Raw genomic sequence first — 72,089 nt, 5'->3', positions numbered from 1 at the left:
TGTAAATGCTTTGTACCCTATGTTTATGAGACTTTTTTTTATTCATCATGGTATCTAGCTGACTTTATATGCAAATAAAATTGCAAACATTTTTACCTCAATTCAGCTTTACCCTCATGAACAGAAATAAGCAGTTAGTGACCAAACTGTGTCACTATGTACATCAAGTGTAATTGTTGGCCTTCACATTACACTAGCACTGCCCTGTGCTCCACACCTGATTGATCAAGTCTATTAATTATCCTGCTACTGTCAACACTCTGAGCAAGAAGACTCAGTTGACAAGCATGACTGTGGTCTTGCGTTGCCCCTGACAGCTGCTATTGATTGTGGATATTTGTCATGGCAGCCTTGGCCCAGTCCCTGATGGATGTCAGGGGCATCTTGGCGGAGGGCTCCCCTATCCCTGACCCCCTCTGTCTGGGGTGATGGCAGAGCTGTGGCTGCCGAAGCTCAATCACTGCCTCACTGCCAGGGCTGCGAACTCAGCCGCGCTGTCAGCAGAACCATTTCTTCTCGGCTGCAGCGCAGCCAAATGACCAAACATGAAGGCTGTGATGGTGTCACAAATATGTTACATTCGACCCAGCCGAGAGCCGGCAGTGTATCAGAAAGGCAGAAACCAGGACCCAATAGTCAGATGTATGAAGCTAATCAGACTGTGAAAAGTATTGCATTTTATTTGCTCTCCCTATCCCTGTCCTCTCTTTCGTTGGTTCTAGGTAATTGTGCAGCAGGGATATTACGGAAAGCTGTTTTTGCCGCCACTTTATCTTTTTATGATGTCCCCTCACAACTCTCGCTTGAAACTTTGGACTCTTCGACTCGGAAGATCTGATTCCATATCACATTGAGCCATTTCTGTACTCCTTCAGGTGGTAAAAAATGGGCAGTATTTGTGGGTGCCCGCATCAAGGGTTTGCGGTGTGTGGTTGTGGTTGTGGTTATGTTGCAGACTGGATCATAAACGGCCACAGCAAGGAATAGAAATAACTGGAGAATTTGTCTGTATTTGTTGTCAGAGAACCCATCATGAATGCGAAAGGGGGGGCTCTGGAACACTAGATGCCACTGCTGAGCCTTCTGGAGGTGTTGTGGGTCTAATTCAATGAAACACTGATGAAGGAAGGTGCTTCCTTGATAACCCCAGTGAAATGCTCTCCAAGGCTGTGCTGTTGGTGATGTGTTTTGCCCCCCAAAGATATGACTTGTTAGTGATTTTGTTTTTGACGGTAAATAGGCTTGGTTGATGATTGGTCACTGTGTGAACTACACTACCGGCAGCCTGCACTTCCCATGTTAGGCTACAACCGTTTATGAAAATATGTAATTCCATAGCATGGCTCTCATGCTTCCACACACTGCTGTTTCCTTCATAGAGTCATGCAATCCTCCGTGTGACTGTAATGGAATGATGAACAACAATGTACGTCAGCAAATATGGACATTGTTCATATGAGGTCGTTTTTCATGGTGAAACAGTTTTTAATGTTTTTCCAAGATAAGTACTGTGACATTGTACTCCCTATTCATAGCCGTAAACACTGTAGTTGTGTATCCATGTCCCTGTCTGAATAACTGCTATAGCCTTGAGTCCTCTGCCTTTATGATGTGCCACAATACAATCAGCACAGAAGACTCCAGGCTACTTATTTCCACTATAGGATCTGAGGGCACGTTTCTCTCTCTCTCTCTGTCTCTCTGTCTCAGTCTGTTTCGTATTCCCCATGTATGTTGTTTGACTGCCCCACTCATTTGTCCCTGACACTCTGTTCTCAGGGCCCCGAGCTGACGCCTGTCATCACTGAGTGTACCAGACACACACACACACACACAACACAACACATACACACAGGGGAAATCTCTATATTAGAGTGCTCTGTGTGGCAACACAAGGGCAGCTTTACTGGTGTCCTTTGTATATCTTGGCGATTCTTAGAGGGTTGTCCTCTACTGCAACGCAAATTATGAAGACATAACAATAATATTTCAGAAATCATCTTAGGTAAATCTGTTCCAATCTACTAGAAATAAGCAGCTCTGCCACTGAGGGTGTTTCTTCATTTTAGTTAGCAAGTCAAAGTAGTTTGGTGATCATGAAAAATGTCAGTCACATTACTGACCAGTGTCTGCAGACTGGATATCAGCATCATCACCTTGACCCAAACATTTAGCCCAGAGTTACGGTCCATGAAACAACTCCAATTTTTATATTTTTAAGCATGCACTCTCACATCTTCATCCAACCTCAGAATGAACCAAAAGCTGGCTAAGCCATCATCAGCAATCAGACACAACACGCTTTTTTTTTTTTGCCCGGGACAGTCTGCTTGGGTGAATAATGGCCAATCGTTTATTTACTGAGAGGAAGTGAGTCGGCAAGTGGCTGCCGGGCTGAGCAGTGAAACATGCAGACCGACTGCAGGCCTCATTTAGCTGCAGCTCTCTGAACTCATCATCATTTCACGTCTGAGACAGAGAGAGAGGGAGACAAGGAGAGAGAGAGAGAGAGAGAGAGAGAGAGAGAGGTCGTCTGGAGTCCACCATGCATCAAGGTCTCCTGGCCGCCGGCGACACGTTTTCTGCGCCGAGTCTGACAATGAGCAGACCCCCGTCCTCCCCTCATCATCTAGCTCGCAACCTGCTCTTTTCTTGCCGCGTGCAGGTCTCTTTGTCTCTGTCTCCTGCTGAATCGGTTCCAGCAACCCCCCACCCACACATACACACACACACACACACACACACACACACACACACTATGCAGAAGCAAGCATGAGGTGACTTCTGCTGAAAGTTGTCGAGAGGATTTGGGAGAGCACGCATGAGTGATGCCCTTTACATGTGATGTTTTACCCTTCCGATCAATGGCATGGACAGGATCATAAAGACAGCCTGTGAGTGTGTCTCGGACGGATGCGTCTGTGGTTTATCAACTTCCTGAACCCAGGTGCAAGGGCATGTGAGATAAGAGACCGTAAAAGCTCAGCTTTATGTATTTCCATAAACCTGACCGCACCAATCCTCTGCTCACTCACTCGTGCCGACGTCTCACAGGTAGACAAAGCCTGCCAAGGGTACAGAGAAATGAGAATGTGGAATGGGGCCGTTGCTCATCTTCACTCCTGCCATAGCAAAGCTGTTGCATTTCATTGCTTTTTCTTCAATGAAGTTGTTCAGTTGAGCACAGTCTTGAGGTTAAACTGTAGTGTAGATGCTCCTTGTGTAGTTGACCGTTTTCAGCAACAACAAAAATAAATAAATAAATAAATAAACAAGCATGCTCATGCTGGTTCCATCCATCCTACATGTCCCGAGAGGCTAGATATTTATGTTGTTAAAACAGCTGACCAGCCTGTGAACTCTTCTCCAATGAGAGGATTTGCGAGAGAGAGGGTGCGTTTCATGTAGCGTTTATACGTCCTCCCTCGCTCCTCGATGCCTCGATCCTCACTGATCTACATAAAGAATGATGGGGGGGAAACAATGGGATAGTCTATCCAGTGTTAGTTATAGATCAGTGGGAACGCCCCTCGAGGATCGAGCATCGAGGATCGAGGAGGCATAATGAGAGGCACCCGGAGACAAACAAACAGAGGCACCCCTGGTGGACCCACTCATGTCTCTGACGTGAAAGTGATTCACCAATAAGAGATCCTTGGGCGCGAGCGCGACATGTCACACGTTTTCCCTATGGTTGTGTCAAAGCCAGGTGAGCGTAAGGACGGGGTCGGGACGGGGTCAGGGCAGAGCCTGCCCTGCAGAATGCCACTGTCACTTTGCTGCATCTCCCCACCGGGTGGGAGTGGGGAAGTCTACTGGGACCATATGAATCATTTATCATTGCCGTTTTCTTAGTGGGATGAATGGAATCTTTGTGGAGGGAAACAGCGGATGCTTTCACAGGCTTATCAAGAGGGCATGGCAGAGCAGCCCGCGTGTTCCCCACACACCTCCTCACTTCGAAGAATTTCATACACGACACTCCGAAGCAGGAAAACTGGGACTTGTGTGCCCCCTTCTGGTCACATCTCAACAAAGACAGATATCAGTAATCTATGAGTTTCACATCCTTCAGTTATTTCCTGAAATGTCACAGTGATTTGCATGCCAGTTAATATATTTGTTATCTGAGTCATAATTGATCAAGGGCATTCCCATACCCCCCAGCAGTCAATCAAAGACTAGATCAGCTGTGGTGCACAGCTCCCACTCTATGAACAGGGCCCGAGAAGTAAAGACCACTGACTAATGTACAGCCGACCAGAGAGAGGAATCTAAATTATGGTCCTAACCTGGTCATGTGAGGTCATCTGGGATCACTACCTAGTTTAAAGCACAATCTGTCACTGGATTAGTTAGTGTGGTCATTACAAACAATGGCATTTCAAGAGCAGGCAACCGCGGAAATCCCAGAATGCTGTGTTTTAAATTTAAAGGATACCTTTGTATTTGGATGCTCTGGAGGCTGGTGGACCACTGTCGGTCCACTGGAAAATTTCAATTTCAAATTTGCCAAAAGTTAGTCTGAGTTCTCCCAGGCTAGCCTACTGTAGGCCTACAGTATATGCCTGGATCTCAACCTCGTACATTAAGTAACTTTGTGGTCCCAGATGACCTCACATGGTTAGGAGGACCATTATTTAGATTCCTCGCTCTGATTTGTTAGTGTGGTCATTACAAACAATGGCATGTAAACATGTGAATTTCAAGAGCAGGCAACCGTGAAATGCTGTGTTTTTAAAGGATTTGTATTTGGCTGCTCTGAAGGCTGGTGGACCACTGTTGGTCCACTGGGGGCAGATCTGGCGGTCCGCTGGCATTTTGCTCATCGGTTCTGGCGGTCGGCTGGTGGGCTGCCGACGCATGCCCCAATATTCTGCTACTATTGGTCTAAAATGTATTAAGTTGTACTTTATCCATCATGTCAATAACATGTTGTGTCTCATAATATTCGTGATAAAGTGCAATTTAAACAGATGGTGGTCCAACGGCGGACCACAAGAGGCATGCCACCGGCGGCATGCCATCAGCGGTCCGGTATCTGCCAATCTCATTTTGCTATCTGATATATGAAAGAGCCATGGAAAAATCTCAACAAAGAAGCTTTAAAAAAAACTGCTTTGATGTGCCTCAGCGGATATGATTGGCGCCGAGGTTTTAGGAACACTGGAAATAGAGTGAATGACCTCTTTGCCAGACAGACCTGTAGAGTAAATTCAAATTTGCCCAAAGTTAGTTTGAGTTCTCCCAGCCCCAGGCTGTATGTCTGGATGTCTCAACCTCGTCTATTAAGTAACTTTATTTTGATATGGCATCAAAATAAATCTGATGACAAAAAGTAGTTTGAAGATTTTTTTTTTTTTTTTTTTTTAAAAAGGTCAATTCATAAATATATATTCATAATTCATAACGAATACAGAATACGTAGGCATGCTCCACCCAAACCTTAAGTTCCCTCCCACTTCCTGATGTCCGTAAATCCATGTTCGGTGTCGCGAGGAGAGACCACAAATATTTTAAGGAGGGCGTTGATTCTTTTTTTTCTGTGCTGAAAGGTCTTGTTAAAGTAGTAAATGTTAAGGTTAATGTATCTATCTTGTTCCCCACGCTACAGTATATCAGGCAGAGAGCTTAGATCTTTCACGACATACAGTAGCGGATCGCGGAAAAGGGTGTCAACTTATCCAGAGGAAAACGCGCACGAAAGGTATAAAATAAAGCGGATGGTAGGCTATCGTATCCTCCCGATTAGTTTGAAATAATTTGTCAAGTAGCCATGCCAATCTAGCAGGCAGGCAACATAGACTGTAAAAGATAAGGTAGGCAAGAGAGGCCATGTTTTATGTCCACAATTGCGTAGCGTCTACGTAACGTAAGATTATCCACTTCATGCAGTAATCATCTTACACTGTCAGGAGGTGTCACTCTTGTGTTTACAAAGTGAAAACATGTAGTGGGAGAATGTGTGCGGGTTTAGGATACAGACTTTCTCACTTCACTTGCAATAAGGTCTAAGCAAATAAGACTAACCTCTTTGCATTTGTCTTATTTGAAGATACAGATTTCCTCATTCAAACCAATTTGACTAAAGTGGTTTTGCAGACTGAGTAGCCCCACTGGATAGTATTCTGGCGTGAGCTGGAAGCCTGGCCTCTCTGATCAGCACATGCCCCATTCAACCAAGCTATGGGTCAGAGGATCACCTCTCCGGGCAGTGCAGTCTTGGTGGATAAGTACAGCACCAACCCCACGCAAGCTTTCACCCACTACGACAATAAGCATGGCCGCTTCAAGCCACCACATGTTAAGTTGTAAGTTCTTTCACTCACAGTGTCATTGCGCTGTCTCTACCCTGAACACATTTCAAGTCAAATAAGTCATAAGTCATTGGTCTGCTGACTCTGCTCAAAATGTGTGTGTGTGTGTGAGTGTGTGTGAGTGTGTGTGAGTGTGTGTGTGTGTGTGTGTGTATTTGTACACACACACACACACACACACACACACACATATATTCAGTATATATACTGTATGTGTGTATATATATATACACTTACAGTGTCTGTCTGACATCAAATGAGTATGCGGACTTCAAAACTGAAAACTGGACCAGAGCTTAATAGTTTTAGGTACAACTCTCCTTATTGGTGTACTGATTGAGGTCAGTGATGTTGATTATTCTGTTGACAGTGTCTCTTTCACCTGTGGGGTTGGTCACACTTATCATAGATTTCAAATACACTCTGCTGCTCTTACCTAGAAATGAAAAGGTGTCCTCAGTTGGCCAGCAGGAATTGTTAGAACATTGTTAGAACATTTTATAAGGCAAGACAACTATAGCTTGAGAGGGTGAAAAATCCTCCTCACCTGAATTTGCCAGAAGTGTACCACATGGGTCTAATGCTGACGAAGATGAAAGACAGGATGAATTACTGTAGGCCTACCAGGCCAGGAGGACATTAAGTTGTTGGTCTTTTTTATTTGATTACTAGGGTGGAGCCCACCCCCTATGATGCCCCCAAGCCTGCAGGTCACACTCGTTTTGTTTGCGTCTCGGACACACACTCAAGGACAGATGGGATCCAGATGCCGTACGGTGATGTCCTGCTCCACACGGGCGACTTCACAGAGCTGGGCCTGCCATCCGAGGTGAAGAAGTTTAATGACTGGCTAGGTGAGGACTTAACTTAAGGATCTTCTCTGCCTCCTGAGTTATCATTTCACAGACAACAGCAAAGACAGTTTTTTCATGATAATGTCATCTTTAATTGTTATGAAGTAACAGTGTTGTACCGAAAAAAAATTGAATGTGTGGAACGTGGTTAAGTATTTCTTCTGTGAATGACTCAGAAGTGTGTCATAACTTTACTTTTCCATTCAGTTTTCACACGTGAGAAGTGTAGCATACTGTATTTTTTTCTGTAATTTCATATTTTGCTGTCAAGAAAGGGTGTCCAAAGTTTCTAAATACCTTCAGAAAACAGGATTTCAGTTATAGAATATAGTCAGGTTATATGACCAAGACTTTGGAATCAAGTTTGTATCTTCACCTTGAAATATACGGCTTTTCTAGGCTTTTCTTTTCTTGGCTTTTCTTGGCTTTTCAACTTCAGGTATGACCCCATGGGTCCTTTTGTCTTTAATATCCACGTCTATTCCTCTTTTCTGCCCACACAATCACCCCTCATAATACTCTGATTGTCATTGATGAGACTTATAGTTTTTCATCATTAGTTTTTCATCATAAGACAGCTACTCTGCCTTTTAAAAAAAAAAAAAAAAAAAAAACACTGGGTTATTATCTTGGCTGCCTGGCCAATTGCAGGTCCTGCACTGCAAAAAATGGCTGGTCTAATAAAATCTAACCAAAAGTTTTAATCTTATATCAAGGAAAAAAAACTCATTTGTATTGTTTTCAGTAGAAAACACTTACCTAGTGCTTTCTTTTGATATAATTTCACTTAATTTAAGAAAAATTTGTCTTATTTTAAGTAAATTCTTCCTGAAAATAAGAAAAAATTATCTGCCAGTGCAGTAAGTAAATTTGTCGTAAAACAAGCAGATTTATCTGCCAGTGCAGTAAGTCAATTTATCTTGATAAGACTCCTTAAAATAAGTCAAAGTCTCCTTAAATTAAGTGAAATTATCTTTTGAGAGAGCACTAGGTAAGTATTTTCATACTTAAAACAATACAAAATAGATTATTTACCTTAATATAAGATAATTACACTTGGTTAGATTTCATTTTTTGCAGTGTGCTACTTTAGGGTGGATTGGTCTGGTCAGTGCAGTGTTTTTGAAAGAGTGTTGCTTGATAAGGCCAGCTCAGGACAGTAAGAACAACAGCATTACTCATTAGTTTTTTTAGTCTCCATGAAGCTGATGTTTCACAAGAACTTTTAAAATGTCGAACTGTTGATTGTGAAACTTTGCAGATCATTATCTGATCTGTTTTCTGGAGATAAAAGCATTGCGCTGTGTGCAAACATACAGTATCACACTGTGCCACGTGTATCTATTAGCCTCTGTTTGGATGTGACATTTACTGTATAAACCCTTATTACACGGTTCAGTGCTGCAGAAAGTTCCATTCACATGGGCCTTCCCAAGGTTCGGAGGTCAGAAAATCTGTATAATGACCGCTGCAAACGAACAAATTCCACAAAACTTGGCGTGCTCTCACTGGATGTCATAATTATCCCACACTGCACTCCACTTTCGACATCAACTTTTCTACATCTCTGAAGATGCTTTTTCTTTTTTTACTTGGTGGTGCTATACCACAAATGAGTGGTTATGGGATGGGTTGAGACCAACATCCAAAATAATTTGGCCATCCTAGGCCCTCTCGAGATATTCACAGAAGACTGTGTCTGGCCGACCCTCCTTTTGGAGGTTCTTGGTGGTGGGTGGGCTACAGATAAAAATTAGACAGTGGTTCCGTGTCAACCTTGTGGGGCTATGCATTGCCAGCAAGTTTTGCGCAGCCCAGTCATTCAGTTTCCCAGGAATTGTAATAAAAAAAAAACACATACTATATTTTTAATTAATTATGAGCCCCGCACAGGGGTTAGTCAAAGGTGTTTTTTTTTTTTTTTTCAGATTTTCATTTAATTCTTAATTGTTTTTATTATTCTTCAGTAATTTTAACATCATTGTATAAAAAGTATTCACATTACATGTTAAACTGTGCCATGTAGGAATACTCCAGATGAGGATGACACAAGACATTTAAAATCAATTTGAAATATTCTTCCGATTTTATTCCCAATGGCCTGCAGGTAGTTTACCATATGAGACCAAGGTTGTCATCGCTGGGAACCATGAACTGACCTTCGATAAGGACTTTATGATGAAGATGGCCATGCAGAATGATGTACGCTTTACAAAGTTGAGGCTTGAGGACTGTGAAAATGTGGAGTCCCTGCTCACAAACTGTATTTACCTCCAAGACTCAGACATCACTGTCAAGGGATTCAGGATATATGGTACACCTTGGTGAGTAAAAGCAGACAAGTAATCGTATTTTAACTTTAGCTGAACCAGTTAACGTATGGCAACACATTGACTATGCTTTTTGAATAGGGTCGTTCTGCACTTGCGCAGCTGGGTCTCCATCAACTCCACTAATAACTACATGTCCTTCAGTAGTCTTGTTCACAACAGTCTGTGTAGTAGCTGTAGTAATTACACTATATAGCTAATAACTACATGTCCTTCAGTAGTCTTGTTCACACCAGTCTGTGTAGTAGCTGTAGTAATTACACTATATAGCTAATAACTACATGTCCTTCAGTAGTCTTGTTCACAACAGTCTGTGTAGTAGCTGTAGTAATTACACTATATACCATCAACTCCACTAATAACTACATGTCCTTCAGTAGTCTTGTTCACAACAGTCTGTGTAGTAGCTGTAGTAATTACACTATATACCATCAACTCCACTAATAACTACATGTGCTTCAGTAGTCTTGTTCACAACAGTCTGTGTAGTACTGTATAGAGACATGCACTGATACTCAAACATGGGGACAGTGGTTTACTAGTTCATAAATTATGGGATTCTCTGTTTGAACATATGTTACATTCCTGTCAATAATTTATTTTAAGGTGTTTGAATGAAGGGGAAAAATACTCAATGAGTGATGTTAATGTTCATTACATCATTAAAATACCAGTCAACATGGCCACAGAGTCCGTATACAGCAACCGCTGTGACTCAAACTGTAATCACTTAATCACCACAGCAACCACTGTGACTCAAACTGTAATCACTTAATCACCACAGCAACCGCTGTAACTGAAACTGTAGCTGTAGTAATTTAATTACACTATATAGCTCTAACTGTCCATTGTGATTCTTGCAGGACCCCCTGGTTTTGCAACTGGGGCTTTAACTTACCCCGCGGCAAGGCTCTGCTGGACAAGTGGAACCAGATCCCTGATGACATCGACATCCTCATGACACACGGCCCACCCCTGGGTACTTAGACATAAAGCGCCATACTGCTTAATACTACCCCTTCCTATTAGAAATCTGCCTGGATCCTTCTATTCTAGAAAACTTTCATCTTATGTCTAAATTGCCTTTTTATCTCCAAAATGTTATGCAGCCTAAATACCTACACGGCTTCAGGCGGCTTCTGTCCCTGTCTTTTCTCTCCTTTCTCTTCTGAGAAGTACACTTGTTTTTGTTTTTTTTTAACCGTGACATTACATCTACACCCAGATTAAAATATTACCGAGTCACCATAAGCATTAGCAGCAAGCAGATCGCAAACTCCGTGTCAACTGAACCATTTAGCACTTTTCTCAAGGGGTGTTTACAGAACAGTGACAGCAGTCTTTACTTTTTTTGGAATAGGCTACAATAATATACCAATTAAGCTTGCATTTAGGACGATAATTATCATGAAATTTTGTTCAACAACAACAAAAGAATATATACTGTATATATATTCTTAAACTAAAAAAATAACTAAAAAAATATATAAACTTCCAAAGGCTTCGCATAAGCTTTTGCGTAGCTACCATCGGGAACACCCACTGGCATGCTTTTTCTGGGCAACTTTGCCAGTTACACCTGTGTGTGTAAACGCAAGATTTTTCCTCTGTATCGATAAGGTGTGAAAACAGTAAGAAAAAATACACCCGGCAGTTTCATGCCAGCTGATTATATAAAAGATTTGTTAACCCCCATTGTGCACTGCTCTTTAAGCTGTCCCAGAATGTAGACTATCAACTAGAGGTGACTGATCTGTTGTAGTCAGAGCACCCAAGCTCTGGAACAGCCTCCCTTTCAAAATGAAATGTGCTCCATCAGTGGCTAAATTTAAGGCTAGATTTCTAAGTCTAGCCTTAGGATATATTTGCATAAAAATCGCCTTCTTTCTTTTATCTCTGACTGTGCTAAAGTATTTTCTATGCTTTTTATAATGTTAGTATCGTCAACCTTGGTCCAAAACGATATATATAATATGTATAATACAGTGCTTTTCTGTGACCTGCTTATGTTCTTAGGCTTTGGGGACTCTATATACAGGGCTAAGGAGAGGGTAGGCTGTGTGGACCTTCTCAACACGGTGCAGAGGAGAGTTCGTCCCAAGCTGCATGCATTCGGCCACATACATGAGGGTGAGCAGCGATAGAGTGCTGGTGCCCCTCCGCCTGAAGATACAGTAGCACTGATATGCTATCGTTAATATCCTGATTATGTGGGAGTTACTGACTGAGGGAGCAGGCCCTTCATAATCAGTTGAATTAATGAAGTTGAAGTTTTCTCTCTCCCTCCATCATTGTATCTCTATGTACTGTATGTCTTTATCTCCTCTTTTACTCTTCACCCCCAGCATATGGTGTCATGACGGATGGCAACACAACGTTTATCAACTCCTCTGCCTGCACACTCATGTATGAGCCTACCAACCCCCCTGTTGTGTTCGACCTTCCCAGTCCACAAAGCACCTGAGATGCCACCGCCCGGTCTTTGGTCTACATGATGAACACACAGAACCTTGTTCTGGCAGGTGACCAGTAAAACCCAAAATGGAAACCATCGCTAAGTTGGCTGACGATACAGTAGTCCTGGCTTGGGCCTCACCTCTACTCGAACAACGCTGAGACTGCCTTTTTTGGAGTGGGGGGAGAAGCTGACTGCCTGGTGTCGGGCAAACTGTCTCCAGCCGAAACCAAAGAGCTAATTGTAGACCTCAGAATGAGGCAACAACAGTATGTTTTGTTAGTCACCATGAAGTAAAAATTTCACAAGAACTGTTGAAATATCAATGTGTAGCTATTACCTTGTTTGCATATCACCATTAAGAATCCATAAAGATAAAAGCACCATGCTGTGTGCCACTATATCATATTAATATTAATGTAACTTCCCACCAATGTAACAAATGGCTGATTTAGTGAAATGATGACCATCTAAACCAATCTTCATCTTAAAATAATTATGTTGGATAAATGAATTGTTCATTAAATAATCATATGTTAGTTCAATTCAACAGTTCAGTTATTTGTAGGTTTCAGGAAACCTCTCAGCAAAAAGAAATGAAAGTGGTTCTTCAGAGAGAATAATGTTCTACAATCTGAGAATAATCTGTTAATTACCATGTACAATGTAAAAGAGATGTAATCTCCTACCTATTAAAATAGACCAGGGTGTGTGTGTCGGGGGTTGGGGGGGGGGGGGGGGGGTGATCACCTTTAAGTAGGCACGACGTCTTCTGTTGGCAGCAGAGTCAGAATGTAATTGTAAGCAGTCAACAGATTTATTTCTTTTTTACACATTTCAGATTACCATCTTAATTAACTACTAGAATAGTACATTTAATATGGGAACTCCAGTCATTCTCTTCATACTGGGTGAGTATAAAAAATTCTGTCAAAATAAAAAGAAGCTGTTTGCTGTAATATGGAATAGCATTTGGCAAGATGGAGATAAAGAGACAAATAGACTGATAACAGCAGATAAATGTACTTTGCTAATCTAATCAATTTATCAAATATGATGATCTGCATTCATAGGACGGATAGGGGAAAGTGGGAGTTTCGTGTTAAATGATGGGAGGAGAAGCGTAAAATATAGTACAGGACCTGAGAAAGATTTGTATGCGCTTCATTTAGCGGAGAATATCTAAATTGTTCTTAACTAATATGACCCCACTGAACAACATGGGATGTGTGCCAAAATCTCTATCCGGGACGAAAGTCCTGAAAATGACCACAATAGGTGACCCTATTATCGCACTATTATCACACTACAGGTCAATGGGACTTTTTTTCCCCTTTTTAGATATCTTCATAAACTTCTACCAGATTAATGTTCATATTAAGAGAAATACTTTTTGTATTACATTTTGTCAAAAAATATTGTTTAAATATGCAAATGAGGCAATATCTCATTAAATATGCGTACATGCACTCTTGAAGCAACAGCTTTTCTGAGGTGATCTCAATGTTTATCTGACCATGTAATGAAATAATTCTAGTTTGATATTTGGGGGTCTTGCAGCAAAGCTGCAGAGTTTCAATATGCATAAGCGTTCACTCAATACAGCCAATCAAAATTGACTGTGAAGCCGCCAAACAGGAAGTGAGCTCATATCTCACCAACGCTTTGATGTATGAAGTCCAAACATTGGTAAGGGGACTCGTTAACTGATTGTGATGATGCACTAGGAAATTGGTATCGTTTGGACTCTATAGGGGGCGCTGTGATACAGGAAGTAAGCTCGTATCTCAGTAAGGCTTTGATGTACGAAGTTCAAACTTAGTATGTGGACTTGGTACCTGATTGTGAGGACGTTCTAGGAAATTGGCATTATTTGGTGGGACTTTTTTTCCCTTCATAGATATCCTCATACATTTCTAATAATTAATTGTGCAAATGAGGCGATATCTCATTAAATATGCGCAGATACACTCTTATAGGTAGGTACTTTTATTTATATAGCGCATTTAACGTGCACTGAGTGCAACCCAAAGCGCTTTACAGAACACAGAGACACAGACAGTGCCGAAATGGAGTGGCGTAGTCGCCAGCGTACCCATGACAACACAACAAACAAATTCACAAAATAACAAGAAGACACAAGTTGCCGGACGGAGTGGCGTAATCCCCAGCGTACCCGTGACACCAAGACATACAAGAGAGACAAACAAATAAACAAATGTCAAATAAATAATAAAACAAACAAACAAAAAAAAAAACAGAAAAGTCCACGTCAACTTAGTCCAATCGACTGCACTCAAGTCAGACGGCTGAGAGAAGTCCCAGGGCAATGAAGACGCACAGCTAGCCTAGCTATCAGACCAACCGAAGACGGCGCTAGGCAGGCCGTCTGGAGAGCACCAGAAGCAGTAGCAGCAGAAGCACTGAGCAGTCTGAAGCAGTGAGCGACCCTGCAGATCAGCAATTCGGTGGACCCCCGACAGCAACAGTTTGTCTCTGGCTTCCATCGTTAGCACTGCTGCAGAGCATGGCAGCTCGCAGGCCAGCAGCAGCTCAGCAGTCGCGGCGGCAGCATCGCCCGCAGTTGGTAGCCAGGTCGCCCGCGGTTGGTAGCCAGGTCGCCCGCAGTTGGTAGCCAGGTCGCCCGCGGTTGGTAGCCAGGTCGCCCGCAGTTGGTAGCTAGGTCCTCAGCTGTCCTGACCAGACGGTGAAGTGCAGTGCTCATGGATGGAGGATGTGAAGCCCTCGCCAGCGGTCTTCAACCCAGTGGACATACTACTCGCTGTGGCATCAGCCAACTTGAAGTAGCAAAATAAAGATTGAGAAAAGCACAAGACTATCGAAAATAGCGTAAATAAAGAGTGAAAACATTAATCTAAATAAATAAATACAAAAAATGAACAGAATAAAACATAAAATTATGAAAATTACATGAAAACAAACAAAAATATGATGCCAGACGGAGCGGCATGTCTTGCCAGCGTCCCCGTAACCTAGCAACAGCTCTTGAAGCAACAGCTTTTCTGAGGTGATCACAATGTTTACAATGAACATGTAATGTAAGAATTCTGGTTTTTGATATTTTTAATTGTGTTTCTGTAAATGTTCAGTGTGGATGTATGTGTGAGGAAGATGTCCTGTGTTGTGCTGTGTGGAATTACAAATACAACACTGCAAAAAACTGCTTGTCTAATAAAATCAAACTAATCAATTCTCCCTGAAAACAAGCAAAATTATCTCCCAGTGCAATAAGTAAATTTGTCGTAAAACAAGCACAATTGTGGGGGTCTAGAAGTAAAATTCCAGAAATGGCGTTGCCATGGCATGAGCAAGTACTCACAGCAATTTTCACAGCAATTGGATAAAGAATGGTTGAAATATCGGCTTACTTCCTTTATTACAGCACCCCTAGAGGTCAAATGATGCCACAAACCTTGCATGTCCGCACAATCAGGTACCAATTCCCCGTAACAAGTTTGGCCTTCATACATCAAAGCGTTGCTGAGATATGAGCTCACTTCCTGTATCACAACGCCTCCTACGGATGCCAAATGATGCCAATTTCCTAGTGAGTCCTCTCAAACAGATACCTGAGGTGCCTCTCATGTAAAGTTTATACGTCCTCCCTCGCTCCTCGGGCCTCGATCCTCACTGATCTACATAAAGAATGATGGGGCGGCAACAACGATAGTCTATCCCTTCGTCTATCTTTCTTTATGTAGATCAGTGAGGATCGAGGCCCGAGGAGCGAGGGAGGACGTATAAACTTTACATGAGAGGCACCCCATGGGGCCCTCGAGGGGCGTTCCCACAAGTTTGGCCTTCGTACAACAAAACGTTACAGAGATACATTGTGCGTCCTCACAACCAGATACCATGTTCCTGTGCCAAGTTTGCCCGTCGTATATCAAAGTGTTGCTGAGATATGCGCTCACTTCCTGTAACGCAGCCCGCCCTATGGATGCCAAATAATTCCAATTTCCTAGCATGTCCTCACAATCAGGTACCAAGTCCACATACCAAGTTTGAACTTCGTACATCAAAGCGTTGCTGAGATACGTGCTTACTTCCTGTATCACAGCGCCCCCTATAGAGTCCAAACAATGCCAATTTCCTAGTGCGTTATCACAATCAGTTAACGAGTCCCCTTACCAATGTTTGGACTTCATATATCTAAGCGTTGGTGAGATATGAGCTCACTTCCTGTTTGCCGGCTTTGCAGTCAATTTTGATTGGCTGTATTGAGTAAACGCTTATGCGTATCGAAACTCTTCAGCTTTGCTGTTAGACCCCCAAATATCAAACCAGAATTCTTACACTACATGGTCAGATAAACACTGCGATCACCTCAGAAAAGCTGTTGCTTCAAGAGTGCACAGTATGTACGCATATTTAATGAGATATTGCCTCATTTGCATATCTAAACAAATAATTTTTGACAAAATGTAATACAACAAGTATTTCTCTTAATATGAACATTAATCTGGTAGAAGTTTATGAGGATATCTATAAAGGGAAAAAAAGTCCCATTCACCTCTAGTGTAATAATAGTGTGATCTAATAGTGTCACCTATTGTGGTCATTTTCAGGACTTTCGTCCCGGATAGAGATTTTGGCACACATCCCACGTTGTTCAATGGGGTCATATTAGTCTAGAACAGTTGAGATATTCTCCGCTAAATGAAGCGCATACAAATCTTTCTCAGGTCCTAGACTAATACGCCTAATAGGGTATTCCCCTGAACGAAAACTGCCCAAGAAAGTGCACGGCTGTTATACAGTGAATTATTCCGCCTTGTACAATCAGGGGTAATGCAAATTGCGGTTTATGAGTCAATAAGAGAAACGTTAAAAGACAACAGAATCGCTATTCAGGGCACAGTTTTCCGTCTTTGTACGACATCAATAGCAAGCTTAACTTTCGCTGGCCTTACTTTCACGCTCATGTCATCCACTTCTACTCTCCTAGGATTTGACCATCTTCCATAGCCTACGCGCACAAATAGTTTGAGTAGAACTAACTACTCACCATTATCTTCCTGCTTGTTGACATCTTATCATGTATCATTAAACGTTTGATTCATTTTAATGTTGTCCATAGGCGTAATTTGCGGGGGGGTTAGGGGGGTTATGACCCTCGCAAAAATCAGATCCAACTAATATAACCCCCCCAATATCAAATAAAAAAAATAAAAAATAAAAAATATTATCAAATTATAAAATATTCTGAATGAATAACTTTCGTTTCTTTTCTTTATTCATTTCATTTTCCAGCAAGATAGTATCATGTTTTAAATATTCTGAAATGTACCCCCCTGCCCACCGACTACTTGGTATTACCCAACCTGCGTTCTCTACCGAAAGTTTGTTTACTAGCCTATTTTGCGCAGTCGCTGGGATGAATGGTTGGAGAAAGCTCTCAACTCAGGTGGGAAGATTAAAAAGACATTGAAAGGCAGCCAGACAGCATTTTTTCATTGTTGGTTGACACCAACCAAAAATAGGAAAAATCCTGACCAAATGGAGGTATACCCCTATTGCTAAGTTAGCTGTTAAATTAGCTGATGATTTGTTGACTGGAGTTGGCTGGCTAGCCCTATGAGCCCGACGGAGGCAAAGTGCGTCAAAAACACACCCATTCTTCTCTGTTACATTGCTCCGGGATAATTAGTCACAGCGAGATGAGACCTATATTCCACAAAAGAGCAGAACCGGGGCTTTCCAACGAGACTAGACACTTGTCTGTACGATCAAGTATGAAACTAAAATAAAATCATGAAGTTAAATCAAAGTATATCATATTTAGTCTATATTGCTCTGCATTCACCCAGGCATCCAGTACTCTCGCTTGAATTACACGCGAACCCGCCATCGGAAAGATATGGCAGGCATGTCAGATGAAAGAGGAGAGCTAGAGCTATCCACAGATACCAAATACAACCTTCTAGGCCATAAAACAGACGAAGTGACAGCAAAATAATAACTTCATTTAGCTCCACTTACCCCATGTTTTTGTGTGGCATAATAGCCTATGTTCATAATCCAACGTTATCATGTGTTTCAGTTTCTCTATGGCAAGTCACGTTCATAATACGGTTTTGAGATCCTAACAAACTCCTGTATGGTATCCAATTCAAGACTCATATTGCATCCAAATTTGTTTGACAAATAAACACTTTTTTGCCTTTACTTTGTTCATTGCAATACAGTAAAAAAAAATATAGAGAATCATCATCTGTGCACATCATGTGTGCTACCACGCAAACAAGTCAGGTCAGATCAGCAAATATGGAGCACAAAAAGTGTCAAAAAGTCATTTCTCATCACTAAATAAAAATTGCCATTTATTTCTGGAAGGCACACACCATGTATTTCTGTAAATTGCTCAGCCCCAAAGTAGGCTATACCCAATATGGTTCTTATTGCAAGTCAGGCCTACACAACCATGCAAGTCATGTCGAGCTGTCAGCTTGCTGTGGTGAGATACATGTCAAAATGTAAGAATGTGTATAGTATCCTTTTTAAATTTGTATTTTTTAAAAATCTAAATCAAATCAATGCAAGAATGAATACATGTGGTAGATCTGGGTAGCCTAGACTGTGCTGAAAAAAAACAAACAATATGTAGCATGTGTGAATGGCACTTACAATGACCAGGATAGATGCTTCTAACTGAAAATGCCCTTAAAACAGCCTAGGGCTCATAGGGCTAGTGCAGGCGCGCACTTTATACACACAAGACGGTCCATGTGAGCACACTACTGTGTCATTATGGCACAAACAGTCAAGTGAACAGCTTAGCCTAGCCTAAATCATCATGATGTATTTCTAATAAAGGACCGGCAAATTAGCATGTTACCTTTTGCACAAGAAAATTATTCAATAAATAAATAAATTGATAAATATGCCGCAAGTTTAACCCCCCCAATGGTAGACCCAAAGTTACGCCCTTGATGTTGTCATCAATTACAGTAACTTCATTCAACTGCGCTCATAAAATGAAGCAGCTCAGCGTGCTTTCTGCGGGTTGCCCAGATGGCGCTGATAACGCTGCGTTAACAAATCTAGCCGACAGCCTTCAGTGTTTTAGCAATGTCACAGGCCCTTGTTAAACACAGACAGTGAATGTGTTTTGTGTTACTGTCGCAGGCTACCTTTTCACCGGAGTGCTTGGGGCCATGCCAAATTGCGACCTTATCGTCGCAGCAGAATATGTGCCCGCTTTCTGCTATAGAAGTAAGTATATTGAACACAATCACATTGAGTCATGTTCAAACAACCATATTATTATCAAACAGCTCATTTGAGACAATTAAAACTAATTAGATAAGCGGCACAGTTCCTCTCAATTAAGTTGAAATGGAACCAGCCCTTTAGTCAGGGGGCCTCCGTGGGACTGAATCACTTTCAAAATACTGTAGAGTGGTGTATCCTCTTCCCCTCCCCCTGAGTTGAAGTTGGCAACCCGGATGCCGAAACACTACTGACTTTGTGATTAGTAGATAGGTGAAGGGTGGCACATCAGGCCAAAACACACAATATGTAAACATCAACATCAGTTGAGGGCTGCAACTTCACTTTTTTAAATGACAATAGCCTGGCTGGACTACTGTTGTTAGTGATATAAGTATTTGAAATGAGCATGATTTCTTAATGTCTAGTGACATAACAGGGCCATTTTATGATTACGTAGGCCTATTGAAATACCTTTCTTACTATACGGTTCCTTTAAATATTACAGAGTTTTGAAAATGTGCAAACTATTTTAGAATTTATGACAGGGTATAGAAACTAAATTCAGCTTTCTTGTCAGCAAACATCACATGTTGGTAACTTAGGGGTTAGGAGCAAAGGTAGGCTGACAAAAGTTAATATAACCTGCAGGACTACATGCAACCTGTGGAGGGAGCTGTAAAACCACTCAAACCACCTTCAATTAAGGTGTCGGGAAAATCTTCCCATTATTGTAAGACACAAGAACCACAACACATAGTATTGTTTTTTAGCAACAGCTCTGGTCAAGAGGAGAGAGTGCCCAGAGAGGAGAATTCTCCCCTCTCCAAAACAGTCTCTGACCTCTTCAACGCAAAGAGGACGGTGCCAAATCAGGTTATTCATCTGTTTCCAAATGTGTAACTTTGTGGATGTGAGGCGCCAGTCAAATGGATGTCTATGCAATTCAGGTGGTTCTGGATGTTGGGACAACAGAAGGAATTAATGGTATGAACGGATTCCTGGATCAAGCAGTATGAGATTATGTTACAAGCAAGGTACCCTTTCATCTATAACTATAGACACAGACATACACACACACACGCACAGCACACACACACACACACACACACACACACACACACACACACACACACACACTCAAATATGAATGTTAAACCCACATGTTTCACCATACATGTTTAAAAACCCAGAAATGTTACCATAAATTACATGCTTTATGCAACCTCAGTCAGACCTACAGTAAACAGATGAGAAGGTGGGAAAGTGACCTATCTGTGTGTGTGTGTGTGTGTGTGTGTGGCCTTGTGTAGATGAGTGCCAGGCGAAACGCCCTTATTGTGGCGTTGGCACCTGCACAAGCACAGATAACAGCTACATCTGCACCTGTTTACGAGGCTTCCAAAACCGTGGCTACTACAGAACAGCCCCGTGTGAAGGTAGGATTTTAAGACTGTGACATACATGGCACTTTAGATCCATAAACAATTGAAAGAGAACTACTGACATACCGGTACATCATTTCCTGTACTGTGTGTGTGTGTGTGTGTGTGTGTGTGTGTATTGCTCCTCTGTACGTTATATTCAAATACAACTGTCAATACACACATTTTATTTGTTCCTCTTCTCTCTTCATACATTTGCATTTACATTCAGGGCCGGTTCTAGTCTACTACATTTGGGTGGGTAACATAGCAAAGTGTTCAATTTGGCATAAATGGAAAACACAAGCACAAAAAAATCGGTACTAGCTTGAGTTACTGCACTCTAAAAAATGCTGGGTTATTTCAGCACCCAATTACTGGGTTGTGGCAGTTTTACCATTTATTGGGTTATGTCAGCCCATACTGGGTTATTTATCATAACCCAGCCACAGGGTTGGTGGTTTAGAACTCAATCTCCAACAGATGTAGGCATTCTACCCACTGTCTGGGTCACTTAACTACTGACAGCCCAAGTACTGGGTTAACTCACTGAGCAGCCCATCCCCCACCCCTGCCTGAATGTGCAACTCCAGCCAGATCTTCAACCGTCACTTTTCTATCATGAATCTGACTGCAAGTTGTGTGCTGTAGGCTACTCTGCCGTCTTCATATTCAAGGTAAGAATTGCAGTACTTTTGTATGCCAATTGAAAACGGGAATTTATTAGAAATGTACTGATTTCACAATGAAATATTTACTACAGCCATTAGCCATCATAGAAATCATAATTAGTTAGCAAATAATAGCTATCCGATAGTGCTAGCGAGCTAACTTCGCTAACGTTAGCGATGTTAGCTGTTAATGTTAACTTTTCCAGTTACTAATTTCACCTTTATGTAGAATTCTTGGAATGGTAGTAAATATCATATCTAGCAATAATTCAGTCTGAGATGTCGTTATGAATGTAGAGTGTGAGTTTTCACACATCAGGCGCAATAGAATAGCCTAGCTGCTACCTACATTACAATGCAGTGGCTGTTACAATGCAGGCTAAAGTTAGCAGCTAGCAGCTACAGGCAACGAAAGTTGTTAACGTTAACCTTGCTACCTTTCGACCTTCCATGGGGCATGGGTCGATACTTAACCATAATTCATGTATCGATAGTGTTGATGCATAATATGTAGTGTTGCTATGACTGGAAAGAGGACCAGTAAAACGAATGAAGTAGGTTAATATTAAGTTATTTCACCCCCTGATTTAGGAACATTAGATCTGTCTTACAGTGGATGTGAATGGGGGGGCATTTGGGGAATTTCAATGAGCAGAAATATCATGCCGACAAGTAAAGGGATTTTTAGTTTGTTTATGGAAGTGTTAGGCTTCATGTTCTTCATTTTATAGCCTTTATTTGTGCCATGTTTGATGACTTACACCTAGGCATATGTTTATTTAAGATGCATGTGAGTGCAGTAGTGCATTAGTGATGGTCTTTTCATGTTCTGTGAGTTTTGCAATGTATTAATGTTAGCCTTCTATTCCCTTTGTTTGCAGGTGGTGTGAGGACTGCTGCCCTGAGACCGCTGTGTTCATTTTTGGAATGTTCCAAATGTGTGTTACGTCCATACAGAAGAAATTCCAAGCCTGCAAGTGAGTTCACTCACTAGATAGACACACATACCCGCATATAACATTATAATATGTGTGCATGTATTTCTGTCTGTAACAGTTTAGTTTATCCCCTCCTTTCATGTGTCTGTTATGACTTTGTAGTAGTGGGCTCTATCAACTGTCCAGGGCAAAGTCGGTCTACCCTGATGGCACTACCTGTTACTTGATGTCTGGTAACCATGGCTGACCTCAACGTAGTGGGTGTGGACTACAGGGTATGTTATTGAGCATGCTCTTTGTTTGTCATATATGCTATGTAATGCATTAATCCAGAAAGTAATCATGATTATTGCACTTACCTAAACTAGTATTGAATTTTGCAATTTAGGCATATTTACCATTGTTTGCTACTAATTCAGTTTGTTGTACAGTACGCATCATTTTGTCTAACCTTATCTTTTATTGACAGAGCCCTGATGTCAAGAATTAATATAGACGGTGATGGTGGCAAGGGTGCCTCCATAAGGTAATTATCATTTCTACCTTATTGACTTACCTTGCTTTTTTTTTTAATTCTATGATTTTATATCTTAATCAACAATAACAAATTGTATGGCAATTGCTGTTGTTTTTTTTTTTTTTGTAGGTGCCAGAAGTCCCAGCCTGGAGCCAGAGGCTGCTATTGCAAGCCAGATGGGGGATGATCTATGTTAGGTGTCAGAAAGGTGGTGTACGCAGGAAGGCGAGGCAAAGATGTGATTAGGTATGATATCACATAGACATACAGTACTACTGTGCAGAAGTGTATGGTCACTTTGAAATGTCCTCTGTATAAAACAAATCTATAGATAAATATAGTGCACCCCCAAACTTTCTAATTGTGGTGTATATATTGTATACATCTGCATTACTTCTAACTATCGCACCTGACTTGTAGGCTGCTAGTGTGGGTTTGCTTTTATTTGTCACACAAGCTGAGAAGCTTGCATTAATTATATTCATAGAAGGGGTCAATTGTAATATATGCTTCCTTCTCTCTTACAGACTACCTTCAATAAGACATGGCAACAGACACATGACAGAAAGTGACTGGACTGGGAGAGATAGACTTTTAAAGGACTGGCCTGAAACTGAACTGGGTTTCCAAGTTTATGGTTGAGTTTAAATGTTAATGCTGTTATCAACTGTACTTTTATCAAATTGCTCATATATGATGACTGGCTTTTACTGCTTTTAACTTTCTATACATTTTAAATAAATTTAAGATTGAATATTCAAGATTGTGTTCATTCCATCTCATTATACTGTAGCAGTAAATGTGTACCACACCAGCACATAGTGATAGATGTACTATGTAAGTAATGATGAAGTGCTAAGTGAGTAATTTGTTTAAAATTGTCAGCATTATATTCTTTAAACTTGTTTGATTCTTAAAAAGGCTTTCTGCCATCTAAAAAATGAGCATAGCATAATTCAACATAATTGATGGGTCAGATAAACCCAATTAAAGAAGTTAATCTAAACCATTATTGGGTCAAAAAGACACACGAATATTCTGGGTCACTGTAACCCAACATCCTGGTCAGTATAACCCAATATATGGGTTGATTTTCTTACCCATATAATGGGTTAAATAACCAACCCAACATGCTAGGTCATTCTAACCCAAGACGTTTGCTGTCCAATAGTGACCCAGGCCCTGGGTGAGAAACAACCCAATTTGGGTCGTTTTCAACCCAGTAGTTTTTAGAGTGTGCAGCCGACAGCGAGGGATAGGCAGTATCATGCTTTTAAAATCAGTTTTTCAAAAACAAAATGGTATGTTGTGTTGTCATTTGTGTTTTATTTTGTTGAAGAACATCATTTGTATAAAAATACTTTATAGGTGTGTATTTTTGTAGTTTTGTAAAAATACTGGCAAATATTTTTGGTAAAACCAATAACCTACTTTTGGTGAAGTGATGGAATCATAAAAGTGCAAAATATTGAACACAGCCTCTGACTGGTGCTGAATTAGTATTAATTAGTATTAATCAGAATCTGAATTAATTTGCTCAGAGTTGTTCTGATAATAATATTGAGATTCAGGAAGATGATCCAGTGCAAGATGTGTAACGTGTAGGTTGCTCACACACACACACACACACACACCTCAAGTTTCTTGAGAACTTTAATAATCAGTTTCTTGAGAACTTTAATCATCCAATCAGAAGACATGTGGTTGCCGATGATGTGGTTGCCCTGCAACAAGTTGCCCCATATATCACCTAACGCAACCCGATGAAAAATAAATTCAATCAATAATTTGCCCAGACTTGTTGTGATCATAATATTGAGATTCAAGATGATCCAGTGATTAGTAAGATTAGCAACGTGTAGGTTGCTCACACACACAATACACTCCCTCATACCAACCCTTAAGTTTTTTGAGAACCAATTGGAAGACATGGAACCGGTTATATGGTTCAACACTACTTAATCTGGCATGCACTGATGATGTTAGAGACCTGTCCAATGTGCAGGCGAGATTTTTGTATTATGACACTTAAGACCCAGGCCTGAAAATAAAACTACTGCATTTCCTATAATGTGTGTGTGTGTGTGTGTGTGTGTTGGCCATGGTTGTGTGTGTGTTGGCCATCTGTGCGTGTGTTCTTATGCAGATGTGAATGAGTGTGTTGTGAGTCCTCCTGATTGTGGCCCACAAGGCACCTGCACAAACACACCTGGCAGCTAAGCCTGCACCTGTCCATCAGGGTTCAAGAACCGTGGCAACAACCAAAATGCTCCATGTGAAGGTGAGATTTTAATATTGCGACACTTCAGATCCAGACATGAAAATATAAACTACTGCAATACAAGGCATTTCCTATTGTGTGTGTTGTGTGTGTGTCTGTCTGTGTCTGCCTGTCTGTGCCCTGTGCGTGTGTGTGTGTGTGTGTGTGTGTGTGTGTGTGTGTGTTCTTATGCAGATGTGAATGAGTGTGCTGTGAGTCCTCCTGATTGTGGCCCAGACGGTTCCTGCACAAACACACCTTCACCTGTCCAGCAGGGTTCAAGAACCGTGGCAACGACACCAGAGCTCCTTGTGAAGGTAGGGGTGTGATTCAGGCCTATTAACTACTATTCTAAAAGCTACAGCTGTTCCTTGTTTCTCTTTCCTCCCAATGTACTAGAAAGAGTTATGTAAAACACACAGCTTTGGTTAAACTACTGGACTACTCTACATCGACACTGTAATACACTGTACAAACTGCTTCACTGCTTAACTGTTCCATAAGCACTTTTTTAGTTGTATGTGATATTAATCTATGGAATCAGATCAGACTCAGACAATTTGTTATGCTTTTAAACGATTTCTAACTGTAAGTAATAGTCAATATTGCAAATATGCACTATACTTACAAACCTATTATTAGATTTGTACCCATAGAAGAGATTTGTAAGACAGGACATATACTATATCTTTTTGAAAATCGTTTGAGTAAATTGTTTGTACAATCACAAATCAATTACATAGCATAGCACACACACACCATATATATATGAGACACCTTTGATCCCCCAGGGTGACACAAAGGTCTTTGTACTTACAGAAAAAAGCGCTCCTAAGAAGTTCTTAGCACTTAAGAGCTTCTTAATGAATCTGGGAAACCCGGCCAAGATTTGTAACTCTAGGACAGCTTTGTGTAGGCTATATAGAGCATTGATTTGTAACTGTAGAGTATATTTGTAATTGTAAAATATCTGTAAGATGATTTAGCTGTAAATCGTACCCATAATATAGGTGTGTAAGTGTAATACATATTTGTAATATTGTCAATTACTTGTGTAAGCACCTGTAAATTAGTCTTTTTTGTTTTACTGTACACTCGATGTACCACAATGCTTTGTGGTTTTACATGTGTATTTTTCTGATCCAATAAGATGTACTTGTTTGTTTGCTTTTATTTGAATTGTTTTATTAACCAATGGTTGGTAGTTATTGTATTGTGCCCGCGAAATCGCGGGGAATACGAACGTTCTACTTCCTCAGCGAGCGAGAGGCTCGTCAGTCCCAGGCCGGAGCTGACAGTGAGAGGTCCCGTCAATATGCTCCCCTGGTGATTAGTGGAGACTTAGGTAGGCCTGCTGCCTACCCGGCCCACGAACTGTAGCCATGAGTCATCTGTTGGAGGGAGTGAATCCATCGTCGCCTCCGGACAACTGCGTTTCCTCCGGTGCTGAGCCCACCGGCGGACTGTCCTGTGAGTGAGGGACGCTGTCACTCCTCCTTCGTTGCTGCCACCCGGCGACTGACTTCTCCTCCGGTGCTGGGCCCACCGGCGGACCGATCACCCTGCTGCCGTTGGCTAGCTGGAGCAGCTTGCCTCCCGTCTGCCCTGGACACCGGTTCGGCCGAGTGGAGTGGAAATCTCCGTCGTGAGTACATGTATACTGATACACACACACACTCGGTTGTCGCCATGAGCGACCAAGGAAAATCGGACGTTCAGCGCAGCGGTTGTCCTGCCCGCGGCTCCGAGAGCTGCCACCGTGTACGTGCACCAACGGCAAGCGCTTGGGGGTGTTTGTATATTGTGTACTTTTGCTATTTGTTAGCCCATGAATGTTTTCTCTGTATTTTCTCTGTGGGGTATAATCTGTGTCTGTCTTCCACACTGGTAACCGCATTTGTGTTTAGCTCTGTAAGCTAACTGTCTAGCGACCTGTTAACGTTCGGTACAAACGTTAACGTTCGCTTGTAGGTTTTCTCTCTCTGCTTCATTTCGAAGCTGTTGATATATTCACTTTTACTATTAGTAAATAAATACTCTATTGTTGTTTATTATACTTCTGGGTGTATTGGCAATTTATTTTATGCAACCACCACTAGTTTAATGAAAACCTGATTACTTTATATATTTAATGTCTGTAACATTACACAGTACACGAGCTTTTGAGTAAGTGTAGTACTTTACAGTGGAGGCACCGCGCTATTCATATTTAATGTATTGTTATCTTGTTTAAATGCTAGTCTACTGGTAATTCAGGGATGTTTCAGCCAGCTCACCACACAACCGCTGAGAGCTCGGGATCCTGTTTAGCGCCACTGCTTCTATAGCCTGTTTTACATTGCCTGTAACCAGTGCCTTATAACGCACACCTGTCAAGATGGGGTTACACTTGTAAAATTCATTTTCACAGTGAAAAATAATTTGTACAGTTTGAAGTAGTGATACCCAAACTTGAATCTGATTTGATTTCATATTAATCTACAGTGTGTGTGTGTGTGTGTGTGTGTGTGTGTGTGTGTGTGTGTGTGTGCGTGTGCGTGTGCGTGTACAGAGGATGAAGTTGGATTTCCATACCCACTGTGCACATCTGCAGGGACTGGAGAATTGTAGAGAAATTCCGCAGGGTTGGAGAAAAGGAATGCTTTTGATAAGTAATATGTTACTGTTACAGATTACAAGCACAGCACTTATTACTTCAGACCAATGTGCTAGAAGAGGTCATTTTGTGTTTATGCATGCTTTGTATATCTATGTATCGCTGATGCTGCCCTGGAAAGAAGTAGATGAAGTGTATCGATACTATCATGGAAACAAGACCTGAAAAACGCAATATCTTTTGAACACATTGTAGCTCAATCGCATGTTAGAGCTTATACAGTAGTCACCTGACGCTGTAATTCTTTTGAAGAATACAGTGTTTATTTGTAATAAAAATACATTCTCAGTAGCAAGCTTACACTGTTGGTATTACACTTCAATACAAAACATCTGTTGTGTCATATACAATATTTACATAGCCTGTAATGAAAAATGAATGAAAGATTCATGTTCCTTTCATTTTAATGAATAGGCACCAGTCTAGCCAGGTTATGTAACATAATAACATAAATATACATACATATGTAAACAGAATATATAAAAAGATTTAATGAAGAGTTAAATAATTCAATAATTTTGGTAAACAACAATAGTCTAATGTGCAATCATGGCTCCAATCTTTAGCATACCAAAGGCATCCAGTTGGTAGAAAATTTAACTTTATGCTGTCAGAGATTCACTTCCTTCGTCAACATTGGCAAATACATCCCTGAATGAGAATAAACCCTGAATGAGATGAGATACTGTATGATAGATGACATGAGGATTTGAACTTTTTAGCACCCTTGTCACTGTCTTCAGGATAACATAACAGACATTAGTATTGACAGTTGAAAATTATAATCGTGGTCTACTTCTTAAATTCAAACCTCCCCATCACAATTAGTTCGATTTTTAGACCACAACATCCTTTTCATGGCAGTCTATCATTATTAGATCATCAGATGTAGTCACTTACAAATTAATATCAGTATAAAAGTCTCTACAATGTATGTGCTGTATGATTACACCCAAAGTATCACAAATATGTTGTGCAATAGAAACTGATACATGTGTATATACATTTTAGGAAAGCAAGTATATACAAAGATCTGTTACACTTAAATATTTTAAAAATGCCTTCATAATTAATGCTGCTTACAACAATCATTCATATAGTATAAAAATAGAATTGCAATACAGCCTTTTAGTGCTTTCTATAAATTTGCAATGTGATTTGCCTACTCTTCATCATCCACTTCCTCTTCCTCCTTGTCAGTAGTGTATACAATCATTAGCGTCTGGCGTACACCTTATCTGTTAATAATGAAATAAAGGCAACACGGAAGAAAAATGACTGTCACAAACTGCAATTTCTAAGCATAATAGACTTGAATGGCTGTAGTTGCACGATGAAGCACACTATTGTATCTATTTATGATTCTGTTTCATCCATGTTTCAATATGAATTGGTTCAGTTAAAACTCATTCTTGTGTTCAAAGAATGTAATAGCATTAAGGACTTGGTAATGCTGCTGCCCACACAAATTAGCCTGAGTTAAAGAACATACTCACCACAATGGTAGTCTGGATTCACGTTCTCATAAATGGGGTACAAAGGGTTCTCCTGCTCGTTCCTCAGCTTACGAGCCCGAAGCACGTCCCGCAAACACTGGTGGAGGTATGCATACTGACACTAAAAGGCAGAAAACACCACATGTAAATATAAATTCACAAATTTGAAATGACAAAATACAGTTCAGCCATGTTAGTCTGCTACAGTATCCCAGATACTGCGCTGTGCTGTACTGCACTATGCTGCTTTGCGCTGTGCTGCATTGTGTTGACTTGAGCGTGAGCTGACCTCTGTCTGCACCATGTGAGAGCGGTGCACCCTCAGGTCAAACACCGCCCCGTAGAGGTCCACCGAGTCCTTGGAGTCCAGCTGCTGCAGAAGCCGGTCCAGAGCGATGAAGGTCCCAGTGCGCCCCACTCCAGCACTGCAACGAGGCAGCAACATCAAAACCAAGTCATCGCCTCAAGCAATTAGCACTCTGTGCACTACAGGGAGACGATTGTGCTCCTCAGACACGGTATGAGTGTCTCCAGTGCTCTGAACCCACCTGCAGTGGACCACTGTGGCCCCGGAGCCCGGGGTCCTGTTGATGTAATCTCGGACCGTTCTCACAAACTGAATGAGGGACTGTGTGGTTTCCGGGACGCCGTGGTCTGGCCAAACGGTGTAGTGAAACTGTCGGACCACCCTGGTGAAATTCAGCTGATCCTCCTAGTCAGACACAGTCACCATTTAGTGTTAACAGGATTAATGAAATGATGATATAGTGAATATCAATTTATGAGATTCTGAGACAGTTTCTGTCAACGTATATCAATGACCGATTATTCATTTCAGAGACACAATGCCTGAGATGATCTTGCAGGAAATAATTGTGAAGTACTTGGCATGAGGTACAGCTGTAAGTCAAGGAACATTACTTACGCTGCATATCTTAAACTCTCGGATTGTCCATTCAGGAAGTACTGATTCCGACAACATCTGAACGATAAGATCTCCATAATAGAGAGCATCCTGGTCAAAGGGCCAGTAGTGGTCACACTTTACCTGTTAAGAACGTAACATTCACGTCAGGCTGGTGCCATGAAAAACAGAATGAATAAATAAAGTGAAGATCATCTTGAAGGGAATCTCTCCTCACCCTTCCTTTCTCTACACATTGTGTCACCATGACAACATTGTGCACATTATGTTCCCACACCATCTTCCAGAAGTCATCCTTGGTGCCAGGCAGTGGTCCCTGGGTGGCGATATACTCACGTCTGAAGTTATTGCCCTAAAACAGACACGAGACGAATGAGTCCCAGCACACCTCACACATACAGTACACGCAGACAAACCCACTAAAATGTTAATGTAATCTTACAGGAATGTAGCTGGCATTGATGTAATCAGAACAGGGGTCATCATCCACATAGGAGAGCTTCACCCTTGTTGAGTCATCTGTTTCAGATAAGAGATTTAAGATAGTTAAGTTGACATGAAATGCAACCTCTGATATACCCCTAAGCGGTGGTGTAGTCTAGTTAGCTGTAGTGGGCATACTGTAATGTAGTTTAGTTAGTTGTAGAGGGTAAACTCTGATCAACCATTGTACCTACTGTATCTTTGCCTATTTTAAGTGGGTACACTGAGAAGTGAGTATACTGCATAGTCCTGCGTTCCACATAGACTACACCACTGCCCCTAAGAGTAAGTAAGTAAAACGTACAAAACCAGAATGCCCTGGTAATTCATTTCACATTTGATCTTGATTTTGATTCCATAGGGTACCAAAACATTAGCTCTCTCTTCCCCATCCCCATGTACAGTAACAGTGCAGACGGACTTACAAGGCAAAATGTTATTGTATCTGTTTTTCCCTCTGTTTTCAGGCAGTAATGCTGTGTCCATTGGCTGGTTGCGGCCAACATCTTTCAGATCCTGAATAAGAGAAAGCACGGCAGAGAGGAGTTTTCATCTGGATGTATTAAAGCGCCATGGGTTCCCAGCATCATTAATATAACGTGATGTTGAGGACATGGCTGTGTACTTTAGCAAAATGTTTGAGTTTTCAGTGGGCTCCTACCTCAAATTCTTCCGAAAGAAGGTAATTGGAGTCCGCCTGTAACTTGACAAGATGGGACTCAAAGTGCAAAATTTTGATTGGGCTGTGGAAGGGAGGAATAGTGATATCACATTATGAAGAGACAATGGTATTAATCAAATGGTAATGATCAAATGAATGATAGATCGAATAGAATCAGCAGAATTCAACAAAATGAATAAAATTAATTCTTTATTTATTTCAGACAACGTACAGGTGCATCTAAAATAAAAATAGAATATTGTGGAAAAGTCAATTGCCATGCCTAGACAGAGAGTTTAAAGGCTCAGGACACCATTGCCAGTGTTTTAAATTAATCAACTGATTAAAGCTCATCTCAGGTCGACAGGTCTGTATAATACAATTTTTATTTCATTGGACCATTTTGAGATTCTAGATATTTTTTTTATTTCCATTAGCTATAAACCATAATCATACAGTTTATAAGATTAGCATAATCAATATGAAAAGGAACTTTTCTATGATATTCAATTGTTTTAGATGCATCTACATTCATGTATAATGAATCAATTAATTACCTTGAAATGCGTCGATTCCTGAGACAGAGAAGGGAATAAATTACTAAATGCAATTACAACCACATTTCGACTGCATGCAAAAAACAGCTCTGTGCCCACACTCACTAAACCATCCAACCATTCACACTGAACACCAAATAACTTTCCATAATCTGGGACTAGACCTCTAGGGAGATTAGAGACCATGATCTAACTTACCCTCGGTTGGCTACGTGTGTTCCTGAGGCTGGCCGCTCTCTCCTCATGCTCATCCTCACCACTGGCTCCTGTACACTCCTGTCACAACAACACACACAGCCGCCATTCAGCACACGAAACAAGCACTTACGCAGAGCATTGTTAACGGTGAAAAGTTAACTTCCTACAAACCATAGTTGTTTTCGTGTCAATTTTCCCCATGTAAAGAATTTGCGCCTCGGCTGGTAGTTATTGAAATGCGTTTTGAGAGCAGCGGTGGAAGTAGGCATGAGGCTGAGCATCTAACAAAGCAAGTCCTGGTAACAGGCTAACACTCCTGCTAATATGGAGGTACTGTATGACGCAGAAAGTGAAAGGCCTTTATACAGTTCTGTTCCCACCCCTTGTAGGAGTGCCAGGAGTGCCTGCAGGGAATGTGGTTGCTCCTGTTTGCCTCCGCACATTTGGCCCGAACTTTAGATGCAACCACCCTGTGCCCTATTGTGGCTCTGTAATACGTAACAACAGCCTGTGCAGTTTTACTGTTTTACTCATGGCATGACAAGACCTTACGTCACCCACACCACCTGTTGAAGGTAACTGGGCAAACCCTCCTTCCTCAGAACAACCCTTTCACCTGCACACGATGGGCTGGGCCAATGAAAGTAATCGATGTTGCAGTGAAGAAATGTTTCCGCATACGGTATGAGTGATTTACTGACGTTTTTTGGGCTTCTAAGAAAATGACTAGCACATTTACTCAGGTCTGCACCTGTAAGTCTGAAAGAAAAGCCAGACTGTAAGAGCAGTCTGCCAGTACAGGGCACTCACACTTTGCGAGCCTTCTGCCTGCATATGAGCAGGGCTGCCACACCGATCATGGTGGCAATCAGGAACAACCCAGCGCTCACACCCTCAATGACTCCACTAAGAGGCTCTGTGGGCAGAGAGAGTCAGGAATGTTAACTATTGGACAAGTACAGAAGCATTATATCATCATATTAGATATATTAACTTACATCACTCATACCTAATGCATCATGCTCATTCAATTTGATCAAGAACGATTGAAAACAGATAGACTAGAGAGTCCTTATAGTTGGTTCACCTGCTTCTGTTACAACTGGCAGTGAGAGATAGGTGTCTGTGTAGAGTGGAGGGGAGGACTCCTCATCAAAGAGCTGAGTGAAGGCTCGTACACTGAGTCTGAGAAACAGAAATATAGTTTTTTATTAAAAAAGGGGCTCAGATAACTTCTTTCATATTTACATCTATCAATTGAGCACCTAAGCTAATTTATTCATTCACAATTTACTAAATCGTGCACACATTTTCCAAACTGTGCTCTCATTTTATTTTTTGTGAAATGAGTGCAGTGTCATAAAATGAGACCACAATTTAGTATAATGAGAGCACTATGTAGTAAAACGAACACACAATCTAGTCCACAATTTTTTTTAAATGAGACCACAGTTTTATAAAATGAGCGCACCATTTTACAGTTTACAATTTACATTCTCACGATATACAACATATCTTTCAAGGACACCTCCCGGTCTCTGTAACTGTGTTAATGTATGTACTTTCTATTTTATTGATGAGACCAAAGGCAATTTCCATGCATGACATGACAATAAAGTCTATACATTAATTTATTCACTCATTCATTCATTCATTCATTCATTCATTCACTCATTCACTCATTCATTCATTCATTCATTCATTCATTCATTCACTCATTCATTCATTCATTCATTCATTCACTAATTCATTCATTCATTCATTCATTCATTCACTCATTCACTCATTCATTCATTCATTCATTCACTAATTCATTCATTCATTCATTCACTCATTCACTCATTCATTCATTCATCAATATCTGTGCAACTAAGCCCTCTGTACAGGGTTCAGGCTCTGCGCTACCTGTATGCAGTCTTTGGCTTGAGTGGTCCGTCACAGAAGGCACTTGGATCCGGCTCAGGGGAGCAGCTTCCTCCAAGGCACTCCATCCCTGAGCCCAGGTCCATCTCAAAGTCCTGGGAGCTGTCCGGTCCCTCGGCACAGTTGCTGGTGAAGTAGCTGGTCTGGTAGGTCTTCACAGAGCTGTTGAACCTGTACTCCTTGTAAGAGGGCAGCGGGTGTTGCTGCCAAGGCTGCACAAACTCATTGTCTGAAAGGGAGATTATGCAGAGGAGATAAGGAAGCCATATTAGAATACTCACATTCTATTTGAGAGTCCTGCACTATTTGGTATTTGGTATCTAATCTAATACCTTGATGACGTATTGGTCACTTGTGCCAGCGCTTACCATCAGACTCGGTCACAACGATAGTGAAGAACTTCACAGCTCCGTTGACGTCGCTGAACCAGCTGCAGTTAAACTTGAAGGAGATGGTGGACTTGGTGATGTGGGTCGCCCTCTCACTGACGCGAGTGGTGAGTGGGGGAACAGGAGGCCCTGAGGAACATTGAGAGTGAGCTACTCACTGGACTTAAAGTCGCTCAAGTCAATCCACAGTGCCAATCCTACATCCCAGCACCATCTCATCCCACCATAAAATGCACACATTAGTGCTTTCAACAATATGCAACAGACAAATCATTGAAGCAAAATATACAATGGGGAGGATAAGTATTTGAACCCATGCTAAAGTTGACTAAAAAGAGGAATATAAAATCATCTTTTGACAACTGATCTTAATGCTTCAACTCAAAAGATGAGTAAAAAATCAAATACATTCTTCAAATATATACTGTATTACGAAGAATATATAATATATCAACAGTTATGTGCTATCAAGGGAATTCTCACGGTCAATCATGGTGATGACACTCTCCTCCGCCGCCTCGCTGGTCATGCTGTCGGAGATGGCCTTGATGGAGACGACGTAGCGCTTGTGCGGCTCCAGCTGCGTGATGTGGTAGAGGACGCTGTCGCGGCCGGTGCGGCGCGAGTAGACCAGCCGCCGAGAGTCCTGCCGCAGGCACTCGATGGTGTAGGAGTCGAAGTCGGCCTCCGGGGGGCTCCAGGAGCAGGAGATGGCCGTGGAGTTCTGGGGACGGCAGTGCAGGGTCTGGATCCGCTGGGGCTCTGGAGAGACAAGACAGGGTAGAACCAAAGATCGTATAGTTACTAAGATGAATCATAAAGGGGTTTTTCAATGGAACAAAATAGCAGCACTTCCTGCCTCCTAAAGGGGCGTGTTCAGTGACGAAATAATCGGTTTAGAAAGGTGTAAAATTATTTCTCCCATATAAATACCTCCGTTTGCCTCCTAAATGGGAGTGGCAGTTGCGTCACAATGAAACCAGAATTTACCCTCATATGAATCGTCTCGCTTTATAAACCGTCTCTGGTAGAACCTTACCTCAGGGACAGATACTTCTCAGAATCAGAATCAGAATCATCTTTATTGACCAGGTTTGTGTAAACAAACTAGGAATTTGACTCCGGTTAATCTTTGTTCTCAAGTACAACACTCAACAATAACATAAAAAAAAAAAAAAGTAAGAATAGAATAAGGGCAGTAAGGCTATGTATAAGAATAAGAATAAATACAGTATGTACATTTAAAAAATAAATAGATTCTATGGGTGGGATAGGGTAATGCAATTTTCTCCATACTCAACACCTGTGCTCTCACAGATGGTCCATGCTAACAGGTATTTTTTTGTTCTACAGAGAAGAACTGTACGTATATAAGCTTTATTTCCTTAAAATGCAACTGACACTGACGATTGGCAGCTTGAAATGTCAACGTTTCAGACTACAGTAAAGACAGTGGTAGAGTTGCTGTCTGACAATCGCCCCTGGTGACTCAATCTGAGCTTCTGTTAATTAAGTATTAGTCACCTTTACCTTTCAGTTACCCCAGATAAAAATTGGGGATTGGGAAAAATTGAGCCGAGACTGTGTGTTGTCTGTCTTAAACATTCCCTCTTTCACTGCCCCCTTCCCCACGCCAGCCACGTCATGACCACCTACTGGTTCTGATGCTCTTGTAGATGGGTGCGCTGTGTGTGGGCTGCCCCGACCCAGAGCCGCTGACCGCACGCAGGCTAAAGGTGTAGAGGCGACCGGGATACAGGCCCTTCAGGATGCGGCTGCCGGACGTGCGCGTGTGGTAGGGGTTGAACACCGACAGGTGGTCCTTGGGAGTCCACTGCAGGTCAAAGTCATCGTAGTCTGTGTTGACCGGTCCACTCCAGGTGATCTCCAGGGAGGTGTTGGTGATTCCTCCAAAGGTGAATGAGGTTGGAGACATGGGTGCTGTGGAAAGGGGAACAGGAGTAATAAATTCAAGTGGCTGTGACTTTTCCTGACCCTACACGGTATTTATCACCGTTTTATTGCGGTCGGATTCGATTTTGAAGAATTCAAAGAAAAGGAAATGACAAGATACAGTACAGTATGTACCGCATCAATGGAGTGACACGGATGACATAAGTGGTGAAATTCTGGTTTCATCAAAATCCCTTGTGTACTCACTATCACTGCCCTGTATCATTCAACATCAACATCAAGAGTTAGGCGAAGCACAACCAACCATTACTGGCTGTCAAGTTCAAGCATACTGTAGGTAGTGATCAGAAAAGCTGCACCCTGATGGCTCTCACTGGCAGACCCTGCCTCTGTCTCCTCTCACCTGTCCTGCCCTCCGTGGACGCCCGGTTGGTGAGCTCTCCACTGCGGGTGAGCATGACGACGGTGTAGAGGCGCCCGGGCACCAGCGCGGGGAAGGTGTGCTCACGGCTCTCGGGCGGAAGCTGCTGCTCGGCATGCTGGGAGCCGTCGGGGTTGTAGATGGACAGCACGTAGCCGCTGAACTCCCCGGCTGCCCGTTCCCACGCCAGCCAGAGGCTCTGCGTCTGGTTCCCGGTGCCCGCCTGCAGAGACGTCACGGCAGCAGGGACTGAACACACACAAACAACACACACACGCACACACACACACACACACACACACACACACACACACACACACACACACACACACACACAGATAAAAGGAAAGTGGTCAGACGGATTTAGAGGTTTTTGCATCTGAACTCTTCATATATGCAGTATATACACATTCACATACAAATAGAAAATGAAACACAAATAAAAACTTGTTTACAATGATTATACTGCTACTGACAAATAAGTTAGAGATCCCACCTGTCCTGGCCCAGATAGAGGAGTCATTTTTCTGGTCTCCACTCCTGGTCAGGACCACCATCTTGTACAGCGCCCCAGGCCTGAGGTTCTGGAAGGAGCACTCCAGGGTCTTGGCCTCGGCGTTCTTGCGGTCGTGCAGCACCTCGTCGCTCCTATACAGGTAGATGTCATAGCCATCAAAGTCGCCCTCTGGTGGAGACCAGTGGAAGGACAGGCTGGTGGTACTGTTGGCCTTGATGAGCAGGTCGTTGACCGCAGCAGGACCTGGAATCACACAAAGGGACACTCTGAAGCGCTCCGCCCGATCCTCTCATGTGCAGCATACAAAATGGGATCTTCAATCACACATGTTCGCTTCCATAAACATTTTTATCAAAGCAACTTGTACATTCATGATGTAAGTGAAAGTGATAAGCAAGACAGCTCCGTGCCCATCAACAAGTCTAAACTGCTTAGAGCTATATTATTTCTGAGTTTAGGCATGCTCATGAAGTCAAGTAAAGTCATGCAGAAGAAACATGTATCTGACATACAGTTGATACAATATTACTTACAGTAATCAACCTATAATATAAAATGCATACATATCTTACATCCTGTCTTCTGCTAGAGACCAGAGTAAAAATAACAGCTTGTGTAACAGAAACAGGGAACCTCTGCTTCAGCGGTTCTCAGCTGAGCTAACATAACATTTCGCTGTGGACAAAGGCGTCTGCTAAATAACCATAACCATAACCATAACCATAACCATAACCATAACCATAACCATAACATAAGGAGATATTGGGGGGTGCTGTGGCGCAGCAGGCTACAGCGCTCGTACCATATGCGGGTCCGAGTGCCCACGGGGACCCAGGTTCGAATCCGGCCTGCGGTCATGTCCCGATCCCACCCCATCTCTCTCTCCCACTTGTTTCCTGTCTACTCTTCACTTTACTATAACATTAAAGGCAAAAAGGCCAAAAAATATCCTTAAAAAAAACAAAAAACATGAGGAGATATTTATCAGGCGACCACGTACGGGTTCGTCCCTCGGCAGAGACCCCCTGGCTGGGGATGCCGCCGCTGAGCGTGTGCACCAGCACGCGGTACTTCCTCCCCGGGGTGAGGCGGCCGAAGCGGTGCTGCGTGGAGCCGGCGCCCTCCGAGCTGTTGGTGACCAGCGAGCCCCTCTCGTCCAGCAGCTGCAGGCTGTAGCCGTCAAACACGCCCCACCCGGCCTGCCACCACACCAGCAAGCTGCCCGTGGTGTGCCTGTTGTCCACTTGCAGGGCTGTAACGGAGGATGGGACTGGAGAGAGAGAGAGAGAGAGAGAGAGAGAGAGAGAGAGAGAGAGAGAGAGATTGTGTGAGAGAAAGAGATCATGTTTCTTTGCAACAATAATATTACACCTAAGAATACACTGAATCTGCACTGAATTCCATGACATGAATACAAATGCATCTAAAATACTCAAATCTCTGTATCCTGCACACAGTTGTTTGTTTAAGTTGTTCAGCACTGAACTACACAATTGTATATACAGATGTTGCATCGTATTATCTTGCCAAGCACTTGGACTACATGGAACATGAGGAACAGCAAAAGTTGACACGCCACAGACTACTAAGCACTCACTGGTCCGCCCGGTGGCCGTGCTGTTGTTGAGCAAAGAGCCGCTGATGGACTGGACGCTGATGGAGTACTTCTGGCCTGGCTGCAGGTCGTGGAAGCTGAGGTGATTGACGTGCTTGGGCAGGGCCCTGGTGTCCGGCTGCCGGCCAGGGCCCCACAGAGACACGTTATAGCTGTCCACGTCACCCTGCCCTGGCGTCCAGTTGATCTTCAGGCTCGTGCCTTGGCCCTCGTTACTGATGTGGATGCTCTTCACTTTACTGGGCACTGATGATGAAGATAGTCACAGTCAGGGCTCAAACTAGCCAGGAAGGAGCTAAAGAAGCTCTTTTAATATTTATTATATTTGCAAAAAAACAAATACTTAAACGGATGCACTTATATCCATTTACCTGATGATTTAAGAGAAAATAAGTTTTATCGTTTAGCATCTCCGTGCTCAGTGTCAGTTCTCTAACTACAGTAGCTGCCATATAACACAGGCACTCACAATGATGTTTCTTAACAAGTCTGTGTCAAAATAGTCAAAAAGTCCAGCACTGAGTCATACATTCACTTGTTTAGCATTTAGCGCTTCAGTGCACAGGTTCTGACTGCCTCACCTGTCCTGCCTTCGATGAACTTGGCTTTCTGGTTGGGGCCACTGAAGGTGGACACCACGATCTTGTAGAGGCGACCGGGCGTGAGGGAGGAGAGGAGACACTCGGCTGTGGTGCTGCTGAGCGTGGTGGGGGGGAACACCCGGATGTCGTTGAAGAGCAGCTGCACCTCGTAGTGGTCCACGTCTCCGGGCGCCGGGGCCCAGGTCACACGCAGCTCCTCGGTGCCCTGGCCGGCCAGCGCCAGAGACCGCACCACCGCAGGGACTGAAGGAGGAGAGGGGGAGAGAGAGAGGGAGAGAGAGAGAGAGAGAGAGAGAGAGAGATAGAGAAAGACGAGGTCAGTAGAGTGAGTGCTAGAAAACAGATATCAACGTCATCAATGCATCCGTGCGTGCTTGCGTGCGTGCGTGCGTGCGTGCGTGCGTGCGTGCCTACTACAAAACATATAGAACACTCACATGTTCTCCCATCCGTGGCCGCACTGGACACATATTTGCCGCTCCAGGTGCTGACGATCACGGTGTAGAGGCGTCCAGGATCAAGCCCAGTGAACACGCACTCGTTCTGGCCCTTGGCCACCGTCTGGTTCTGGATGAGGTTGTTGTTGTGCTTGATGCCCACCTGGTAGAAGTCAAAGTCCCCCGCAGCGTGGCTCCAGTACACTCTCAGGTAGTCGTCACGGGCATCGTGGATGGCAGATGGCTTCTGCACCACAGAGGGCTCTGAGGTGGGCATCATGGAGGCAACAGGACAATGAGTTAGTAAAGCGGTGGCTAGTGACAGATGATTGATAACTAGTGAGAACTCCACATGACAGTGTCCGTTAAACACAAGCGAGTTGTGCTTTTTGAAAAAATAAAATGAAGTGCAAAAATGTTCACATTTAGAACTCCACATAAAAGTGTTCGTTAAACACAAGCGAGTTGTAGTTTTTGAAAAAATAAAACAAAATGCAAAAATGTTCACGTTGTATTTATTGTTAATTTATTTATTGTGGATAGAATGAGCCTACAGCCAAATAGCTATCCTAATAGTGTGACGTACGGGTGCGCTCCTGCACTACGGTGTGATTCTCGTAGTTGCCGCTGCGTGAGGTGATGGAGATGTTGTAGAGGCGCCCGGGCACCAGCGACTTGAAGACGCACTCGGGACTCGACTTGGACACCACGGCCGAGTGGATCGTCCGCTCTCGGTCCTTCAGGGTGACGAGGTAGCTGTCAACGTCCCCTTGCGACGGGGACCAGGACACGCTGAGGAAGTCGGTTCGGCCATTGTTGCTGACCGTCACCTTCTGGACGGCAGCAGGGACTGAGAAGGAGACAGAAGGTAGAGAGAAAAGGAGCAAGAGAGAGAAAGAGAAAGAGAGAGAGACATGAGAATGAGACAAATACCAAACAAAAAAATAAATACACAGACCTAAGAAAGATGAGGTCTTCTATCAAACTTTCAACAGTCTCTGGCACACAACGACTCAAAATAATATCACATCCTTCCTCAGAGAAAAAAAACAATAGACACAACAGGAAGCCTCGATAAAAAGACCTTGGCATTTTGTGCCGCATACTCTGTGCTTCCTGAAAATTCCGGCAGCATTCCAGCGACATTATCCGAACTCCTTTTAACCCCGGAGAAAACACGACCGCTGTCAACTCGACACTCTGATCGTTGTCAGCTCCAAGGCATTTAAGTTGTGAAGGCTACCCTTGTGGTACAGTATCTTCCTGTTTCTTTCACTCTACTCCAGTTCTGTTTGTCAGAAATATGCTTACATATTCCTGAACTGTTGCACCCCCCTCCCCTTTCCCAAGATTTCCAAAACACACAGCCAAGGAACCTTCATATCTCTGCATTCTTTTCTCAGGGAAGACATCAATCAAGAATTGGCCAGTTAAAGAGATCTCTCAGCCTCGGATAAAGAACATTTTCCAATCAGGTATGCATGCATCCATGCCAGATAAACAAATGACATAACATACAAAGTGCTACAAAGACCCACCAAAAGGTTTATAAATGAATAAACAAACACTCATCTGGGAATAATTCATAAATCATTGCTAAATCGTAAACAAAAACAAGGAGAAAACAAAGTAGAATTGAACGTGTGTTCAACCCACATGCAGAACAGACCCAGTATGGGTCATACCTGTGCGGCCTTCTGCAATAGTTTGTCTGGAGGACTGGCCATTCCTGACAGTGGTCACGACCACCCTGTAGAGGGCGCCCGGCTTGAGAAGCTGGAAGTGGTAGGATGAGGTGTCTGCGGGCACGCTCTCGTTCTTGATGACGATGCTGTCGTGGATGAGGAGCATGCGGTACGAGTCGATCTCTCCTGCCGCGCGCTCCCAGCTGGTCAGAAGGCTGTCAGTGCGGCCCTCGTTGTCCACCTGCAGGCTGGTGACCTCAGCAGGCACTGGACAAGTGCACACACACACACACGTGCACACACACGCACACGCACACGCACACACACACACGCACACACACAGTGAAGAAATACAATTGAATTCATTCTTTGTATGAACATTATAAAATCATCCCAGCACCTGAAAGACACAAATCCACGAGATGCCATGCCTAATGGTTTAGTAAGTAATCTGAGGTAATAGGCAGAAGTTGATATAACTGTTTTGCATCTTCATTTTTAACAAAATCTACTAACAGCATTTGAATATCTTGACTCACTTGTTTGTCCTGTCACTGATGCAGTGTTGTTAAGGTCTCCACTCCTTGTTACCACCACAATGCTGTAGCGCCGCCCGGAGGTCAAGCCACTGAAAGTGCACTCTGTCAGGGAGGCAAGGAGCATCCTCCGAGCCACCTCCGAGTCCTGGAACTTCAGCAGCACCGTGTAGTTCTGCCATTCTCCCACAGGAGGGCTCCACCGAGCCCCGAGGGACGTCTCGTCACTATGGTGGACAGTCAGCTTCTGAACAGGCCTGGGTGCTGAAATAGATTGAGGAGAGTGTAGCGAATTTTAATAAATACAAGGAAGCAGGTGATGGAAAACTACATCCATCATACATCTACAAGAAGGGACAAAAATGCAAAGATTAAGAGAAAGAACATATAAAGTATCACTCAGATGTCTAATTTGCCATGTTTACTCATTCAGTCTGATCAAATGTCTATATTGACTTAACATTAACAGTCTAGCGGTTATTGAGCTAATGCATGCTCATATTTATGTACCTAGTCTGGCTTCCGTGAACGCAGACGAGGACAACTGTCCACTCTCCACAGCGACGGCAGCTTTATAGAGCCTGCCTGGGACGAGGTTGGGGAACACACACTGTCGAGCAGGCTTCCCCTCAGTCCTGTTCACCAGCACAGATGAGCTGTTGAGCAGCAGGATACGGTAGCGCTCCCACTCGCCTTTAGGGGGAGCCCACGTGAGCCTCAGACTCCTCTGGTCATTGAGCCTCTCCATCAACAACTGAGCAGCCTTCCCTGGTACTGGTGAGGGGTAAGAATGTATTTATTTTGTTAACTTCTAAAACGGACAGTTCAAGCAAATGAATATTGAAATTAATATTAAAATGGAACCAAACCACCATGACATGTCATAAAATAGTCAACCTATCATTATCATATTTGGCTAACGCTTTTTAACCAAAGCGACTCCCAACAAGGGAAACAGCATTATCATCTGGATCATCTAGAATGTTCTGGGACTCACCAAGTGAAGACTGGACTCACCTGTTTGGCCACTGGCTTTGACCTCATTGGTCCACCTCATTCTGCCGCCCTGTGTCTGGACTGACACGTCATAGGTCTTTCCAGGGATCAATCCGGTGAACACACAATCTGTGCTGGTAAAATTGATGATGCGTCTCTGCTTTACTTGGCCACGGCTGGACAGGACGACCATGTATGACCTCCCGCTGCCCGGTGCCGACTCCCAGGTGGCTCTCAGGCTGTCCTGGCTGCCGTTGTTCAGGAGCCGCAGATTGGACACAGTGGCAGGCGCTGAGATAAGAGAAACCAGCGACAGTAAAATTCAGCATCATTCATGGGATGTTTTCATTTATTGTCTATTGTAGCTCATAGGCTTGTATAGGCCATGTTATGAATAAAGGTCTGCATACAACTTGGTCACAGTTTGAAGCGTAAACCTCATAAAGAAACCCAAACCCCAAGTCTGTTACAAATACACTGTCAATATGGCTTTTGTCAAATTGCTTCTATTACTTTACATTACATTACATTTAGCAGACACTTTTTTTCCAAAGTGGCTTACATATGTCAACTACTGTACAATACAAGGGACTACACTGTCCCTGGAGCAACTTGGGGTTAAGTGCCTTGCTCAAGGGCACAACGGTCGAAGCCGAAAATTTAACAACTTTCAGGCTAGTACACATTAACCCAGCTCCGTAACCACTATACTACCACCGCCCCATTTTATATTACTATTACCAGATTAAACCTTTCACATGCACAATACAAACATGATTGCTTATGACCTTTTTAACACTAACGCATGTGGAAGCCTCATCAAAGCAATACTGTCCTCAGCAACCGAGGAACAGTTCTCTCTCAGATGTGCGCCAGCTCACGTACACATGGAATTATTAAGAAAGAGTTCCTACAAAGAATAGACTATGGAAAAACTGGATACAGGTGGGGGGTGATGATATCAGAGACGGGGGGGTGGGGGGGGGCATGATTCCCTGGGACGCTGCTTGTTCATTGCCAGCCACTCCGGCGGGGGAAGGGAGGAGTTCTACAGCTGAATATATCCTGGAAAGAGTGATAAAAATGGCTGCGTTGGGGGGGGGGGGGGGGGGGGGGTGGGGCTGTTGCTCGATGTGGGGGTGGAGGGTGGGGTGGAAAGCCAAACAAAAGAGCAGAGTGGTTTTGGCGAGACACGCTCCTTTTGTGCCCGCCGTGGTCTGACACCTGCACTCGACCCCAGAGCGAGGCCAGGGTGGGCAAGGGTGGGCAAGGGTGGGCAAGGGTGGGCAAGGGTGGGCAAGGGCCGCCCACTTCCCCTTCGCATGTCACAACACAGGATGTCGGACATTAAAAGGGAGGCAATACAGATGACTTCTTCTCCTTTCTACACTGGCCAGTTTTGATAGAGGTCAGTGAGAACAAAGGCCCTTTTCGAGTGAGAGAACTAGTCCCTTCTAGTGTCTACAATGTGAAATGTAGCGCTGCAGTGATTTTATGCAAGCATTACACTATTCATCATTTATAGTGTTCAGTTTACCCTTAATAATTTGAAACCATCAAGCAGCCCTTTAAGTGCTGCCTTCAACTCTGATGATGTTTGTCTGTGTGCATTTGTCTTGGCTATGGTTTATTTTTTTAGTTGTGAAATCCAGTGGCATAAATATAAAGGCAAACGGTTCAAGAACAACTCTGACCCAGGTTGCTTTTGCATTTGTCTCACCTGTGTAAACATCCTTGGACACTGAGCTGCTTTGCGCCATCATCGATTCGGCCACCACGGCTACTTTGTAGAGACTTCCTGGAGTCACGCCAGTGAAGGTATGGGAGGTCACCCCACTTTCCAGGGTGACATTCTGGACCAGAGACTCCTTTTCGGTCAGCAGGACCCAGAAGTGCTCCGTTCGACCAGGACCAGGCTGCCAAGACACACTGACATTGCTGGAGGATGGTGAAAGCTTCAGGCCGGTAATGGCAGACGGAGCTGAGAAAAAGAACAGAAGTTCATAACACTGTGTGGATGGATGTCTACAGTCAGTGTTCACAAGACTGTGTGGATTGATGCATATGCATATCTACTGTATATATGACACTTTGTACAATATAATCTATTGTAATGTATGTCTGTCAGTGAGTGGTTTAGACCACAGCTGGTCAGGTCATTTAACTGACTTGAGAAAGATCTGTGATTGTACTCTTACCTGTGAGAACTTCTTTAGTGACTTGATCACTTTGTATGCCCATGGACTCGGCTATGACTGCAACTCTGAACAGAGTTCCTGGAGTCACAGCAGTGAAGGTATGGGAGGTCACCCCTCTGGCCAGAGTAACATTCTGGACCAAACTATCTTGCTCGATCAGCAGTATCCTGATATGTTCTGTCCGACCAGGACCAGGCTGCCAAGACACGCCCAAGTTTCTAGCCGACGCAGAGAGCTTCAGTGCAGTAATGGCAGATGGAGCTGGAGAAGAGAACAGTGAGATGTACTGTACATGAAGTATGATGATGTAAGAAGCCGGTCCTAATTTAACTCCCCAAACATAAAACGTGAGGTCGGGAAATTCGGTCTAGACTTGTTCCATTGAGAAGCAGCCATGCCCAAACCAGAGCAGTTTGCACCAATCATTTTGTCTAGGGGGTGGGCTTTATTCAATGATGGGCACATGAGCAACAGTGCCTAGTCGATCACGTCACCTGAGCATGCTTCGGTTGATTTTGTTAACACAAAAGGTTGTAGCTAGCCTAAGCTACTTTTAGATTTCTCTATCGTGTCTGTTGTACAACATAGCCTATTGACAGTGCAATAACTTTTAAAAAAATAATCAAAAGGGAAACTAATCTAAAACAGCAAGAAGATGGATGTTTTGGTTTTCCTTACAGGATTCATGGTAGGTTATTTCATTGCTCTGATTGGTTGGGTCTATCCAATCAAGGCATTTCCCCCCTTCTATCAGATTAAATACGCCCTATAGTCACATCTCAGTAGAGCAGTATCAGATTCAAATTCTGCCTCGAATTGAGTATGACTACGTCAGGCTATTTGAAATCAGGAGTAGGAACAAAATCAAACCAGGGCACAGGAAGTTAACATAAAAGATAAGTTCTTCCCACCATGACTATTCTTAAATAGAGAACATAATTTATTTGCACAGGATTCCCTAGCGATAAATCTAAATGAGATTTTCTACGAGACCGTGCAATGGAACAATGAAAGTGTGTTGGCTCGGAAGAGATTCTGCAGGTATAGGTTACAAAGTTCAAGCAGTGCACTGACACACCCGTCTGGCCTCTCCAGCCACTGAGTGGACAGTATGAGTGTACTGTACATGTCTGGAACAACATCCTGTTACTGACAATAAAGAGGCAAACCAGACGTGTAGGGCAGGCTTTATACTACTTATGTACAAAGATTTTTGGTCAATGAAAATGTTCCAAAATACACCGAAATGTTGTCACAAATAAATGGCACAAATAATTGAAACAGAAGTATAAAACTTCACATCCCAGTTTTTTCTTAATTACGGGCATCCACACTTTAGCTATACTACAGTATTAAGCGCACATTCACTGATTTTTTTTTAAGGTCTATTATGAAAGTACTTAAAATGATCGATTATTCATTCTGACCAATGGCAGGCTTCATTCTCTGCTTTTTGAACCTGCAGGCTAGAGTGCAAGGTTGCTGTACCTGTGGCTGCAGTGCGGAGGACCGGCTCAGACAGTCTGTCCCCAGCGAGAGCTTGCAAGCGCAGGGTGTAGAGGGTTCCGGGGGTGAGGGCAGTGAAGCCGGACTGCGGCGCCGCTGTGCCCATCACCCTGGTGGCCCGGCGGTCAGCCGAGCCCGTGCCCACCAGGCTGAGCTCGTACCAGTCCACCCTGCCGCGCGGGTGGGACCAGCGCACGCGCAGCCCAGACGTGGCATCTCCGTCAAGCTCGACCACCACGTCTGTGGGCAGACCTGGACCTGAGGGGGAACAGGGGAGAGGGACATTGTCTGAGGCGACTCTCTCTTCTCTTAGTTATTCACTTTACTCACTTCATCAGAAACTGTAGAGGTGCTAAAGGGAGAAATCTAAGCAATGAATAGATAGGAAGATATAGGTACAGTAGGCTGCACATTTCAAACAGGGCTGTGGGAAAATCCAACAAATATCCACAAAATGGAACAGAACTTGCAATTTGCAAGTTGTTATAAATGTGAAAGTCAACGTTGATGACCACCAATTGTAAGCAGCACTATGGAGTTGTGTAAATCCTTGTGAGTACACTTCATAATGTTACACAACAACTCCTATGTAAATCCTTGTGAGTACACTTCATAATGTTACACAACAACTTGAGTTTAAAAAATATCCCGGGGCGGCCTGAGCTTCCTTTCTTTGTGCTCGGCTGTGGACTGGAGCTGCACAGGCTGATTGCTCTGGCAGATAAGATTGTTTAGCCACTATAGAGAATGGACAGTGCTTCTGTGGGGAGACGTAGTGTAACGTATGTGTGTGTGTGTGAGTGTGTGTGTGTGTGTGGGGGGGGGGCATCTCTAGCCAGAGAGGGACTCTTGCAGGAAGTGGACAGCGAGCCCTGACCCTGGGGTAGAGCTTGGACGGAGGGGGGAAAGTGGAGTCTCTCGCCCCCTCGTCGACTGAACCCTACCTTTCTCTGACCGCTTCCTCTCCCGGAGGCTTGCGAGAGCAAAGCAGCCCTACCAAAATGCTATCATCAAGCAGAAAGAACGATACTGAGTAATACTGGTTCATCTTTTTTTTTTTCATGAATTGTCACAAAAGAGGCTCACCCTGCTGTTGCTGGCTAGATTAAAGGTGTGCAGAAGTGCAAAGGGAGAGCGATGTGAGTGACCTGGCTGGCAGGAGTGCACACACACTTGACGCTCGCTCCCTTTATCTAATCTATCTGCCTCACCAAACAAAACATTGCATCCGCTGGAACGAGGTAACAATGAGAGGGGGGAAATGACTGGGGAAAGGGAGATCTTTCTGGAAACAAACACTTCAGATTAGATGCCCAGTTGCTGACCTCTGCTCTACCAACTCTGAAAGCCCATCACTAGATTCCAAGGCACCTCTCTTTCCCTCTCTCTCTCTCTCTCTCTTCTTCTGCCCCTCTCTTTCTCTGCATCCTCTCTTTCTCTTTGTCTCCCCTTTCCTCTCTACAAGGACAAGAAAGGGTGTTTATCATAACAATGCTAGATACATCTCCAAATTTCCATAAAAGGTTAATTTGAAGGGAAATAACATCTCATTTTTAAATTAATGCCGTGAATAATGCATGTTGATTTAATTTAAAGATCCTGAAATCCATTTCAACATGTCCATTTTGTTGGTGCTGGCACAGGTGACATGTTACAATAATTCAACATAAATAGAACCAATGATTCACAGATGCTACATGCATACATAGAGTTTTGAGTAGCCTACCAGCAGACACTTTAATGAGCATAGTCCTACACTTACTAATCCTACTCTCAAACTCTTATCCAGATTACCTTCATTTTATATGGTTACAGTGTGCAACTTGTTTGTGGCAGGCTATACTCCAATCATAATTAGGAATGTAAATCACTCTAACAAAACAATTCAACATGTGGTCAAACATTTTCCATTCAGCTTCACTCTGACATTCCAAGTGAATGGACAAATGACAGCCATGCCATATATTAATCATAGTTACAGTATTCATCGAAATGTATGCTCATATTCAAAATGAGTATTGCTTAAGCTTATATCTGTGACCTTGCATGCCTGGTGTCTGTATATTAGTTTAAGTAATTTATCATATTTATCAACAATCATCGTATCAACTGAGATACAACAACAAAAGACAAAGGAAAACATTAGGCAATGATTTAGGCAGTGAAAGTGAAAGGCAACTAACAATCAAAGAAGGGCTAGTATTTTAACAAAATCACTTATTCCTCTTCTACCTACATCACAGCGACCATTATGTCCATTTATTGGTGACAAGTACCCTCTATAACACTAAATGCATTTTTAACATTTCGTCGCCAGTTAATGTGCTTAAAAATCTTAACTGATATTGTTATATATTATTAAGACATTGAATTAATTTGTCATTCTTACCTGTTTGCGCTGAAACATTTGTTCGCTCTCCGTCAGTCTTTGAAATTATTTCCAATTGGTAAAGGGTGCCAGGATTGAGATCATTAATTAGACACTGAAAATGTTTATTGTCATCTTCCGTCGAATGGCAGTCCGTTTCAGGAGACACGCTGCTATAAAATACGCTGAAGTTGCAGCCTTCTCTGATGGTGGTTAGTTTTAACTCAATTCCATCAGTGCTGGCACTGACTTCAGTGCCATTTATCCAACATCTGATTGCCTCCGTCGTTTCGGGCTGCAAGTAAAACACAAATAGACATTGCAATTCGCGGTGATAATGCAAACTCTAGCTCCGAGTAAAGCTTGAAACATATTCTGACTAACCTTGACTTGACTCCACACCATAAAAATCATAAAATATAATACGTTCCATGTCAACATTTCGGTGTTTTATTCGCGTTCGCAGCATAGCCTAAATGATATTCAGTATAGCTCAAAAAAAATGGTTTACATATTTGAATTTATTCCCATTCATTTTCGGTGTAAATCCAAATAAATGAGATGAGATTGCAGCCTTCCATCCCCTGACTCCCACATCGTCATTCAGCTCGTCCTCCACTTTGAACACAGCCCTTTCACACTTCCTGGACAATGACAAAGTCTTGAATAGTATCCAAATTTTCAATCTCGATATCTAAAAGGTCTTCAATTATGCTGCAATTAGAATAATTCGTGGGGGGAAAAACATCCTTCATGCGCGCAAAACATCCTTTCTCAGTGTTTGTCATGACTTCGTCACGGGTTAATTACAAAGAGATAAATCGAATGTTTTCCAAAGGTTCATGGTCTCAAACTTTCACTTGACTCTATGACACCAGCACCTTGAGCAGTCGCTCTCATTCCCGTCACCCCACCCTTCTTTCCTTCCTGATGGGGGCTTTTTCTGATACACAATGTCTTGGGCTTGGCTGCCAGCCGGACAGCAAGGTTATGTGAACTAAATTCATGTTCAAACGACGAACTTTATAAACACTGTCTACATTTTAATGTTTCCTTTCATTCTAATCAGCAGGTCTGTTGCTCTGTAGTGTAGATTATAATTGTCTTTGTCTGTAGGTCTGATGAATAAAACATTCGCATATAAAGTTCTGGTGGTGTACTGTACACTGAAGCTATTTTTGTCATGTCAACAATGAAACTGGACATTCGTAAATGGTGTATAACTTTAAGAGAGCACAATGCACTCAGTGGTAACTGATGCATTAGGCAAACTGACTGGCAAGCTCTTGACAATGTTAATTTGCAGCCTCTGAAAACTGAGATAACCTGGGATTTAAAATCAGATTCTACCTAACTGGAAGGTTCTCTATTTCAGACAAACGTACAGTATTATGATATGAATGCATATTAATGATATTAAGATTAATACTGTTATGCACTGAGATAATGTAAGCAGTCTACTTTGCAATTGAAACAAAGAATATAGAAAACATGAAAATATTAGGCCTAATATTTATATGAAGAACTGCCCGAATGTTCAAATCAACCAAAGGAAATATTAAGGATAAACTTTTAATTTACACCAACACCTGGGGCACTAATTTGAATTATGGGTAAAGTGTTAAGTCTGACTAAACTTAATGTTAAAAAACATAAGTTAAATCAATTTGCATATTATACACCATGGCTAGACCTTGACTGCTCCCACATACCATACACCATAGCTACAATTCTAGCATGAAAACTTTGGTTGTTGATAGACTTTACACTTGGGCCACCATTTTAAATTATGTATGGTATTGGTATTGGTGTAATCCTGTGTTTTAGCACGAGTGATGATAATACTGATCTCAAATGGCATAATGGTTGCTATCACTACACCACACCTTTAATAAGCCTGTCATGGTCCTATTTCATACAGTTCAGATATAGCAATTCCCTCCCAACTTTCCACCACTATCTCACAAGAACACAGTTCATGCTTACATCAACACAGCCAATTTCGGGAAGACTGTAGTTCAACATTTTCAGAGTCAATACATCCTCATGTCAATATTGAAGACACAGAATGGATGAACTGAGTATTTTACCCTGTTCGCTGAGTATAGAAGGAATGACTATTGGTCTGTCAAAAACATACTCAGATGCTGTTTGATGCTGGGGATCCAAGTGGCCCATTTCAGCAGGTATCTAGCACCCCCTCATGGTTATCTGGAGCCCACATTACATAATAATCAAGTTAGCTTCATGCTGATTGGCTGCCTTGCAGCTGAAGATTGTTCACTGAAGTTTGCCTACAAAAAAGCTACCATCTTTGCCCAAATAAGGAGATCCGGTATCTTGAGATTTTTTTTCTATGGGAAAATAACATGGGGATTTTCAATTATCGCACCTATTAAACTCTCGCGGGGATGATGACATTAAAAATGCAGATGTTTTTCGCTACATAGTTTTGTCCGCTGCCGTCTAGTGGATACTGTGATCTTCGGTAGGTGAAGACGGCACACTTTGATCTTTGCTAACCCAGAGCTAACTTACAATGCAACTTGCCATAGGCAGTTAGCTTCAATTAACTCCCGGAGCTCCTTATATGGGCAAAGCTTTGGATCCTTTTTGTAAGCAAACTTCAGAGGTCTATAGGCTCCAGCAACTTCTTCCTGAATCTCCAACAAGTATGTGGATTGGGGCAGTGTTGGTTCGCGTGTGGTTCGCTTGTGTCACAGTCTGTATTTGTTCAGAATCACCCATTTATTGGTCAATTAAGTCCAAGACTTAGGCTACTTGTGAGACAATCATGTTTACTGTTCATTGTTTGCAGCCAATGCACCGAACTCAAGTCAAGATAAAAATCTTTAACTAATATTAGTGAGCTAAGCATTTGATGTAGGCCTACTTACCGGCTGTGTTGTGGCTATGGTTGTGGTTGTGGGAAATGTTGTGGTCGTCAGAGTTGTTGAAGGAACAGTTGTAGTTGATGGTGTAGTAGTTGTGGCCTGAGTCGTAGTGGGCGTAGTTAAGTCTGGGGTGGTTTGATCCATGGTGGTGGTCATCGTTGCGGATGTGGTTATCAAAACAGTTGATGGGTTTGGCTTAACGGTGGTTGCATGTGACTCAGTAGCAGCTATAGTTGGCTGAATAGTTGTTGTGATGTGATCAGTAGTGCTTATTGGGATCTCAGTAGCTTGATTTGGGAAATGAGTAGCCCTGGATGTAGGTGGACTGCTGGTGCTGGGATATGACGCAGTAGTCGGAGTAGCTGTCCTTGTATACAGTTTCGCTGTGGCTGTAGTGCCTGGAGTTCTTAATAAAGGCACTCTTCTGGTGGTCAGAGGGGGTTTGGGTGTCATGGTTACCTCAGCTGCTGAGGTGAAGCGTCCTGTAGTAATCTCTGAAACTGTGGTAGAGGTGGTCGCTAATGACACGTCAGTTTCAGTCTGTGCTCCACCGTCAGCTGGTGGGCTGCTTTCAGGTGCCATGGTTGTCAGAGCCTTAGTGGTCACCGAGTCTGTCGCGGTAGTGGACGCTAAGCTATAACTGAAGGGAACTGGTTCAGACTTGGAGTATGAGAGGGGAGACATTTTGGTGCCATCCATGTGGGAATGTGTGGTTGGGACACCTGCGGTGAAGGTGCTGGATGCATCTGACATCTCCGGAACTCCATCAGATTCAGTCTCGGAGGCAAGGGCCTCGGATGAGGCTGTTTTATCCACCCCAAAGCTGTGGTGGAACACCGTGGAAGAGCTTGTAGATAAGTCCGTTCCTTCCCCTGTGCGTCCAGCTTCAGTAAATGAGGTGTCCGATCCCATGACGGTGCTGTCACTTCTATTTAAAGCTGCATTCGGAGTTACTGGTCCAGACTCAGGTTTGAGATCAGTGGCTAACATCCTCCTGGTTCGAGGCCTCACCGTATCACTGGAGTGCGTGACCTCTCTGGTCTGAACAGTCACAGGGGCTCTTAATGTTGTGATTTGCTGTGTGGCTGTGTGAGTTGTCTTAACATGGTTTGTATTTGTCATAAACATTGGCTTGGAGGATGTGTCGGTGCCTTCCGAAGATATGCTAGTATACGCAGTGGAATTATATGCTGTTGAGAATGTGGAAGTTGAAATTGTTGTGGGACCTATAAAGAGAAAGACGTTATGAACTACTGTAAATGTATTCATCTATCCTGACACGACTAGGTCAAGTAGACGCATCAAAAATAATGGCACTTTCTTTCACATTTCCTGTACATTTTTATGATTATTGTTGAATACTTTTTAATGAATAGGCGTCATAGTATGGATAGTAGTAGCATATCTGAGTGTCACTTCTACTTTGAATTTGAATAGAAAATACAGTATGCAATATAGAAAATACAATATGCAGTATGTATTTACAAAAATTGTAGGAAATATCCGTGTGTACTGTAGTAGTTTGTTAAATGCAACTGCTCTACTGCTTTGAACTGCTTTGTGTTGCCAGGCCCTATCATGTCTTCACCAGGTCTAAAGTGCAAAGGGAGAATTGCTATTTACAATATAGTATTAGTATAGTATTCGTGATGCCCGTCAACAACATTAAAGGCAGACATCATGGCACAAAGACAGAAATGTGCAACAACTTTCCTCCAAGATTAACTGTTTTCAATTTCTATGCGCGTCTGATGATAATGCGGCCAATCGTGTGCTAGAGAGTTTACAGGAAAGACCAGTGCTTACGATATTCCTGTGACGGCTGACCGAGGCCTTGAACACAATGTGCAAGGAAACTGACACCAGGAGTGTCATCCTCTGCTTTCCTATGCAGAGGTTTAGGACTTTTCAGTTCCCCTCGAAGTAGCCTACTCGTTTAAAAGCTTGAAACTTAACAGGCCTAGCCTGTTTAAGAAGTTTAATGTTCCCAATGTGTTAATAACCGTGTCAGTGTCTAAACAGAGGCCTACGTGTAACCGGGATGTTATGAAATTGTCTGACTGAGTAAACTTATGATTCACTCACCTTTTATTTGGCAAAGGGGTGTCGTTATACGTTCTCCCGCTTGATCGACGTCAAGTCTGGTCCATCTGGAATACTGAGGGTTCCTTTGAATAACAATTCGTATGCCTTGTTTCTTTAGATACAACGGTTTGTCCACTAACCCAAATATCCCCCATTCATCATAGCATTTCCATGCAGGTGCTCTACCACAGTCGTTGAGGCTGACCAGGCGAGCCCCAAAGGGCGACCCGCTCGGCTCTGGCCATAGACACTTGGATGATTTTATGTGGTAAAGCTTCATGTCGCCTGTCCACCTCCATTGTTGAGCGGGTCTGGTACTGTCACACGCACCGAGGTAGACAATTTCGCCTGTGTTTAGTCGGGACAGGCACAATCCTTTTGGGTCCATGAACTCAATAAGAAAACTCACTGCGTACAAAAACAAACACAAACGCTGCCGTTAAATTACCAATAAATAAGACTTTCCCAATAGCCTACTGCATCAGTGAATAACACTGCCAACAAGCTTTGGTGAATTAAGAATCTTTTTTTATTTTCAAAGTTGGCCTCTTGAAAACTACATCAGGCAAATTCCATTGGCTGGTTTGGACGGTTTCTGGTGTGGTGTGCCATGTCTAATATATTTACCAGCTCGTGTAGACTAGGCTACATGTTGACTACCCTTGCGAATAATAGTTATTTACTTGATGGACTTTGACCTAAAAATCATATAACTGACTGCTGAGCTAAGTATGAGTCGAATAATGTTACTTTTGTGATGTAACCTTATCAATAAACATTGACAACAACAACAACAAAAAACACTCGACAAACGAGAACTACATAAATATAACTCACGTGTGTCAGAAAAACGCAGTATTAGCAGTAGGACATAAAGCAGAGTATCCATTTTGAGTTGTAACTGACTCTCTGACGCTCACTGGTTCAGATGAGCAAAGTTGAGGCGACAAAAGGAAATGCGCCTTCACAGGAGGAAAAAGTCAGGGAACAGCGCTTCCTCCCATTCAGTTGTTTTGCGGCTTCATAGCGAAGCCCCCCTAAGCTGGGTGCATCTGACTGGACTCGCTCCCCACTCGGAAATTCCAAAGTCCATCGCAGATGTTCAAGTGTGCAAGTGTACAAGCAGATGCATTGTTGTATGTTGATTAGGATCAAGCCATTGTTATAACATGATTATAACCTGATGCGCCAAAACCTGGTCACGCTTGGTGTTTTTCTTTTCTCCTGTTATTGCATTTTTACTGTTGTCATCAAGTAGAAAATGGGTAATGATAACCACACACGCACACAGAGGTAATGGGGCATGATGATTTATTCAAGATTTTCACTCATGGAAACAAACAAGGAATGATGATACTTTACAGTGATGCGCAAATCAAGAGCAGTGGTACCATCATAACAAAGACAAATAAAAGGTTTCCTCACACATGTTGCAACATTGTCACAAAAAAAGACCTTTTATACCTTGAAAGCACTTTGATACCCCGATGACAGGTGGTGACTCATTCAACTAATTAATACCCATATAATTAAACAAATATAACAAAAGTGACAAGTGCAAATATGATACATGATTCCTGCTAATACAGTGTAGTACACTGATTGATACGTCATACAGGGTTGTATTGGACAATTACACCGGTCTTGACATGATATGTTGATGACAAGTGTAGGCCTATACATTAGCATACATTTTAAGAAAGTAAGGTTTGGTTTATAAGCATATTTGGTTAATAAGCATAACATAGCAAAAATATTAGCTTTCCATCCTGGTTTGTGAAGTCTTTAAGTGCAAGTACAAAATAGCTGTGAGTGGTGTCACGTACTTGCATGGGCTTCATGCCAGGGCGTTGAGGATGCACCAGAGAGCACTCAAATACTGTATTTAGGATGAAAACTATTCTTTGCTCCATCACCAATGGGTGAGCATTACTAGCATTGATTATGATACTGAAATAAAATATGGTTAGGGGAGAGGGGGCAAGACAGAGAGCATCAGAGAAAGTAAAGGAGCGGGAGAGAGAGAGCGAGAGAGAGAGAATTTGTTTGGAGAATTCTTCAAAATCTTTTTGTGTCAACAGAGTCCTCAGCTCTTTCCTGTCTTTATCTTCAGGACAGCACCCCCCTCCCACCTAACTCACTTGCTCTCTCTCTCTTTTACCCTCTGTCTCCATGACAGAAACATAGAAGCAGTAAATCTCCTCTCTCTCTCTCTCTCTCTCTCTCTCTCTCTCTCTCTCTCTCTCTCTCTCTCTCTATCTCTCTCTCTCTCTCCCTCTCTCTCTCCCTCTCTCTATCTCTCTCTCTCTCTCTCTCTTTCTCTCCCATCGGCCCTAAGTGCCTTTCCCCTGCGGAACCCCCACCCTGACATCCTGCCCTGTATCTGTGCTGAGAGGGCCAGGACGCTCACTCTCTGAAAGCAGGACATCGTCCCCACCCCGCCCATATCCTCATGCTGACACCTCGCCCCCCTCCACTCCACACAGGGCTTAAAACTGCACCGTACCATACCTGTCGCTGTATGTCTATTACACAGTTCTGTTGTGCTGAGTCCAAGATACATTTCCCCATGTGGACAATAAAAGTCTATTCTATTCTATTCTATTCTATTCTATTCTAACCGCACCAATGAGCAACAACTCACTCTCACTCCAAAAACATTAATGTCATCCCAACTGCCAATCCAGACTGTTACAATGCTTCACCCTGTTGCCAGTGGTATTGTGGAGAGGCAACCATTGCTTTCAAGACTGATAAAGGGTTTTAATCGTAATGAAACAGGGTGAACAGGGTACATATAATGCCTTGCACGAATTGTAAATTGCCTTTGGGATTAAAATGGCATGGATTTGGGAATCTGGAAAGCGTTCATTCTTTCCCATATGGATATTACATACTGTACAACCACTACAACATACTGGAAGCTGAGAGTAAAAACAGCAGAACTTGATGATCATATTCCAACTGTCAATCTACTGTCAATCAAACTGCAATATTGAGATACTAGATATACTGTCATGACATTCTGTCATATTCTGTCATATTTATTCAGCTGACAGTAGGGTCATGCTGCCACTGAGTGCTCACACTTAGTCGAGTGAAAGGTTATCTGGACCTGTTTGACTTTCCAGCGATCTGTCTTGCGTTTCATTCGTTATTTTTGTGATCCCTTCCTTCCCTCTCTCGGGCCTCGGGCTTACTGGGTAAGGGCTCCCCACCACAATCTTGCCAAGGTTTTTACGCACAACTCTGTCTGCGGGTCATATTCTTCGCCTGTTCCCCGCAGAGTACCCTGTCTCAATCAGGAGGAAGGAAACAGGCAGCTACCCAGAGACAAAGCACTCCGAGTGCGCTTGAGCAAACAAACCTACTCGAGTAGACAAGAACCATGCACTAGCCTTGACACACACGCACCCGTATAAACACAACAGAGGCTATTTAAGTCTTGATAAGAGTACATGTCAAAAGAATACAATTGTAAATGTCCTGTAACTTTTAAAAAATATATATACAGTAAATATATATTTATTTATTAATAGGAAGACATCAAGCATTCAGTGAACAGTAAGCTAACTTTACCATAAATGGACACAAAAAAATGTGTTTTCACAGGACAGGATATGACTGAATGGTTCCTAAAGTCAGAGTTGAAACAATAAAAAATGCTATGAAATGATTGACTGATTTACCAGTCAGGATAGAATACAATACAACAGATGGCTAGTTTAATACCTGACTCATACAGTCTACTCACACAGAGAGTATGCACGTATTCAACTCTATATCAGACCTCTTTCAGACATTGAAAGCTGATGCTTGTGGACCTTCCACCGGGCCCTTCTGTCGAACTCCAGAAGCAAGAGCCCTCTCTGTGCAGAAAAAAGTAAACCAGTCACAACAATTCTTGTGTCCCTCTCTCAACACCGTTGCTTGCCCTATTAAAATTCCCCAGGGTGGTTATTGATGTGTTGTGTGAACTCTGACTCGACTTGCATTAAAAGATCAATAAATAAGAAATAAGATTAAGCGGTAGGATACTTACATCACAAATTCTGAGGCTGAATCAGAGTCCAGAGCTATAATCCAGAAACAGGAACAGAGACCTCTCAAGATCCATCCATGGCTTGGATCAGAGTGAGGGAGCAAGTGCCCCTCAGACTCCAGTTTGCTGATAATCTCCCTTGTGGTCCCATTCACACAAAGCCTTCCTCTCCAATACTTTACCTATTGTTCTCCATCTTCCACACGGTGAAGGAGAGACTACTTGTACTGCCAGTCCCTTGAGGGTAGATAAATTGAATGGGGGGGCTTGATTGTTGATACTTGCTAGGGCGTTCACACACGTTCAAACACAGACACACACAGACGCAGACACAGACACACACACACACACACACACACACACACACACTGGCACACACACACACACACACACACACACACACACACACACACACACACACACACACACACACACACTCACTCACACACACACACACTCACACACACACACACACACACTAAGACCACCCCCTTCACACACACACACAGACAGACACACACACACACACACATTTTCTTTCTTTACTTCTCTCCCACCCTCCTCTTATCTTATCGAGCTATCAGTTCTTGAGTGCCAGCTATTGTTAAGACCCTCAAAGCATAACAGTTGGTCATGTCTTATACTGTACACTCCGAGAACCCAAAGGTCAAGCGATGGAGCGCTTGTGGCGACACAATGACGTCCTTCTGCACCTCTCTCTGTGGGTCTGCTTAGTCACAGGTATGGGAGCTTCTTTTTTTTTTTAAACATCTCTCTTAAAAATGGATTGGGTCCAACTGCTGGTTCATAAAAAATAGCCCTGCCTGGTTTAGAAGATTAGAAGACTCCACTGAATCAGGCAAAGAATTCAGTGCAATTTTAACAGTGCATCGGTGTGAGGGACTCAGTAATTGGATAATGCAACTGTATGACACAAGTGTAAGCAAATTGACTTAGTTGAATGATCGTTGCTTTCCCATGTCATTCTCTTCCAGGTTTGAATGCAGATCTGGTTGAATTCAGAGGGGTTGGGGAGCAGATTGAGATGACATGCTCCACTGATCTACAAAATCAAGGTGGAATGTACCTTTATCGCACCTGCAGGGAGGTGTTCTATCTCAACCCAGGGATGACGTGCAGACCACCCTTCGATAATGGGGTTAAGGTTACAGGCTCTTTATCCAATGTGACTGCCACAATTAGCAACCTCACCACAAATGACACTGGAGTTTTCTGGTGCCAGTACTTAAAGTTTGATAGAGCAAAAGAATATCGATCCAAAAGCCAAAACAGTCCAACATTTTTGGTTGTCAATGGTATGCATGTATGCTTTTACATTACATGACATGGCAAATAATTTAAGGTTGTCAAAGCTTTTACATACAATTTGTCTGCAGGGTCAGTTTGCTTATGTTGTTCATTTAACAGGTTTGGACAAGGTGGGTCCTACTCATGGACCAAAAGCAGAGGAACCTACGTGTGTGTGCAGAGGTATGTGGGTATTGTTACATGACGTGTGTGCATGTGTGTTGAGTGTATATATCCATGTGTTGTTATGGTGTGTGTGTGTGTGTGTGTGTGTGTGTGTGTGTGTGTGTGTGTCTGTGTGTGTGTGTGTGTGTGTGTGTGTGCGTGCGTGCGTGCGTGCGTGCGTGCGTGCGTGCGTGCGTGCATATCATTTGTTGGTGTGGATGCAGCACATTTTGCTCTCTCTTGGTGCAATGCCAATAAAACATTCTGATACTGAACATACTGTAGGAGAGCCCATACCGATGTCCACCTTGTTGATCATGTTTGCGGCCACTGCCAGCAACCCCTGGTAGTTCCTAATCTCCATTCTGGGTAAGTGTAGGCGCTATTATGACACGCTTTAAAGAGGAACTATGCACTATGTTTGGGCAATTTCTTCGGTCAGTCTGCCGTTTCCTCTTTCCCTGTTCCTCCAGCAATGGTTTATTCACTTTCCGCATCTTTTGGCTGGCCATGACAAATGAGAAACTCCACCAAGGAATTTGTTACATCGCGAGCGTGATCATGAGGCTGCGAGACTTTCTGTTTGTCAGTGCAGCGGCCCGCCGGCCAAAGATGCAAGGGTGTTTTTTCCACTCACAGGCACTAGGTGGAAGCAAGACAGTCACCATTCAACCCGATAAAAGACATATTACCATTCAAATATCAAGCTGTTCAGTTAAGGTAAATTAAGTTTAAAAAAAAACCCTGCATAGTTCCCCTTTAAAACAGTAGTCTCAAACGCCTGGCTCTCAAGACAGTTTTGTGTGCCTCCTTGGTTGATTTAGGGTGCCTCTCAACATGCCTCCTCGATCCTCGATGCTCGATCCTCGAGGGGCGTTCCCACTGATCTATAACTAACACTGGATAGACTATCCCATTGTCCGAGGAGCGAGGGAGGACATATAAAAGCCCAAATGAGAGGCACCCTATGATATATCAATTACAATTCCATGCACAGCACACACAGGACGACAGAGAACAGTGTGACAGTGGTGGAACTTGTGTTGTACAGTTACAGTACAGTTGGGGTATGGTATGGTATGGTTTTACTCTGGCTCATCTCTACACTCCTCTCTTTGTTTGGTTCTTTTTCTGCCTGTGTCTGTGGTTCTCACAGGTGAAAAGGTGCAGTGGAGTAAATGGAAAACTCCCAGCTGGGGCACCCAAAGGGGGGCATTGCTACTTCTCATCGTTAACAGTCAAGAGTTGTCCTATACATGTGCCTATGTACTTATATACCTATACCTAGACAAACTTAATTAACCATCCCAATTCTAAACTTGACAAGTGCACTTGCTAATATGCTTTACCTTTGTGTTCAGACTATCTACTTCAGTTACATATTATGCAGTAACAATGCATAGTACATAGTAGCAGTGTTAATAGTAACAACAGCTTGGTGATTTTGAGTGAATAAAAAGCATGATATTATCCCTACAGTATTTGCAAGTTTGTCTCCTCACTAGCTGAAAACCTGCATATCTTAAATCCTAAACTTGCAGGCTAAGCTAGCTAGTTTGTTTCCGCTAGTCTCAGAGTAAATATGTGGAACTTGACAATGATGATAATAAAGCCCAGCCATTTAGAGGTGAGATATGATTGGTTGAAATTAGTCTCTCACTGAAACATTATTGCTCCGCCCTATATCAGGACCACCAATCACCAACTTTCTTTCCACCACCTGCAGAGGCTGGTAAAATTGTGATTGGGAGACAAAGGGGCTTCCTTCTAACCTTTCACATTCCATTGCAAACAGATAGAGAGATATAGATAATAGATAGGTTTTAAGGGTTTGTTGAAACCATGTTGTCAAAATAAAATTAGGGCTGATGAAATGTTTGATAATAATATGTTTTAATTAATAATTATCAAAACATATTTCATAGTATATTAGAGGATCCTAGAGGGCCCTGACAGTTTCCTGCAGTATTATGGATATCAGGGGAAAAATTAGGATTGTGTTTGATTAAATGTTAAAATGGCTTGCCAAATGCATGGTAATATCATTTTCTTATGGCTTTCCATGTCTGTCGGACAGTGAGATGATAGTGCATATTCAGCTGTTCTGGCATGTTCTTGCAGCCACCCCCAAGTTTTCAGTGCCAGTGATAGAGAGGGAATCTAATTAAATTTTTCAGTCAATGTACTGTACTGTATGTTGTAAATAAAAGACAAAACACACAGTGAGAACAAATGAGTGTATTTGACATCATTTGACATCAGAGATTGGAAGGCTAACTTTGCGTGAGAACCTTTAGCCTTGTCATATCATTTTCTGACTCTGTGTAGAAATCTGTTCACCTCACTCACGCAAGTCCATGATTTGTGTGTGTGTGTGTGTGTGTGTGTGTGTGTAAACCCTCTTGAAAATGTTCAGCACATTTGTGAGAAGGAAGTTACACCCACTACAGGAAGACATGGCGCGTAACCCTCCGTCGGTGAGGCCATGCCCGCTCCCCCTGAACAGCCCAGAGAAGCGGCGAGAGGCAGAAAGGCCACTAGAAAGCCCACACGCCCTTGAGTGAAATATGGAAAACGTCTGGGCTGCATGCAAATCTAATAGCCCTAATTCTGAAGGCTTCAGATTACACCTGAATCATTGTAGCTGTTTGATGTCTGTCTGTCTGTCTGTATGTTTGTATGTTTGGCATGCTATCATACCATGGTGTTTCGAAATGTATTTGTGGAGTTGCTGATTTTTTCATTTTGTCGTATAGGCTTGTGCGTGAAAATAATGGCAACATTCAGGAATGCCCGAAAAGTGCACTCTATGTGAAAAGATCAGCTGATGTTTGATGTGATCATCAAGGGGAAATGTTTCGTATGAAGCACAACACAGACCCCAGTGGGGTGACAGTGGCATATTCTATTGGAGGGAACACTCAGCCATCTAACTGAAAAAGCATAATAATTTGACCACATGATGAAGGGAGGATTTGCACCATCACACATTGGTCATTGAATCAAATGGAAAGGCTCGTTTCCTAATTACATAATCAAAGGCGGAGCCCTCGCTGGGGACAGACTGTTCTTTCAGAGACCATATTGTTCAGGAGGGTCCTCCTGGGTCAATGAAAACCAGTGCCTAATTTCACATGTGTTCACCTTGACCCCCTTCCTTCCAGTGTCCTGGATAGATGCAATAAAGCTCTTCCTCTCCTGTCTTTCAACCAGAGAGGGCTGCGCCCACCAACGCTGCTGCAGGAAATCCCTTGTTCCTTCGCAATTAGTGGCTTCCTCTGCCAATCAGACCCTCTGGCCTGCAGGCCTTGAGCAGGCAACCAAGTGCCCAACATCTGATACCTTTGAAGATGGGGGATACAGATGACTGTGCCAAACAGCCCAAGAGAGGGGGCATGTGATGCATCCAGTGTTGTAAATCACATGTCTGGCAGGTCTCTGATTCAACATAGTTTTATTGGCCAGCCTGGTTCGAATCCCTTCTGTGCTGATGTTAAGAGCACGGAAGAACCACTGGTGTTAAAACACATTATTATCTTCTGTGAGTCTCATGTAGTTCAATTGATAAGGGCAGGTGACACCTTCTACAAGTACAGTAGCATCTCATAGCTTAGCTCATAGCAGGCCATGAGGGGGGGTGGGGACCTAAGATTTTTGCTCTTTGATATTATATATGGAAATATACCTGAGATGCAACAATAAACTTAAACAAACAAAAAAAAGTGCATGGGCTCACACATACTGACATACTGATGACATGAATATACATTAACTGCACAACACAACTGCATCCTGGTATAAAATTGCAGCAGTAGTGCCTGCAGTGTGGGGCTGCCAGGGAGGGAGCAGGGTGGAGAAGTCGCTGTCCTCAGCTGCCTGCTGTGGGACTGAAGCTCCTCCACCAACGTGTGACTGCCTGTGACGGAGATATATTACTGTAACATCCTGCTCCAGGAACCTCAACTGATATGCTTTCCACCTTTTTCTATTCAGTGAGGCTTTATACAGCTGACCTGTGTGTGTAGTGTGTGTGTGTGTGTGTGTGTGTGTGTGTGTGTGTGTGTGTGTGTGTGTGTGTGTGTGTGTGTGTGTGTGTGTGTGTGTGTGTGTGTGTGTGTGTGTGTGTGTGTGTGTGTGTGTGTGTGTGTGTGTGTGTGTGTGTGTGTGTTGTGTGTGTGTGTGTGTGTGTGTGTGTGTGTGTGTGTGCGCGTGTGAGTGATAGGACTTGGGTCCTTGATAAGGGGCCTATAGAAATCAAAGACAGCAAACTGCATGTGTGAAAAGCTGCCTGAATGACCCTTTTCAATCAGCACAGTGGAGTGGGCGAGATCAGAAGTGGAGTGAGGGGTGTGATTCACTCATCACAGCGACTCTAATGAACGGCTAACCATTCGATTTGAGAGAAGGTATACAGTTGAAGTGCGCACAGTTACAGAAAATGCGGTCTGATTTTCAATATCTGAAATGCCCTGTCAAATGCATCAGTGTAAATGTACAACATTTTACTAGACATGTTGTAAATTGACTAAATATATACAGTATATTACTGATATTACTGTGCCTATAAAACGTTTTTACTCCCCTTAGATATGTCCCCTTTTATTAATTTACAAAAGAATTAATTTACAAATATCCCCTCATTAATGTCAATGTGAAAGCACCTTTCTACAAAGTAATGTTAATTAATTACACATATGTAATGCAAAATAAGCGATTTCCTAAAGCTTTTCAATTGTCAAGGTTATTAAAAAGCATAAGTGAGGGGATGGATCCAAAAAATATGTCAAGTGACGTATCATCCCATTCCTTACATGATGATGATCCCCACAGCCCAATGACATATGGGAGACTCCGACAACAAATGGAAGAAGCTTGGTTGGTCTGATGAGAAATTGAGCATTTTGGCCATCAGACTAGATGCTTCTTTTGGCGGACACCAAACGCTACACATCACCAAAAATGCACCATCCCTAATTTGAAGCATAGTAGTGGTAGCATCATACAGGAATACGTTTCAACACAGGCCTTGGAAGGCTTGTAAAATATATTCAGCACTGAGAGAACTCCGACTTGGGAGGACATTTACATACAGAATACAGCACAAACTACACAGAGATGGTCTAAAGACAACACTTGAGGTGAATGTTCTGGAGATGCAAAGCCCAGACTTCAATCCTAGAAAATCTGTGGCTAGAAAAGGGCTGTTCACACCTGATCCCTTTCCAACCTGACAGAGCTTGAGCAATTTTGCAAAGAAACATTTTGTAAAATGGCAGTATAAAGATGTGCAAGCCTAACTGAGACCTCTCCAGGCTCCATGCTTGACTTGTGACCAAAGGTGCATCTACTAAATGCTAACTTGAAGGGGGTGAATATTTATGCAATCACATACAGTATTTTGCATGATATGATTTTAATTAATCAACACTATTTTGTAGAAATCTGCTTTCATTTTCACATTAAATATGGTATTTCTGGTATTATTGTTCAATATATTTAGCAATATTCATTTTATTTTATAAAAGCACTAAAAGTGGAAATATCGAAGAGGGGTGAATACTTTTTACAGGTAGATCTGTACATATTGGTTCACAGCTGTGTTTACTGATCTTTCCTCTTTCGTATAATGCCAAAGACATTAAATGATTTAATCCACAACATAATTTATACATCAGGCCTTAATATTGTGATAATGTGTTATAATGTATCAGACACAAATTGTCTGTGAGACTATTATGTAATGCTTAGTACTGCACTAACTGCACTTACAGGTTTTTAAAGCTCTTATTTTGCAATATTGTAAAAGTAAAGACATTGTGACATTATGGGAATGTAATGGCCTTATCTGCAGTGATACTATCTAGACTGAGAAGTCATATAGGATTATAAAGAGCAGGAAGCACCACCCAAAGTCTGGGCAGTCACCTCAGCAATGGCCCCAATCACTCAGTGTATAAATCAGTCCATGTCTGATGTAGGGCAGTATGGATACAGCTGTCTGCTGTGATGATTTAGACTGTAAGAGCAGACTGGTGGCACAAGTGACCCTCCTGGCAAACATAATAATACATTACGGCGTCAGGTGACTATAAACTCTAACATGCGACTGAGCTACAATGTGTTCAAAAGATATTGGGTTCTTCATCGTAATCAGGACTTGCTTTCATGATAACGATGAAATATGATAGATAGATAGATAGATCTCATTGTCTATCAGAGTAACCTCAGGCCATGGCATTGTATGCAACTAAATTGAACCTTTTTTACCACTCCTGGCATGGATACAATGGGGACACAGTCACTCTCTCTCTTTCTGTTTCTCTTCTATCTGACTGCTGCTTGTTTCCGTCTCTCTTTTGTCTACTGACACTAAACATATAGGCCTGATGTTTATTATTATTTCTTTTAGTGCATAAGACTCAGTCCATGACCGTCATTTGTTACATTGGCAATCTGTTGGCTTGTTCTTTGTAGAACCTGTATCTGTGTTAAAGGCAAACTATGCCATTTTGATCATTTCTTCGCTGTTGTCTCTTTTCACTCACAGGTCTCTCTGCAGAGCTCCCCCTACAGCTTCAGCGCATATATTTTATGACACTCTTTAATCAGTCTGCCGTCTCCTCTTTCCCTATTCCTCCGACGACGGTTTACTCACTTTCTGCTTCTTTTCGCTGGTTCTGCCATGAAGAGATTACTGGCTCTGCCATGACGAACTCCATCGCTACCTTGTGCTATTTGGTGCATGTACTGTATGTTTGTAGTGCAGTAAAGCAATTTGTCACATTGCAAGCATGATCACACAGCTGCGAGACTTTCTGTCTCTGAGTGCAGCAGCCCGCCGGCCTAAAGTTGCATAAGTGTTTTTTCTGCTCACGAACGCTAGGGGGAAGCGAGACGGCCACCATTCACCTCAGAAAAACTCATATACTAAGTCCAATGGCTGAGAAGCTGTTAAGTTAAGGTCAATTAAACTAATCAAATTGCATAGTTCCCCTTTAAAGATTGAATTATTTGTCGTATTTGAACTCCTTGAATTTTGACTCAAGTCATTAATTCTTAATTGTTTTACAGCTCTTTATTAAAAATCTGACCATATCAGTGGTACGTTTCTGCTGTTTCTCAAAATGCCACTAGATGTCCAGTCTTCTCAGTCAGGCAAAATGATTCTGTTTTGTTTCAATAGAGCAATTTTCTTTAAATGATTGTAACTAGAGGATGTACATGTAGTTCAGTTTACTTTCCCACTTCACTGAATTGATTGTGTAATGGGTTATAATCAAGGACAGCAAGAGAAAAGATTTAAGAATAAAATGTCATTGTCTTTTTATGATAGGTTCTAAATCTATTTCCTAATTTTAGATAATCATGTTCTTCATGTGCTTCTATACAAGTGCAATTGAAATTCTCCACAATTATTTCAAATATCTTGCTGTGTCTGGAAAATAACTCGAAAAGGTCCAATGTGTATTATGTGGCATCCACTAGATGGCAGCAACCACAGGCCTGCTTCTTTCAGATTTAAAGTCTATCCAATGTACATTTGGACAGATTGCTTAGTGTTAATTCTGGGGTTATGCAAGTAAGATTTCACAGAGATCATATAAATATTTTTGTTTGACATCATACACAGGCTACCCGTGATACCTAAAGCCATCACTGCCCCAGACATAGATCTGCTTCATAGCTCTGCTATCCTTAGTCACCATCTGAGGACAATGCTTGTTTTCCATTTGTCCCACCATCATAACATATCGACTCATTTATATCGATGCTCAATTATACTGTTTGAGTAATATGAGTAGCCATCCAGACCTCTTTTTCAAGGAAGGCCTTGAATATTTCAAGAAACCAGAGCACAACAGTATGGTTGTGTATTAAAGTCCAGATTGGTGCTAAAATGGCCTGTCTGCAGACCTGTCACATTTGGTGTTTAATGGAACAACAGAGAGCACAGCTAAGAAGACCCCAGACTCTTGAGCAGCTGAAATCCTGTATCAGGCATGAATGGCACAAAATGTCATTCTAAAAATATTTAGAAAGAAAATTATGCAACACAGTGTTTAATGTGCCCATGTCCCAACTTAAAAAAGCAAAGCATAGCATACTGTTTTCACTTCATTTTCAATTCTACACTGAATCCCAACTTTTCAGGAAGTCCACAAATATGCCATATCCTCTGACACCTGTAAGTGTCTTCTTGCATTCTCTCCTTTAATTTATCTCCGATCCTTTAATTTTGTGATTTAATTAAAATGATTGGATTGATTTTCTTCGATGAAATAAGTTTAAAAGATAATCATGATTCACATTTTAACTTATGTAATCGGAAACAACAATTCGCTGTCTCTAATTTTGAAAGCTTAAGTGCTATCCAAGGTCCTGAAAACAACATTTGCCCTATTCTGTAGACATGAGGATGGACCCTTGTGTTTTTGTATACCAAACAAGACAGGATCAGGTTATCTTATGGACCACAACATCTGTGAGCTTTGTCATAGGCCCACTCCGCCTAATAAGTTCTTTGGTGATGCAGCGTGTCCCCAAAACGTTCGAAATTCAATTTCAGGTTAATTACCGCTGTTGCCCTTCAGGTGGCAGTAAAGTACTACCAATTCGCTTTTCTACCTCACTGTATAAAGTTAACATTTTTAATCATGCCATCTCTTACTTTTCAATGTCATGTTTTAAAACTTAGGAGTCAAACATAGGGCCTAAGTCTAATGCCTGATTAGCAATGAACGCAGCTAAAGAATCATAACGTTTTAGCGAAGTAATTTTTTAGCATGCGGTTTGCATACGTGCCCTTACGCATGAGAACTCAATGCCTGTGCATACCACTGGGTCATTAGTCCTTCTCTCCCCTCCGCATCCTCCTCTTCATATTTCTGGGGTGGTCTTGAATGACAGTGTGTGACGTCAGAAGGTGCACAACTTGGGGACATACGAATAGCCTACCTTCAGCCAAGTGGACAACACGCGTCTACAAGCACTACCAGTGGTCTGCACTTGGCTTGCCCGTGATGAAGAACCAACTCTTAACCTGTTTGGAAACCATGGGAACTGTAGTCGTCTGGGTCGTTTTTCTCTCGTTTACACTGGAAGTCGCTGAATGTAGTGGAAATGGAAATAAAATGCGAGATAGTGCATGTCCTTTTCGTTGTAATTGTGAAAGCGACGACATACTCCAACGAGTTGATTGCGCCTACCTCGGGCTCACAGTTCTACCCGCCAACCTGAGCGTGTTTACCTCATTCCTGTAAGTATTCTTTATGATCACATTGACAGAGAGCATATAGCCTATAGCTATGTCATAGGCTACTGAATGAAAGGAAATCCCAACAGCTTTCATTTCAGAGGGCTATCATTATTGTTGCATAGTGTGTTTGTGGTTTACTAAAATATATACAAATAAAATAATAAAAGAGAGGTGTTGGTGATGTAGCCTAAACAATATGAGGCTGTAGGCTACAACTGCAATTCCAACATCTTGATGTCCTTGTCAATATAATTCACCAAGACCTGAATGATGCTATAGGCCTACGGTTTTTTTTTTTTTTAAAGAGCGAACACTACAGCACACATATCATCAAACTGTTTTGTTTACATTGTAGCCTACCCAACGTATAGCTTACTCGGACTACCTGTTTCTCTTTGCGGCAGCGATAGGAAATGAGAGAAGTTCGTAAACGTTTTTTTGCTGGTGTAATTTCCTACTGAGACAGATTCCTGATATTTGACATGGTTTCACGGACAGGTAACGGGCTGGTAATGGACAACATACAGTAGGCCATAGGCTATAGTACAGTAGAGAGAGAGAGTAGGCGATGTGTGTTTGCCAGCAGATTTATGTGTGTTAGTGACAGAAATAAAGAGCGAGGAGGCTCGATTCAGCCATGAAGAACTGCTGAGTCTACTTTTGATTGTCTGTCTTGATGATATAGCCTACATGAGGCAGCCTTTTGAACAATGTCTCTGAGCGATGTTTCTGAGTTTTGTGACTCTGAGCTTTGTTTTGTGATATTCCCATTGATTAGGCAACAATCTATTTCTTGACCATTAATCACCAGTAGCCTAGGCAAATTGTCATGCCCTTCATTGCTCAAAAAGTAGCACAATTGTTGTTAATATCACCTTAACCCCAAGCCCATGTGTAGCCTATTCATGTTACATTAAGCCGTTTTTAAATAGTGTTCTGTCAGGTTTTGTACTGATGAGACCTCCTGACATCAAACAGCACAACGCCAAGGCAATTAAGGGACTGACTTCTGTGGTTAGCGCATCAGCCACTTGACACATGAATGTTTCGATTGCAGGTTTTCACTTGCCACTTTCACCTGGAGAAAAGCATGATTGTTTGTGTTTACAGTTTCCTTTTTGTCCCCTCTCATAAACACTGCAGTCCACCTGCGAGCTTGCGCAAACCTGCCTTATCTGCTGAGACATCTAAACAAGAGATTTCCCGTCTCATTTCTTTGTGAAAACCGGTAGCCTAGTGTAATCATCCCACCATAGTAGTTAGATAGAAGGCACGAGAAGGTGTGTAAGTCACAACGCCAGCTGATAAATCAACGATTTTGCTAAGAAAAGAAAAAAGAAGACTCATTAACTTTTTTCAAAATCTCCAGCAAACAGGTGACACGTCTTTGCCTATCAGGTTTCCGCGGAGCGCTGTTCGGGATGTTTAGTTAATGGAGAGAGGCACTACGCAAGCACGAGTGAATTCATTTATTTAATGGACTGTAAGTCCCAGCAGGTGGTCACACGGATCTAGTGAGTCGATGAACACTAAAGAAACAGCGCACGCTTCCCCTCCACCGTTTCCCCCTTTGGCGAGATTAATAGAGGCATGGTTTAAACAGTCCACTCAAGAGCCGCTCGCTGGGCTTAGCTGACAGCTTTGACAAAGCGCCAGCTCGGGGAGCAAAGGGGGTTTTCTTTTTTTTTCTCCTCAGAAAACTTCTTCTGAGCTTTCCTCCTGGTACCTAATTGGTGAGAACAAAGGGAAATCACTTTTTATTCATTCATTTTGCCATTCAATCATGCAACTTCCCTTTATTATTTAGTGGCGAAAGTAGATCAGATTTTACTGTTAAAGCAGACACTAAGCCTTTCGACATTATAGCCCTATTAATGAAAAAAAAAAAACTTTACCAAGGTAGTCTAAAAAAAAGCACTAATGAAGTGATGAGGTAACTGTAAAGTGTCACCACATGCCAAGCGACACACTGACTTCATGTCTGTAGTTGATGTTTTGATTTTCATACATAAACAAATGTATAGGTGTGATATTTATTGGTTAGGCGGGAAAGCACAGATTTCTGTCTTGTTAAGTTAATCAGAGGAAAAGGGACCTTTCTGGGTCTCAAGGCCTTCTTTGTGCTCCTTTTCCTGGTTGTGCCCACGTCCTTTACTCCCATGTTTGGATAGCAGGCTTGAGGAAAGGGCGCCAAACATACAGTACATGATCATGAAAGGATGCCTTTTAACTCTTTCCTGTCCGGGGGCCGCTGAGTGAAATCCTTGGGATTTCCTAAGGAAATGCTGCAGATTCCTGAGATTCGTGCCGAGCAAATGGTTAAACGGACGGGCCGAGCACAGGGGGGTCTTTGTGAGGGGTTTCAGGGGGGAAGAAATGAATTGGAGAGGGAGAGAGGAGCGGCACCCAGCACCCCTCACCCCTTCTCCCCTTGTCCCTTCTCTCCCCAGCCCTCAGCGCATGTGGAGCGGAATGCTGTAGGTGTCACAGCAGGTTTGTCATGACAGCCGTATTTAGTCACCGTATCTAAAGGTCTCACGCGTGGAGTTTCATAGGATTGTTCAGTGCCAGTAATGTTGTCATGCACGGTAATGTTAAAATGTAAAGCTAGGATGCACAATGAAATTGCTTGTGCAAATTGTATGAAGAAGGGTTTTTTTCATATCAGTATCTCTTCAGTTGCCCATTTGGTGAGTATATGACCCGAATTGTACACACACCCTACGCCTGTTTGCAACATGGTAGACTCTGCTCTGTGGAGCTTAGACTTGACAGGTGGGCTCAGATGCAGGTGCTTTATCTTAACTGAATTCGATGCCAGTAAGGAGTGTCCCTGCTGGACCAGTGCGCCCACGGTATGCTTGTTCAGGCCTCAGCGGCTTCATGTTTCAAACGAGGGACCACCTGTCGCTTTATCTTTGGCCCGATCGCTGGACCAGTCGGAGAACATGGCCATTCAAATTCAAATAGTGGCGCTTTCAAGCATCGTGTTGCCTCGCCTCGCCTCAATAAGACCCACCTCCCCTCTCAGCTCATTAGGTGCATTTAGAGGGAGCCTTTGTGTGGCTAACTGCAAAGATCAAATGACACAGCAAGTTTACCATCCATACATCAAAAGCTTAAGTGATAACAACAAGCTTTGGTGGTTTTAACCCTGAGCAGTTCCACTGATATTGGGAGTTCGAACTGATATGTTGCATGAACATAGGCCTGACCGTCACAATTTAGAGGGCATGGGGGAGGGGGTTGTGTGGGCA

At 42.7% G+C, this 72,089-nt stretch overlaps 4 protein-coding genes and 1 long non-coding RNA gene across 8 annotated transcripts in view; 4 read left to right on the top strand and 1 right to left on the bottom strand.

The window, feature by feature from the left end:
• LOC134094373 (metallophosphoesterase MPPED2-like) overlaps positions 1–101 on the top strand; it is a 19,825-nt gene extending 19,724 nt beyond the window's left edge. For both annotated transcript variants that reach the window (XM_062547875.1, XM_062547874.1), the window contains exon 7: positions 1–101. This exon is cut by the window's left edge and continues 1,055 nt beyond it. The gene's annotated coding sequence lies outside the window, so the exon portion shown is untranslated.
• A 5,368-nt stretch (positions 102–5,469) lies between these two features.
• Positions 5,470–12,680, top strand: LOC134094374 (metallophosphoesterase MPPED2-like). 2 transcript variants are annotated; one of them, XM_062547876.1, is made up of 7 exons: positions 5,470–5,707; positions 6,056–6,311; positions 6,990–7,171; positions 9,279–9,495; positions 10,365–10,480; positions 11,518–11,631; positions 11,847–12,679. In XM_062547876.1, the coding sequence occupies exons 2-7, from the start codon at positions 6,187–6,189 to the stop codon at positions 11,963–11,965; spliced, it is 873 nt and encodes a 290-aa protein (XP_062403860.1). In that variant the 5' UTR covers positions 5,470–5,707; positions 6,056–6,186; the 3' UTR covers positions 11,966–12,679. The 2 variants fall into 2 exon arrangements, with proteins under 2 accessions (XP_062403860.1, XP_062403861.1); XM_062547877.1 differs by lacking the exon at positions 11,518–11,631 and having other exon boundaries at positions 11,847–12,680.
• A 9,450-nt stretch (positions 12,681–22,130) lies between these two features.
• LOC134093413 (uncharacterized) lies at positions 22,131–22,960 on the top strand. Of its 2 annotated transcripts, none has more exons than XR_009940356.1 (4): positions 22,131–22,261; positions 22,388–22,497; positions 22,692–22,748; positions 22,869–22,960. It is a non-coding gene; the product is annotated as an uncharacterized LOC134093413 (long non-coding RNA). The 2 variants fall into 2 exon arrangements; XR_009940355.1 differs by having other exon boundaries at positions 22,174–22,261; positions 22,385–22,497.
• A 4,988-nt stretch (positions 22,961–27,948) lies between these two features.
• Positions 27,949–55,024, bottom strand: LOC134094370 (receptor-type tyrosine-protein phosphatase beta-like). The gene is made up of 35 exons (XM_062547868.1): positions 54,899–55,024; positions 54,062–54,469; positions 51,980–53,202; positions 49,104–49,377; positions 46,697–46,972; positions 45,209–45,469; positions 44,731–44,991; positions 43,032–43,301; positions 42,525–42,788; positions 42,018–42,278; positions 41,479–41,745; positions 40,380–40,643; positions 39,794–40,057; positions 39,336–39,599; positions 38,737–39,000; positions 38,140–38,409; positions 37,119–37,382; positions 36,605–36,871; positions 35,944–36,228; positions 34,771–35,049; positions 34,267–34,416; positions 33,881–34,127; positions 33,063–33,160; positions 32,786–32,891; positions 31,976–32,053; positions 31,778–31,795; positions 31,221–31,302; positions 30,985–31,075; positions 30,519–30,595; positions 30,294–30,428; positions 30,077–30,199; positions 29,700–29,863; positions 29,441–29,576; positions 29,152–29,272; positions 27,949–28,893 (listed from the first exon to the last, which is right to left on the bottom strand). The coding sequence occupies exons 1-35, from the start codon at positions 54,948–54,950 to the stop codon at positions 28,871–28,873; spliced, it is 7,887 nt and encodes a 2,628-aa protein (XP_062403852.1). The 5' UTR covers positions 54,951–55,024; the 3' UTR covers positions 27,949–28,870.
• A 13,700-nt stretch (positions 55,025–68,724) lies between these two features.
• LOC134093933 (leucine-rich repeat-containing G-protein coupled receptor 5-like) overlaps positions 68,725–72,089 on the top strand; it is a 17,334-nt gene continuing 13,969 nt past the window's right edge. Inside the window, exon 1 of the mRNA XM_062547246.1 lies at positions 68,725–68,832. The gene's annotated coding sequence lies outside the window, so the exon portion shown is untranslated. The remainder of the gene's footprint in view (positions 68,833–72,089) is intronic.

Source organism: Sardina pilchardus, chromosome 10, assembly GCF_963854185.1.
Source record: "Sardina pilchardus chromosome 10, fSarPil1.1, whole genome shotgun sequence".
Taxonomy (NCBI): Eukaryota; Metazoa; Chordata; class Actinopteri; order Clupeiformes; family Clupeidae; genus Sardina; species Sardina pilchardus.
Note: the sequence above shows the minus strand (reverse complement) of the source record. Positions and strands in the feature narration are given on the sequence as shown.

What these genes read in the sequence shown, in the direction of transcription:
- LOC134094370 (XM_062547868.1), bottom strand. Translation starts at nt 54,950, where the DNA reads ATGGATACTCTGCTTTATGTCCTACTGCTAATACTGCGTTTTTCTGAC. An exon ending in AAATGTTTCAGCGCAAACAG is followed by an intron (nt 46,973 to 49,103) that starts GTAAGAATGACA and finishes GTTCCCCCTCAG; the next exon opens with GTCCAGGTCTGCCCACAGAC. An exon ending in GTTCACGGAAGCCAGACTAG is followed by an intron (nt 42,279 to 42,524) that starts GTACATAAATAT and finishes AATCTATTTCAG; the next exon opens with CACCCAGGCCTGTTCAGAAG.
- LOC134094374 (XM_062547876.1), top strand. Translation starts at nt 6,187, where the DNA reads ATGGGTCAGAGGATCACCTCTCCGGGCAGTGCAGTCTTGGTGGATAAG. An exon ending in AGGATATATGGTACACCTTG is followed by an intron (nt 9,496 to 10,364) that starts GTGAGTAAAAGC and finishes TGATTCTTGCAG; the next exon opens with GACCCCCTGGTTTTGCAACT. An exon ending in ATTCGGCCACATACATGAGG is followed by an intron (nt 11,632 to 11,846) that starts GTGAGCAGCGAT and finishes CTTCACCCCCAG; the next exon opens with CATATGGTGTCATGACGGAT.